Consider the following 72,089-nt stretch of genomic DNA (forward strand, 5'->3'; position numbering starts at 1 on the left):
CTTCGCAGGGACTGCATTACCCTGCTTGCAGTTCCTCTAGTAAGTTAGAACTGTTTGCCATCATGCCTTCAGACTGTCTGAATATCTGCCTGAAATTCAGCCCCACAAGCCCCTGGACAGCACTTGTCCGGCACTCACGCACCAGCTCAAACACTGCATAAGCCAAGACGCCTAGGCCTCCAGCCTGTTGGATTAAATCGCATCCCTGACTGCTTTCCCGCAGGTGCTGTAGTTCCCCCGTATTAACACTCTCGCTTCTACTCCCCGTCTCTCCTAGATGTCTCTCCTGAGCTTTCCTGCTAGTGCGGGTGTGGCTCTGTTCACCCTGTCACCAGCGCGCTCTCAGGCTCCACCGCATGCCTAGCATTTTAAAGCAGAAACTTTTAAAAAAAACTCTGGGATTCACACTTTAGACAGAGTATCAGAATCTGAATTTTTATTTTTTAAAAAAGCCAATATAGACCTTGTGGGGAGGGGTATTTTGTAGTCCTGGCTCTGAGCCAGACAGCCTCGTTCAAAATCTAGGTCTGCCCCTTGCTAGCTAGGTGACCTTGGACAAGTTGAACAACACTTGTGCCTTGGCTTGCTCGTCTGTAAAATGGAGATACCTACCTCACACTTTTGATGTGAAGGTTAAATGACAAAATACTTTACAGTGGTAATAATAGTATCAGGCTCATGAAAGAACTACCATAAATCTTTAGCTCTCATTATTACAAATGTTTTAAGCAGGAAAATGTGGGGTCAGAACGTTTGTGTTCAGAGCCCTGGCCCTGTCACCCCACATTCCTGTCATCCTGACATCCAGGTCAACTGGCTCAGCTCCGCAGAGTGGCGGCTCCCTCTCCTCCATATCACAAAGGGGGACAGAAAGCGCTCAGCGAAAACACACTAACCAATGTCAATTGCTCGGCTGTGTCAGAGTTGAACTTGGAGACACGAAACTTCTTGCCTACGTTGAAACCCCATTCATTTAAAGCTGTAGCGTGAGTAAACTTCACATATGAACTTCAGTACCTCTAAACTCAGTTGAAAATCTTTTATCAGTCACTGCAATAACAAATAGATGAACCTACCATACACATTAAGTGCCAATGTCCAGAAGTTCCAAATTCAGGAAATTAAAATTAATAGTAACTTGGATGAAAAGCATCTTCCTGTAAACTGGCCCATCCTGGGGGTAAAGGCGCTGTTGTGTTTGTGTCCATGGAGCACAGGTAAAACGTTTCCTGTCTTGCTCTTTTCAGGTGGCATCTCAGGGTTATTAAAAGTTATGACTTGATATAATTTTATAGGTTCTTATGTATATTCTTTTAATCATAGATTAATTTTATATTAACTCTATTAATAGAAAGATTGAATTTTTAACCATTTGTACTATTTTTTCCCTTGCTCGTGAAATTTTAATACCACATTTCTCTGGCTCCCTCATTCCATCGTGGGGCATTTCCTGGGACTGAACATGTCATCTAGTTCTCATCCGCCTGACAGCTCACCCTGCTGAACCAAATGACGCTTTTAACTTGTATTATTATCAGCAACCTTAGCGTGCCATTCTGTTTAAGTCATTTTCCTCTAATCTGCACTGAATGGAATCATTATTCTTAGTGTGAAATCCAAATATAAATATTTATTAGCCACGTTCATCCCAACATGTACAGATAGTTTAGAGACTAGCCATATCAACAATGCTGCCTTTGCTTAGGGTTTCAAATGTCCTAGTGGCCGATGCAGGGGAAGCAGCGGATTCTAATACACGATGAGACAAGCAGCCCAAATGTCCTGAGCTGGGTCAGAGGCCAGCACCACAAACTGAGCAGACCCTTTGCTCACCAAGTTCATCCACACAGCTCGCTCTTTTGCTCCAAGGAGAAAATGAATCCCTCTATGCAGTGATTGACAACGGACAGTTTTCTCTTCCCCTGGCTATTTAACAACTTTTGGACCTCCTTGCTATTTGGGAGAATTTCCACCTTCGTGATCTGAGTTTCTCCAAGGTACAACCCACAGAACACGATTCCCTTATCTTGGAGGCTCAACTGATGCCATCAGAGATCACTAATGAGAAGCCTCGAGTTGGAACCGAACCACAGGAAGGAGGAGAGTCCGACAGGTCTGTTTTGCTGTCTCGTGGCAGCAGAGGCAGCTGGGCTTCAGGGTGGCAGGGGTTGCGAGACTGCATTCCTGGCTGTGAATGGGAGTCCAGCAGGGGTAGCGGTCAACCGGAGCTCCTGGCAGGAGGGTGTGCAGGGAGCCGGTGGCAGCAGCTTCATCTGCGGTGCGGTTGTGGGCACTGTTCCTGAAAGCTGAGTCCTGAGCCTGGTTCCTCAGGCACCTGAGCATCCAGTGGGTCACCCAGTTTTAAAAATAAAAACAAATGCCTCTTCTGCTTCATTCATAACAGTCCACTTCTGTTGCCTTTAACGAGAATTTTTGTGAATGTCACAAAATACAATTCCTTGAACCCTCTAAATGTATCCAGCCTAGCTGGGATTGCATTCAGAGGGGGAGAAAAGGAATGGAGCAATTAAGGTTTTAAATGATCGTTTTCAAGTGCTAATAGTTACCAGGTATTGTGTTAAAGTTTGTCACATATCATCTCCTTTAATCTTCCCAAAAGCTTAATGAGGCCGGTATTATCCCCACGGTTTGCCAAACAGGAAACAGAGAGATTCGTGAACTTGCCCAGTTTCTTAGGGCTATTGATCACGGAGCTCCTGTAACACTGCAGACCTAAGTTAACAATGGCCTTGCTTATGGCCACTCAATTGTTTCTTATTTCTAATAAGTCAGAAGTGAGGAGTCAGCGCAAAGGCTTGGTAAGTCTGAAAATGCTGGCTGACTCCGCTCTTTCCTCACACGTTTACCCCGTTTACCTTCAGGTCTGGGTTCTCTCCAGCGTGAGCCCCGCGTCTGCACTGCAGCGCATTAAACGCCAGCTTGCAACCTTGTGGAGATGAACAGGCTCCTCTTCCTTCAGATGCCAACGTCGAGCCTGAGAAATCTGGGTCTCTCCTTGTCAGTTCCTAGGAGCACCGACAGAATACTAACACTTCTATCAGCCACACACAGAAGGAATCAGCCTACTTGAAACAAAAGCTTCTCAAAGTCTAAGCTGAAAAAATACTGAAAAATTCTTTTTTTTAATACTGAACAATTCTATAGAAACTGACAAGACAGATCCCAAACCGAGGGATGATACCAGTCACTGATTTTTATCCCTAACAACACATGACTACAGAAGCAAAACTCCTCCAATAGATTTTAAAAAGATTTTAAAATACATTTGAAAATGTCCAATTATTTTCTTGAACTAGTGATATTCCGTAAGTGTCTACAAAACACCTGAACCACGGTCGCCCCACCCCCTTATCCGTGGGGGATACGTTCCGAGATGCCCAGCGGATGCTTGAAATGGTGACTAGCACACTGTGTCTTTCCTATACGGACGTGCCTATGAAGACGTGTGTAAATTAGTCACAGTAAGAGATGAACAACAATGACTGATGATCAAGGAGAACAGCTGGGATTAACAATATACTATGACCAACACAACAATACACTGTGATCCAAGTCAGGTGACTGTGGCCTCTACCTCATTCTCCAGTAACTGACCTGATAACCAGGACCATGGAGGAGTGAGAGAGGGGCGGGCGGAAGCACGCACAGCGTGGAGATGCGGTCCCAAATGAGTCCCATCCCAGGCAAGGGCAGTGGGGCAGCAGGAGACTGTATCAGGCTACTCAGAACAGTGCTCGGTTTAAAACTTATGCATTATTTCTGGAATTTTCTATTTAATATCTGCAGACTGCCATTCACTGTGGGTAACCGAAGTGGTGAAAAGTGAAACCACGGATAAGGCGGTTAGTGTGTATATGTCTGCCCCTCCCCCAACCGAAGAAAACATCCACCATGTCTTCAAAAGACATCACTGAAAAGGGCATGTAAAAAAAATGTCCAAAAATTCGTTAAATAAACAAGAGGAAACATTTGTGCAGGAAATATCTGACTGAATAGTCATATAACACAGACCCATCTCCAGGCGGGATTTCTCTGATAGTCTGTTCAGGTGACCTCAGTCCTTTACAGAGTCTCCACCAAGATGTCTTGGGACCTTTCCCCTAAATAATACACGTTGAATGTGCAAGCAGAAAAAGTTTCCTCCGGTGCCAGTCTGCCTGGCTCAGGGCTCCTCTCTCCAGTGTGCCGTCCATCTCTGCCTCTGTTGCCTCAGAGCTGGTCCTTCTGGACTTGTCCCTGCTCGTTGGCCGCTCTCATTGCTGCTTAGAAGACTTGTGACCAAGTCAATCCTTTTTAAAAAATTCTACATTTCCCTGTCTAAATGCTAATGGTTTCAATTCCCCCATTTTTCTCTCTCTGTATATTTCGATCACGAAGAGGACAAGTATGAGTCGGCTCTTGACAGTATTAACCCCAAGCGCCCAAGAAGTAGGGACTTTGGTCATTGTTGTTCATCGCTTTATTCCCAGTGACCAACCAGAAGAACACCTGGTACACTCCTGATGCCCAGGAGAAGCGGTGCTTCCCGCCAAGCAGAGGGTGGTGTAGCTGTGACCTCATAAATTTGGGAACCAAACAGTTCAGCTGACTTGATGAGTTCTCATTTCCTAATGTGTATAATTAGAACAAAAGTCATCCTGCTACCTCACAGGATAGTTTAAAAGAGCCATATCTAAATGTATATGTGGCGATGTTTTGCAAACTGTGAAGTTTCTTCTTCTTACTCCTTTATTCACATGGATCTTCAGTAAAAAACCACTTTTCACCTTAATTCATTTCTGTGCACAGTTTTTTCTGTGCTTCTATATTACTATAATCTTTCAGCTGCTGAAATGGTATTTGTGGAAATTCAAGTTAAAAGGTAATGCTTTTAAGAAAAACAAGGTTTTCATTTGCTAATAAAAATTTGCCCTTTGGACTACCTATTGCTGAGTCATCAAAACCCACTGCTGTCGTTCATTACCAAGGACTATCTTCAGAGATTTTTACAGTACCAATCTTGGTTAATCCAAGCCTGGAAAACATGCAGTTTAGAAAAATAGCATTCAAATTTGTACTGGGTGATATTTCATTAATATGTAGGAGAAGTATTCCCTTCTCATTCAATTTCTAATTAAATAGAACTTCACATTTGAATAAAGATAAATCATGTTTGGTTCTCGCTGCTTAAGTTCCCACAAAAATAATCCCTGCACCAGCTTTTCACAGATACAAGTCTGTACCTGATGTTATTCTTTTACTTAATTATATCAAGAGAAGACACAATTGTACCACATAATCATTTTAATATTAATTTTGGAATTGGAAGATGATTCCTTTATAGTGTAAAGGGAAAATAAGACCTAAGGTGGAATTGTTCTCATTTTCAAATGAAAAATGTGCTTGAAATCATAAGTGTTCTAGAAGCACACTGGTTTTCAGCACCACTTTCAGATGATAAGGTAGGCGGCTTTCCTGAGTGGGACAGCATCCTCCCTAAGACTCATAGGCTGAAGTCTTATGCCTCAGAATGTGGCCGTATTTGGATACAGAGCCTTTAAAGAGGCTGATTAAAATGAAGCCTTCAGGATGGGCCCTAATTTAGTCCAAGTCGCGTCCTGGACAGAGCAGGTCGCATGGACACAGGCACACACAGAGGGAGCGTGCTGTGAAGACACAGGGCAAAGACAGCCGTGGACAAGCCAAGAGGAGGAACCTGGGGCAGATCCTTCCTCTCGCGTCTCTGAAGGAGCCACCCCTGCCTCCACCTTGACCTCAGACGTCTAACCTTTAGAGCTGGGAGATGATAGAGGGGAAGTGGTACTATAAATAGTGCAGAATTGGGTGGCTATCGCCAAGTGCCCTGTCATATTGGAAAGACAAAATGAAAGGTTCGGATTTAACAATAAAAACATTTCAAGCAAAGTAGGAATCAGAGAGCCTTCTCGGCAGCATCTGAAGAGCCAGCCATTCAACTGCAGCTGACCGACGGGACAGCCGAAATCCAGGCTCAGGTCTTAGTTGGGGGAGAGACGGAAGTTCAGAGACATTGCATTCTTGGCCTAGCCAGGTGCTCCTCACCAAAATCACAGCCCTGACAGGCAAGAAGTAGGAACCCTGAGACTTTTCAATGAACAGATCTGGGATAGATACCCTTGAGTACTTGAACTTCCAGAATCCCTTGAACCCTGTGTGGCACTAGAAGCAGCCTAGATCCCTCTGTTTGAACATTCAGAGGCCCCTTGACTTAAGCACCATGCCGAGTCCCCAAATACGGCAGGTATCTATAGATGCCCTGTAAGACCATGCTTGCTCTCCTTAGCATTGGCCCCCACCCCCGTTCTTGGCCTCCTGATCCGTAATGATGGTTAAGCTTCAGCAAAATCTGACGGGTAGTATTCTAGGCATGCTAAGAGAGGGCAGGGATTATACACCAAAGGCGCTGCAGAATCTGGCTAACAAGTGCTAGCAGGAAACAAGAATCTGCCCGGGAGTGCGTCCTGAGGCTACTGAATCGGGAAAGGTAGAGCATCAAACTAGGAAACAGAGGGTTTGTCAATAGAGGGCCCTTCCCTGTGATACATGATTTAGCAGCCTTCAGGAGACAGGCCAAGTACTCTGCTGCGTACAGCTTTCGGAAGTGTAAGAAAAGGGATGGCCCCGAGTTAAACAAAGGAGAGCTGCCAGGACTGCCAGTCCTGTGGAGGGAGAGATGAGGAGCTCAGAGCATGAGCATTCTAGAGCAGTTCTACCCTTGACGAATTAACAAAACAATAATTGACAGTTTCTTGGAAGCGCCTGAAGCACACTCCATTTACCATGGCGATGAGGAAAGCAGATTGCAAAGGGGCATTAGCATTGTGGAGAAGCTCACTAGCGGCTGCTCTCTGCAGGCGGGGACTGGTGGTGAGAGACGCTGTAACTGAACAGGGAGTCCAAGTGGCAGCGGGATGACAGTATCCCCAAACAGCAGTGAGCTCATTACAGCAATGAGCAGCGAGGTCAGAATAGCAACTAGAGAAGATGGATCTGCGGGAGTCTATTGTCATGCCTAGTAGAACACGGTTTTCCTAGCGGCTTGTTAGCTGGGCGGCCAACAAGGGTATTTCTTAAGGTATATATATTCAAAGGCAATCAGGACTCCAGGAGAAGACTGCGGTCAGCTACACAATTGGATAATCATGGTTCTTTCCACAGTTTCCAATCCTAAGCCAGTGGTCCCCAAAATCAGAACCCACCAGCTGAAGAAGAGAGTATGTCTCCATCAAGGGGGACTCTGAAATGCCATGTTAATCATCCACAGCGGCAATTTTCCCAGTCCTTTCCCCTGAAGGGCCTACGGCCATTTCCTTAGGCAAGTGTGCACTGAGAACTAGACATCCTCAGCCATGGAGAAACTCCCTCCTGCTGTCACTCTCAGGACTCGCTCTGACGTCTGCCACAAGGTGCCCAAAACACTCTGATCTTGAAGGGCTCATGTGATTTGATTCATCCTACACAGATAACCCCTTTCTGCTCTATGACATATCCCAATCATGGGGGTGACACCTAGGGCCAACAGTCATGCAGGTTGAACCAGTGTCCTATTGCTGTGCAAGCAAACACAATTTAGTGGCTTAAACAATACAAAGGTATTTTTTTATGGGTCTTGGGGTCGGATGTCTGAAGTGGGGCTCACAGGGCTAACGTCAGGTTGTCAGCAGGATTGCGTCACTGCTGGGACTCTCAGGGAGAGTGTGTTTTCTAGTTGTCTTCATGCTTTCAGTAGTCTTTTTAGCATTTATTTTTAAATGACTTCTTAAATGTATTATTTAATATATAATACAACCATTTTTTAAAGATTTTATTTATTTTTTAGAGAGGGAAGGGAGGGAGGGGGAAAGAAAGAGAGAGAGAAAAACATCAATGTGCGGTTGCTGGGGGTCATGGACTGCAACCCAGGTATGTGCCCTGACTGGGAATCGAACCTGCGACACTTTGGTTCGCAGCCCGAGCTCAATCCACTGGGCTACACCAGCCAGGATTACAACCAGTTTTAAACCATTACATGGTTTAAAAGTTAAAAGTCTCTAACTTGTCTAAAACATTCCTCCAGAAACACCCTAATGTTATAAAATTGTATACTGATATATACTTATAGTGATTATATATTTATATATAAGTACATATACTTATACACTTATGTATGAGTATATACTTATATAATTATATAGGAAATGTTTGTACTTATATATACTATGTCTCCAGACGGTTCATTTGTCATTTCAATTAGGTTAAATTCTTGATATTTTATAGCTTGTTACTATAAAAGCATTCGACTTCGCTACATATACATTTCCCTTTCATATAAATTAAGGAGTATTCTACATAGAGAATATATGTAGTATGTATTTTTAAAAGACTTTTTAAATTAATACTTTAGAGAGAGGAAGGGAGGGGAGGGAGAGAGAAAGAAAGAGAGAGAGAGAAAGAGACATCAATTTGTTGTTCCACTTATTGATTCATTCATCGGTTGCTTCTTATATGTGCCCCAACCAGGGATCAAACCCACAACCTTGGAGTATCAGGACGATGCTCTACCAACTGAGCTAATGGGCCAAGGCTGTAATGTGTACTTTCTAAGAGTAAATTGAACAACTGTGCATAACCGCCCAGCTTAAGAAACGGCACATTAATAACTCCCTTGGGTCCTACTGTCACCCTCCATCGCGTATCCCATTTATGTGCTCTGTGGCACCTTAGGGATCTGCTCTCTAATATTTCACATAAGAAAATCCTCATGATCCTTTTTCTCACCCAGATCCACAATAACAACTTTATCACTTTTGAAAAATTCACAGATTTATTTCTTCAATTGCAGTTAACTTTCAATCACAGATTTTTTTTTCCTACACCAACACATAGCTTTTCTTTAGTCATCTCCTTGACCTTCCTCTAGTCCTGGAGTGTGCATTTCAGGGCAGGCTCAGTTACGGCCTGCAGGGACTAGTGTGGACATTGTTTAGAACGATGCCCAACAACACTGGGCCCGATCTGGCAATCACTGTGAATTGACATTAAAATAGTATCAGCTCATCATCTAAGCGCAAGAACGGTCTCCCCATAATGCCAGAGCATCTACTGTCTTTCCATGTCTCCAGACGGTTCATTTGTAATTTCAATTAGGTTAAGTTCTTGATATTTTATAGCTTGTTATTAGAAAAGCATTCGACTTTGCTATTTTTCTCCTTGGTTATTGATTTTGCAAATTGTTTTTCTTTGCAGAACTAATGGATAGTACTAATTAGCACTAATTGTTTGTTGACTCCATAGGATTTTTTTTCCTGGGTAGGTGATCATACATATAGTGAGTGGTATTCCTTCTCTTTCCATTCTTACACCCTCTTTTATGCTTCTTTTCTTAGATGATCAGACAGAATTTTCAATATTCTTTTAAATACTAATGAAGACAGTGGGCGTCATCTTAAAGGAACTGAATACAATATTTCATTAAGGTGTGGGATTTGAAATCTTTTCACATTAAGGAAATTCCTTCTTTCTCCTCATATGATGCTAAGAGCTTTATTTTTAACAAAAAATTAAATATTTACTGTTATCAAATGCTTTTTCAACATTAAAATGATTATATGATTTTCTCATTTAGCCAGTACCTTAAATACATTAATCAACTTTATGATATCAAAAAGACTTAACAATTGTATGGTAAAACCTACATTTCCATAATCTATTATTTTAAATGTATTATTAGATTCATTTCAAACAATAATTCAGTTATGGATTTTACATTTATCTCCATTAATAGAAAATAGAAAACGGCTGGGTTTTGAAAGGCCGGCAGGGCTCTCACGGTCAAACCTCCCCCAGCTGTCAGCTTGTCGGAGAGGAAAACTTCAATGACCATTTCAGTTGCTTTATTGCTTATTGATCTGTTCAGATTCTTTTTCTCATTCTCCAAGAGAAAAGTAATTTTCCCAGTTTTCTGTTGCCATTTACTGACGGAGACGAGAATGCGGCCCAGGCCTCACTGACTCCGTTGCTTCTGCTCGTAGCCACTGTGCTAACCACCACCCAGCCTCACCTTGCTTACAAGCTGTTCTCCCTAAACACAGAGTGTGGAGGAGGAACTAAACAGATAAACAGTGAAAATCACGTATACAGAAGGTGGCTCGCACTGGTCTGAAATACAGGCCGCAGGCAGGCGCGGCGAAAGGAAAGCGTGAAATGAGAAAGGTCATTACAAGAACTCAGGAGTACGTTGGAGCACATAATGTATTCTTGCAGATCGAAAATGAAAGAAAATGGTAGATGGCCAAAAGGGATGTGCAATGTATGAATAAAAAAAAAAAAAAACTAAAAATGTGAAGCGGACACACACAATGTCTTTGGCAGAAAGCAAAACAAAGCGCCTTACACGGTAAGAGGGAAAGGCTGAAAGGAAGAACGGCAGTGAACCAACGTTTGAATATCTGGTGGTCAGTGGGAAGATCATTTCTTTCCCTCCTCAAGAGGAGGGGGTGCTGTTAGCATAGCTTTCCTCTATCCTGCCCCCCCACCCCCACCACCACCACTCACTCCTCCAAAGACTGGAGGGCGGACTCAGGCTCTGGGCAGAACATTCCAGCCCTCCCTTCCTGTTTGCGTTGGGATGAGCTGTCTCTAGAGAGTATTCTTCCCTTTCCCACCTCCACACCAGTAGTTCTAGGGACTCAAACTCCTCATGAGGCCCTACTGCGCAGCTGTCGGTGAGGAGGTGGCTCACTCTGCCTGATTCTGGGTCTCAGTATCGAGATCAGGTACGCGCCACCTTTTCCGACACAGCTTTACCACTGGTGAAGTTTACTCTGGACTTCTAAACTGCCTGTTCTTTTGTCCTACTTGTCAATTAGTTCAGAACTCAGGAGAGGAAAATGAATTTCATTTTTGGCTACCTCAAACATCAAGCATGCATTATGACTGATACAGGGTAAAATACATTATTAGTGTTCAAAAATTTAAAATAAACTGCTGGGTTGTTTGACATGGAAATAAGAATCTGTGAAACATGCACATAGAAGTGAGAATTAGAATCCTGAAAAAAAATTAAGGAAAACTGAATTTGAAGACCCAGCTTTGAGAATTCCTGGCATAGCAGGAAATAGGGTGTATATCACAGGATTTACTTGGAAAAATGAGAGATAAGTCAGAAACCAAGGGAAAGCAGTTTCTAAGGAGGAGACTCTTGACAATATCAGATATGCCAGAGAGTTTAATCAGATGCATGTGCAAATGACGCACTCCCAAAGCCACGTCTCTGCACAGGTGGAGGGGGAGGAGGAGAAGAGGGGTAGCAGGGTAGAGTGGTGGGAAGGGACACAGGGAGACAGGAAGAGGGAGGGAGAGAGAGGAAAAGAAACAGAAACTGACTGACTGAGATTACAGGACTCTTGGGATTAGAGTTTCCAGCACCTAAAGCACCTAAGTGTTTCTTCATTTCTGGAGGACTTTCCCGTTCTGAAACGGTCCTCAAATGTACTTAACACAGACCCTCTTCCTTAACGCTCATTGCAGCCTAAGAACAACACACAGAACATTGATGAATGGCTCTTACGGCATGTGCATGTATTACAAATCGATGAAAAATTGTCAGAACTTGTGACAAAAATTGTTTTCCATGCTTGGTTAGGAACTTCCAATTTTCAGTTCATGACTCCTTCAAGGTAAAAGCAAAGCTCTAAACAACAATGATAATAATTTAAAAGCCTGACTTTTTAAATTCTTTTTTCTTTCAGATTTATTTAACAATTCCTGATTTTCCCATCCCAATTTCTTTTTATTCTTTTTTTTACACTTTGTTCAACACTTAAATAGAATTTCAATCTAGAAAAACATCTTGCTAAGATTTGATTTGATTTGAGAGAGACAGATTGGATTGGATTCGCATTTAACCTCTTGGTTTAGCCTCATCGCAAAGTTCCAAGTTGTTATAAATTAATTTTAACTTTAAAGAAAAGCATTAATCCAGGCTCGGTAGGGTAAAATCCATTTATATTTTTACCATGGCCTCTGGTCAAAGTTTGAAGTTCCCAGTATTATTAATCTATATTCAATTCTGGGACTATTGGTCCAGAAAGGACATATAAAGGTCCCATCATTGTGTTTAGTTTTTTTCTGTGGGGAAATATATACTGACTCCTCTAAATTTTCCAGACCTCACCTTATTACACATACTTATTGTCAACAAATTTAAGGGTATGAGCAAACACGTAAGAATAACTCCTGGAGCCAGCAACGCGACCATGACTCCTTCCCCAGACCCATCCTGACACTGTTTGGGGACTATGGTCCTTCCGCGGATGGACTTCCCACTCTCCCCAGTCTCTGTTCAACCAAATGTGTATTCAACCATATATGTGTGTGTGTGTGTGTGTATATATATATACACACACACACGCATATATATACAATTTCCTGAATTTGTTTGTTTAATCTGCACATCAATCATATGTACCTACTCGGTTTATAGACTGATTTTCTTAAACCAGCCTCCATCAGCCTTGCTCAGAAATGAGACTGAGAGGGAGGGTGTTACACACACAAATCGCTGCTCACCCAGCACGGCGGAGTAGACCGGAGGGGTGCAGAGCCAGCAGGAACCAGGAATAGTACATTCGGTATCATGATCACCAACACTGTTAATATTGCCTGTGCACATAATGTCATCCATGTATGATTAAAAACACCTACTCCCACCCTGGCTGGCGTAGCTCAGTGGATTGAGCACGGGCTGGGAACCAAAGTGTCCCAGGTTCGATTCCCAGCCAGGGTACATTCCTGGGTTGCAGGCCATAACCCCCAGCAACCGCACATTCATGTTTCTCTCTCTCTCACTCTCTATCTCTATCTCCCTCCCTTCCCTCCCTAAAAATAAAAAAATAATAATAATAAAAATAAAAAATTAAAAAAAAAAAAAAACACCTACTCTCTTCTCAAGGAGACATTCAGTCAGTTCATCCTACGCTAACACCATGGTTCCACGGTATGTGCTTTCTCCAGCATCAAAACCCAATTCTGATGTTAATGCCATTCTGCAGCCTCTGAAACCAATGTATCTTGTACAGAATGACTGGGAAAGATGGATATAATACACAATAACCATGATTCCTACTTAATTTTTTAAAAAGACATTACTATGAATTTCATTAGCACATCCCGATCCCTGCAGCTATTGAATACATAAGAGGCTGTTACTTGACCCTTTTCTGTGTCCTACATGATTGAGTCAGTGCTCTTCCCAGAGTGTTCGTCAAGTGTCTCTATCTCAGATGACTCTAAGTCCCTGTTGGTCTGGCCCTGTACAGGTCAGTTAACCTTTACAAATGGCAAGATAATATAACACATAGGAAATCACTGCATCCCCCTAAGTCTAGCTGCCCCCAATTATGAAGTAGAGATATTATTTCTATCAAGAATTAGTCATTTATTCATCGATGTACTATGTCTCTTGTAATACAACAAAAACAGAAAACTGTTCTCATGTATAACAAGGAGCCCATAGTTCCCAAGTTTTGTTTCAAATTAACTGGAACCATTATTGTTTTCTCCTGCTAAAAGTATCATTTTGTTTGGTGATGAATCTCCAGACCCACAGAAGCCAGCACAGAATTTAAGAAAAATTTGAGAAAATTTATTATGTGTGATGCCCTAAAGCAATTTTAGCCATGTTTTAAAATATTACTTCTGCCCCAGTCTTCTCCCCTCCCACTGACAGGAGTTGATTGTAGAATATCAGACCTACTTGCTCAATCTTCTGTGAAACTTATTTTCTCATCTGAATTCTTCAGCCATTTATCCTTCATACTACATTTTGAAAATTTTCCTCATCTATCTTGAAGTTTACTTATTCTTTCTTCTACTATGTCTGCTCAGCTTAGTTCATGACCTATTTTTTTTAACTTTAGTTATGGGGTGGGGGGTTAGTTGTAGAACACATATTTGGTTGTTTTTATTGCTTCCAGATCTCAACCAAAATTTTCATAACTATCCAATTTTACACAGTAAGAAAATCACAGCTTTTGGTTGAGCAGCAAGTCTTACAGATGAGATCACCGTTGAGCAAACATAAGCCTATTGTTGTAAGCATACGGTAACGATGATCATCTAAATTCGAGCCCCTGTAGCTTTGGTCCAATTTCCTATTGATTTTTTCTCATTTTATCATCTCCTCATTCACCATGTATCAAGTGTGTGGAGGCTGTCTCTTGATAAGAGTCCCCGGAACTTTAGGACTCATTGAACTTTTGTGATTTTTGACTTACGGAGAACCCATGACAGAGCCAGGCTACTGGGTAGAACTCCACACAGCCCTGGCTTCCTCTCAGAGCAACGACCGAGCTCTACTGGGGCCTAGAACAGCGTCACACTGCACAGAAGGCGAAGCGGGGGTGGGAGGCTGTCCTCCAAAAGTTTAAGTACAGTGGTTGGTGCCAAAGACACCAACAACTTGTAAGTGTGTGTGACCTAACGCCAAAAAATTGTGGTCACAGTCTCCTGGGATTGTATGGATTTTCAAGAAAAGATGTGGATCTGGAGAAGACCGCTTTATTACCTCAAGACTGCCTCCCAAGTTCCTTCTTTTAGGGCACTCACTCAAATTTGTTGGGTGAGTTGGTGTAGAGGAGTTAGTAAAATGCCCAATTCTGAGTGTGCTGTTTTCAAAACGTAAAAGCCCAATCAAGAATCACTACAGGCATAGAATTTTTTTCTAAATTGCAAGGGTGTTGAAGGTGCGCCTGGGCCCTGAGGCAACCACAGTGATGCAGAGCCTCAGGTAGTGACCCGATCACGGCCCGCATGGAGTCAGCTGGCTTGGATGTCTTGCAACGTGAGGAAGGCATTCTCATCATTATTTCTAAGATCATCAACATATCATCAATGTATTAGAATCCTTAAATTTTAAATTTCAATCAGCAGAATACAGTATTCCAGGACTGGTCCAACTAGCAGATGACACAGTTTGAGACTTCAAGCAGGAAAGGTCTATTGAAGGCCTTTCCGGATGAAGCAAGCTGACCCTGACCCTTTCTGGGAAGGTATTTTAAAAAGTGAGCATTAGCAACATCCCAAACAACTCGCCAGGTGCCAGCAGTGCCGATAATTTGCAATCCTGTCAGGTACCGTGGGAACCATGGTGACTAATTCATCTGTGGTTCACAGCCCCCTAGCTCTCACCAGCCAGACAGGGCTGCTAAAGCAAAAGCCAGTATTGCATATCATCCCTACCTATGTTGAATCGTGTATGAGAAGATCAAATTCTTGTTCTCCTCTCGGCATGGGAACAACGTCCCCATTTGTTATCCTGGAGAGCTCTAAGCACTCAAGCCTTTCTTGGCCATACATGTAGCTGACAGTTACTGAATCCAACACCAGGTTGTAAGTGAATTGTCTCATCAACAAGAGCACACAATTGCACACCGTGGGAAGCCTGGTCCGTTATGTAGGCTAACATAAAGAAAATAGCAAGCACAGTCCTAAAAGACAAGAGCAAAAACAATTGCCACATTAGCTCTGGTACCAAGTAAGCTCAGGAATTTGGAGGGCTTCCTGTAGGTGGCCCAGACCCTGTGTACTAAGCCCTAGATGTGTTCTAGCTTATTCTGTCAATGTAATTCTCATAACTCTGGATTTTGTTCAGCCAGTGGACTTCTTGAGTTTGCTACTCCCTAGAAATTGCTAAAGAAAGGATACTGGCATGTAGTGGCTTCTTTTTTCCCCATAAGCTGCTAAGATCCAGTTCAACCAGGTCTATTTGTCCCTTTCACACCATGAGAGCAGGAGAAAGGTCTGCATCAACAGTTAAAGTGGCACGTCCATGTGATCACGTCACCTCCCGGTGGTAGGCACCACACGTCACCACTCACCCGGGTGGCCCAGACTCCACAACAACCCGCCTCCTCTTCACCAGCTGACTGGCATCCTGATGACTCCTGATTTCTTTCTGTGACACAGCTACTTCTCTTGCTTGTGTGGAGCCTATGGTGGCTTAGTTCCATCCGTTCTGGTCCTTGGATGCGGGAACGGAGGGGCCACCGTGGGCTCCTGGGCTTCCAGACTCCAGGGCGACCCTGCCCACTCCGGAGCTTCTGCACATCTCGGCCGCCCAGCTTGTTCCTGCGCTGTGAGGAAGGGCTGTGGCCCTCGGCCGAGGCAGGGGAAGTGGCTCTCTCAGCACTTTTGCCACTTTCTAAAAGTCTCCCTACAGAGTCACTGCCCCCAGCAGAGTTGTTCTGTGGGACTCAGTGACCGAAGGGCTTTCTTACACCTAATAATCCCCCCCAAAAAGACAAGGTGCTCTTTCTATCTAGTCGGAGGAAGAATTCAAAGTACAAAATCTAAAGTGCCTATGGAAACAAAAATTCTTTATTATATTCACAATTCATGGCTTGTGCTTGCTTCATTAACTGATCATAACTTTTAAAAATAAGTTTCCTTGAACATCTTTAAGTTACACCATGTTTTGACCTTAGGTATTGAGCCAGCACTTGGACTAACATTTGCTAAGACGCCCCTGGCAAAGCATTTGGTTCATTAACGCTTTGATTCCACTGGCTTGTGGAAACGGCTCCAGGGCTCGCTCATCTAGTATTTTATTACACACTGGTTTTAATCCTAGATCAGAAATAAATTCCAATCTTAAGGGTGAGATTAAATTTTTTTTAAATGTTTACATTTCTGAAATAAATTGCTATGCAATGTAACTGCCAGGGTTTAAATCATCCACGTGCAACTGACTACGTACACTCGAGAAGTATTCCAGTAGAAAATATAGAGAAGGAAAGCGGGGGGGAAAGAAAAATTAATGAGCCATGGTTTAGCAAGACATCTGTACTTTTTTTCTCGGTTTGGGCTTTTCCATTGTCAGTTTGATTAATGGGATGTCTTTAAATGTATCTCCTTTTGGATATCGTATATCTCAACAAGTCCATTTCATGTTCTTGCCACCAACGTTTGCAGTAGATTTCTTCGACATGTCAGAATGACGGATAAGTTCCTTAGGTCAGCCTTACAGAGAGCTCATTGTTTCGAACCAGTGCCATTGCCCCGCAGGTCCCTTAAGCAAAGGGCCGTCGGAGTGCCATGTGATTTCCAAACCCGTGCTGAATAAAGATGTCATTTGGGGGCTTAAAATAAGGTTACAAGTCACTGGTCAAGGTCATGTAATAATTCGTGTAAACATTCATCATCATCTCCTGGGTTGACTGGAAATCAAAGTTTTAAATATCTTAAATATATCACATGGGTTTTTAAATTTTTTCTGCAAGCTCTCTGAAACCTGCACTTTTATCAGTTTTCTACAATGTAATGACTCTCTCTACCAAGCCGAAAACCAATCAATCAGAACTGCACGCACCATTGCACAGATCTGATAGTGCCCAGACTAAAGTTGACACTGCCCAGGACTCTACTGCCAATCAAATCCTTATTTTATTTATTTATTTTTAGAGAGAGGGGAAGGGAGGGAGAGAGAGAGAGGGAGAAAAACACGAATGTGCGGCTGCCTCTCACAACCCCCCTACTGGGGACCTGGCCTGCAACCTGGGCATGTGCCCTGACTGGGAATCGAACCCATGACCCTTTGGTTCACAGGCTCACGCTCAATCCACTGAGCCACAGCAGCCAGGGGCCAATCACTTCTTTTGTCCCCTCAAAATATTTGACAATTTTTCCTGAGAAGAATTAGAACTCTACAACTTCAAGTTGTGATATGTAATAAAGTAATTTACATTTTTGATTATAAAAATATTTATATTCAATTTTGAATGATGAAAGAGACATTGAGATTCATTCTATTTAAGTGAATTCATTAGATTTATAAGTATTATTTATATGTGCAGCGAGATGTTTAAAATTGAACTGAACTGTTTAAATTGAGTATTAAATTTACAAATGCAGTTTAAAATATTAGAAAGTGTTTACATAAAATTTTAAATAAGACCAGACATAATTCAATGTTCAAATGAAAAGTTACCAAAATCTTCTGGGTTTATGAAATATATTTGTATTCTGAGCTTAGAATTATAAAACACTCAGTTATGAACCATAGATTTATTTATGTCTATTAAATAATAAATGGTAAACCCATAAGTAGTCTTTTCTGCACACAAATTCCACCAAAATTTTCATATGTATGTAAAAACACATTTCACTTTCCTTTTTAATGCAAGCTTTTTATTTGTTATTGCATTCCTTTCATTTTACTAAATCACTGTACGCTGAGAAAGCCAGTCATCAGTAATACATACATTTATTAGCATCCCATACTAACGTATTCTCTTCATCATTAGAAGGCAAAATATTTCTCTGGCAGATTAACTTTCCAAATATGTTATTTTAATTTTTTCTATACATCTCAAATACAGTATAAACATTTTGAAATTCTTCCCTATAGACTTCCCTTATCTAGTTCCTGACATTCCGAATTGCTTAATGACGAGACACTGAAAGCGAAGACAGGAGACACAGAGGCCTTCGGGAGAAGCCCGCGAGGAATTTCCGCCCCAACCTCTGAGCCAAGGCACGTGGCCAAGGCGTGCTGTGGCCAGGTGCATTAAATTGAAAGAGTTCAGCAAGAATTTATGTATTTGTAGCTTTAATTCTGAGTTACCGGAATAATTGATCATTTCTCCCATTAACCTGGGCCATTTAGACATAATTCAGTATAATTTAAGGCCAAAAACCACTAACAAATTCCAGGAAGTCATGTTGTGGATATCAACAAATGGATTCTGAAGTTCATGTGGAGGGGCACGAGGCCTAGAAAATTCAACCCGATGTTGAAAGCCAAGACAAAAGCTGGAGGACCAGTGCTACCTGACATCACAACTTATTATAAAGCTACAGTTAATCACAGATCAATGGAATAAAACAGAGAGCCCCAACATGAACTCCCATAAGTAAAGTCAACTGGTCTTTAAAAAAAAAAAAAAAAAAAAAAAAAAAGCCAAGGCAATAAAATGGAGCAAAGATAATTTCTTCAACGAATACTGCTGAAACGACTAAACATCCACACACACAAAATGGATCAACATACCTTACACTCCTCACCAAAATTACCAGTAACTCGAAAATGGATCACAAACTATCCAATTAAACAGTGGGTCAAAGACCTTAACTGACACCCCACCACAGAAGATACATGGAGGGCAAATAAAAAGCTGAAAATATGTTTTACATATTTCATCAGGAAAATGAAAACTAAGAAAGTAAAGAGATACCACCACACACCTATTACAATGGCCAAAATCCAGAACACTGACACCACCAAAGGGCCGTGAGAGCATGGAGCTACAGGAACTTTGTTCTTTCACTGTGGGAGTGCATAATAGTGCGGCTACTTTGGAAGACAGTTTGGGATTTTCTTACAAAACAAATCATATTTTTACCTTGTAAGCCAGCAATTATGCTCCTTAGTATTTACCCAAAGAGGAAAACATATGTCCGCCCAAAAACCTGCATGTTTCTAGCAGCTGCATTCATAACTGTCAAAACTCAGAAACAACCAAGATGTCCTTCCGCGGGTGAATGGGTGGTGTATTGCGTATCCACCCAGGCAGTGGAATGCATTCAGCTCTAACGAGAGGTGAGCTATAAAGACGTAAAGGAAACTGAAATGCATATTCCTGCGTGAAAAAAGTCAATGTGAAAAGGCTGTATACCATATGGCTCAAATCTATGGCATTCTGGAAAAAAACTGTGGAGACCATAAAAAGATCAGTGGTCTCCAGGGGGTGAAGGTAAGGCAAGGAGTGAATAGAAATATCACACGGAATTTTGAGGTTGGAAGTGTTTGTACCACACAAGGTTTATAAAGTCATGTGTTTTTTTTCTACTGGGTTGTACTGAATATCGGACCTGATTACGTATGATATGGATGTGTATTACTTGAAGTCAAGTTTCTAGAACAATCCTAACTTCTCACTATAGCACATGAAATCAAGGAGAAAAATTATTTTGTAGAATCTCCTTTAGGGAGAATTATTAGTAGTCCTGGAAATGACAATGATTAATATTTAATTTTTGAACAAAGTCTGGCAATCTATGAAACATAACTGAAAGAAAATATTCTGTTCAGATCATTAATAACTAATTTAATATCAGATGTACTGCTTTGTGATTCTTCTAATCCTAAAACATAAGATTTCGAGGCTCTTTAGTTGACAGTTATGAAATATGAGAAGGCAGGTTCAGAATTTTGGGATACCTTGCTATTCTTTTCCATGCAAAAAAGATACTCCATTATTGATGGTATTTTCCATTATATCTCATCCATATTTCACACCGAAGTGATTGCCTTGATGAAATAATAATGCAGAGAAACCAAAGAAGAGTGGACTAACATACTTATTTTTGTTTTAAAGTCCAACATGTTACTCCAGTAAAAATAAACACAAAATTGAATACGATTGTGACAATGAAATGTGTTCAATGCCATACTGTTTTGAAAATTTAGATTCGTTTTCAATAAAAGGGCATACTACAGATAGTGCATTTGAAGGGGAGCAATCTTTTTGTACTCTGTGATTTTTGGATGACTATGTAGAATATTTTGAATATAGGACACACTTATGCATTCACTTTAAATGGTTCTTGCTAAATGTTTAATTCATTCTAGTTTTATCTCATATTCATTGAGCTCACAAGCAGTGATTATTAGTGTCCTTAACATACTGAAGGGTAGCAAAGAAATTCAGTATAATCCAAAGACACAGTGTAAGAAATCAGAAGCCATTGATGTATTTGGTTGGGGGAATAACAAATTAATCACTGAGATGATCGATAGTGAACCATAGTGACTATTTTGATCATAGAGGAAAGTTATCTGTCACCATTCTGTCCATCACTTTAAATAACTAAGTAGCAAAGCTTATTAAAATATTGCATTCTAAGTTTTATTAAATTTGTCAAAGTAGAGATAGAACACATTGTGTTCATCATTAATAAGAACAAAAGATTATCAGCACAATTTCTTCAACCCCTCTCAAGTAATAAACCTGATATTAAGGAGCCGCCAAAATGTATTGAGGATAATATTGTATTATGAACAATATAAATAAAAATGAATAATTTTAATGTTTAATTCCTAAAACATAGGAGGTATTTGGGATGTTCCTATCAGAAAATCTCATGCAAATTGGACATAGGTAAAAATGCAAAAAAGATCCCCTCCTCAAGGTTGACTCAGGCCAAGGCCAGAGCACACCTCTCGGCAAGCTGGACTGAGGTTAATGAACCTCTTTTACAAATACTTGTTGAACCATTCCTTTCTGTGAAAAATCTAGGCCCAATATTGTTGGGTGATGGCACTATTTTCTTGTGTGTTAGTAAACGTTCAACTTTGTCTTTCTCCTTTCACAAAGTAATAAGCTCTCCAAAATCAGGGACTAAAGAGTAGAAACCAGTGAATTGTTAAATGATAAATGTGCTGTACTATTTTCTACTGAGCACCCTTTTTTAAACTTAAACACATGATTGCTTCTATTTTTAGCATCTGCATTCACTTAAGATACTGTGTTCCCTGTTACATACAATCCTACAACTAACGTATGATGCAGGCAAATCGAGCATGACGATTGCATCCTCAAGCTGGAAAGCACAAGAGCCAGGGCCATGCCAAGAATTTTGACTCTCAACCTACTGTGCTTCCCTTTACAGCACCTTGCCATGAAGGAGCTGCTACCGCTGAAACCCTGTGACGTATTAAAGCACATTATCCAACATTGGTTTTGCATTGAGAACATTATTGTGAATTCAGAGACCAGGTGGTCCTGGATTCAGTCTTCATGATTCCCCCCGTTCCAGGAGAATCACACAAACAGCTGTAAAATATGTCTAATGGCTCCAATACAAAGGAACTTACCCCCCAATTTTTAATTGACAAGCACTAATCTCCAAGGGGTACACATATGAGGCAGCATTTCGGAAGTGACATTTGCCTGAGAATTTCCCTCAGTTTAATGGGGAAAAATGTTGACCTAACACACAGCAGGTGAGTTCCTGGTCACACCCCTGCCTGGAGCCCGCATGTCTGCCCCCGGGACAGAACAAGAGCACGTGCTTTTTCTCCTGTGAAGGCTGCCTTTTGGAGGCCAGGGTCTCCGTTTACCCCTGCACTTCGCCCACTGCGACAGTGAGCCGCATGTGGAGGAGCCGCAAAATCTTCCCGATTTATTTGAATTTTAAAACACGAGCATTGTTTATGTATAGCCAGTTTCAACCAAATTTTAAGATTTAACTCTTAATCCCTGATGAAAATGGCCTTAGAACAGCATTTATTTTTCACATTGTTTTTGAAATTGAGAAACATAAAACAATTAACTCAATAACTAAGAGAAAAAATAATAAAAAACCTCTTTACATAAAAGTGTGACAGTTTACACCTTTTCTGTTGTTTGTTCTTAACCTGATATAGCACTTAAATTTACACTTCATTTAATATGTATGTAGCCTTTGTGAACACAACCCCAATCACCAAAATACATTTTTGAGCTGGCCGTGGGTCAAGGGTTCAGGACTTGGTTGACTCAACGTTATCTCTGACGCACCGGTACCTGCCTCTTCTCACTGCCCCCGCTCAGGGAAAGAGGACTGGGCAGCACCTGGGGCTTCCTTTATAAAAAAAAAAGAATCCAGCAGATCTTGTCCTATTTGATTCAGTAAGAAAGGGTTCATATATAAACATGTATGGGCATCGTTCACATACATGCTTATACGGGAATCTGATTATTTATGTAAACCTGTATAAACCATAATCCACACTATTCACCTCCAGATTTTTGACAAATCTGGGGATTGTATGTAAATTAATGAAGTTGATGTATATAAGGAAATTAGAGTGAGATTCAAAAGAAATAGTGAAAAGTAATTTCATTCTGGAAATACAGGCACTGCCCCTCACAAAAACCCCATTCTTGAACCCATTTGCACTGGCTGTTGCTTGTGTGACCTGGAATGCACTCCCTTCTAATTCCCGCTTACTCAAATTCTACTCACTCATCAAGTTCCAACCCGTAGATCCTCCCTCCTACGGGATCTTTCCTGAAAACCAGTGCCCACAGTCCACCTTTATTCTCCTCTAGATATTACCATGAGGAATGTTTAACTTCCTAAATGTTTGTTTACATCTTGGTTAGTGCATCAGGTCCAGTTCTTGCCTGCAAACAAGTGAACCAACTCTAAAGAAGTCAGCATAAAGAGAGTTTGCAGAGTCAACAAAGCCTGTGGAGTCAGGCTTGGGACAGGAGCAGGATGAAGGGACGCTGGGTGACGGGAAGATAAACCCCACCCAGGCTGGTTCCGGTGACAGTCTGAAGAATAGGAGCTCTGTCTGCGTGCTCCAGTCCCTCAGCCTCTGCCGTCAACAACGGCCTAACCTCCCCACCCAGTTGCTTTAAATCCTCTCAGACTCAGTCTCTACTAGTTATGTCTTCTCCTCCCAGGAACGGGGAGAAGGAATATCTAGCCTTCTCAGCTTCAACATGGTCCCAGCGGAGCCCTAACTCCTAATATAACTCGCTCCACCAGGGCTCCCCTGAAAGGGGGACAATGTGTGAAGCTGGGTACACCGAAATGCCTAAAGGCACCTACCACATTCTTCAGTTTACAGTATCAGCTCATTGAGGTGACAGATTCATTTGCATCTCATTTTTGCATGCCTCACTCTGCTGAAAACGATGTTAGCTATTCCATAGCATGCAAGTTAGCATATGCTAACAGACAGAGTGTGTAAGCAAAAAATAGCTTCTTTCAAAACTCTGTTTCTAAACCTTGATTCCAATGACCTTTCTATCTCTAGGATTTCCTTAATGGACCATTCAGCACCACTAGAGAATAGCTTTAATGCTGTAATCTATCAGCAAACATTTGTAGTATGTCTGTAACTCGGTTACATGTGCTTTAGGGAATCCTAAAAAAGTACATGATAGACTCCATGAACTGAAGACACTCATAATCCTGATACAGGGATGGAATTCTTCTCATGGGGAACAACTTGAAAAACCACCCCCGGCAGCAATAAGCAAGTATATATGATGTATAGAGGCTCTCGCGTGGTTGTTAAGAAAATACCAAGTAACCAAAAGATTCATGTGGGCTGTGTTTACTTCAAGATCATCAGTATGCTTTGATTTATACAGCCTGAACTCAAGGATGGATAATATCCTAAAAATAAAAATCTGACGAATAATAATATTGTGAAGCAGTCTGATGTATATGGCACTAATAAAAAGTTACTCCACTGCACTGTTAAAATAGGTTTTATAATATTAATTGTTGGTGTTTCGATAGAATGTATTGCCTTTTGTTTTTTTTAATTTTCAGTCAGTAGACCTGATTTCATTTCTGGGAGAAATCCAACCGGTTTAGCATTTTAAAATTGACAGGCTTAGTTCATTAATTTAGATGTCTGAGGGCATTTCCCACTGAAAGATTTCACTTCCTGTGATGCATGATCATTGCTCTCTTTCAGATAAATACACTTGTAGGAAAGAGACAGGGAAAAAAAACCTTTCACTGAATGAGGAGCTCTTTTGTCTTTCCATCATTTCATTACAGATCTAAAGGCATTTTCATTACTTTCCTAAGGGTTCCCTTACAATGAGCACGGTCTGTGGAAAGGTGATGTTCCGACGCCACAGCACACAGCATGAGAGTGACACAGAGGCCCTCTCATTTCAGTTATGATCCTGATGACGCCGGCACGGCCGCCGTAGGAAATTCAGTTTAACCACATTGAAAATAATAGCCAAGCCCTGACTGGCATAGCTCAGTGGATTGAGCGCAGGCTGCGAACCAAAGTTTCGCAGGTTCGATTCCCAGTCAGAGCACATACCTGGGTTGCAGGCCATGGCCCCCAGCAACTACACACTGATGTTTCTCTCTCTCTCTTTCTCCCTCCCTTCCCTCTCTAAAAAAATAAATAAAATCTTTAAAAAGTTATCTAAAAAAAATGTATAAAAAAAAAAGAAAAAAGAAAATAATAGCCAAGCCCCGTCCCGTGTGGCTCAGTTGGTTGGAGCATCATCCAAAAGGCTGTGGGTTAACTGATTCCCAGTCAGGGCTCGTGCCTAAGTGGTGGGTTCAGTCTCCAGTTGGGGCACGTACGAGACGCAGTCAATCAGTGGGCGTGTCTCTCACACCGATGTCTTGTGCTCTCTCTCTCCCTCCACCTCCTCTTCTCTCCAAGCATGTCCTCAGGTACGGTTTAAACAACAGTAACAACAACAGTGAACTGGAATGCATTCTAACCAAACGCTTATGAAATGTCTACCTTAGATATTAAGACCAATTAAAATATTGTGAAATAGGGTATGAGATTTATGGGGATGATCACTTAGGAAGATATACAATGTCTGATCACTGGGGTGGACCCCGAAACTGGTATAATATTGTATGTCAGCTGTAATTGGAAAAATGATTTAAAATACTGTGAGATAATTGTGCAGTGTTGCTTTTAGCAACTGTTAAGTCTCTTTGTATTTTCCTCTCCGGCAAACGTGTTACTGTCTTCAACAGCGTTTCGTTATATTTAATTTAAAACCAGTCATTAGGTTGTGTAGTCTTTTATCCCTCCCCAACCAGAAGTTAAGGTAAACACGGATATTCAGAGAAGACCAGCCAACACTCTCTAACAACCCTATGTGAATAATAAATGTTGCCTACACTGAATCCAGTGAATTAAACATTTTAGGACTGAAGGATTTTCATAATACCATGGACATCTTTCTTCTTGTGGGGTCCCAATAGGAAACAGATTATTCAAATTACAATTACTCTAGAAGACTTTAACCGAGTATTTATAAACAAGTATACAGAGTGTACTGTAAAGAACCCGAGAGCAATAGTGTGGGTTCATAGGGTTGTCCCTACATCCCCAAGGCCGGGCCTGAGGACCAGAGGATGCTACAGTGACAGGAAGAGCTGCCTCACCAGGACCTGTGACCTTCTTTCAAAGGACACAGCCTCCATGTCCCACTGCAGCCACCTTCCAATCTGCTGCTCAGGGTCTCATTGGCCAAACTCCATTAGAAGCCAGGGCTGTTCACCCAACCCAGCCTCCTGGGAGTGGAGAGCAGAGCACAGGGGAGTGGATATGGAGAAGCAGACGGGCTTAATCTAGCATGCAGAAACTCACACTGAGCTCCCAGATACTTAGCCTGTTATCTGGCAACACAATCAGGCTTCTGGGTTTGTTTGTTTGTTTTTTTTAATTTTTTGCTAAGCAAAGAAACCACATTACAAAGATCTGTGCCACCTCTGATAGCAGATTCTACTGAACAGGAACAAAACAAACATTAAAAGGCTCATAGTGAATCAAACTATGACTTTTAATGCACTAATAAATTGCCTATTATTTAATCAATGCATAAAAGTTTATTGACCTATGCATTTCTTAGTAGTAAAGAGATTTGTCAAAAACCTCTTTCACAGAAAAAAAATTAGAATGCACACAAATTGTGTTTTCTCATTCTGAGTGAATCACATTATATATTTATTCACTTATGTATCGCTCCAGAAACATTTAATACAAGTCTGCTGTGTATTTCATACCACGAGCTCCTTGCCCGTGGTGGTTCCTCGCAGTCAATAGGTTCTAACAGAAGGCAAATCTCCATGAACAAATTAAAGTCATTTAAAGTATATTGATTTCAAAACTTTCTAGTGTAAAGTTCTATTAAGTCATTTACCCTTCATAGAAAAATATGCCTTTTTCTTTCCCTCTGTGATTGCTGTTTTGATCCGGGCTGAAAAATCAGCATTTCAAGGATCAGCTGCGTGTGTGGCTTTGCTTCTTAAAAAAATATATTGAGTTATTTGGTCTTCGTAACATCAAAAGGTTGGAATATACACCATATTGCAAATTTTCAAAGGTCAGAAATCATGTTTATTCCATTGGCAATTTTATGCTTCTTTATCAGTGACTACAAACAGAGCGGTGACTAAGTTCACAGAGTTGCAGATCTCAAATTCAGTTTATCTCTGGGCTGGAGTTACTGAATTGAGTTACGCCTTCTTTCTTCTGCACACATTAAAATATGAAGCACACCACTGGCAAATGTTTCATCACGGTTATACCTACCCCCTTAAAATGATATTCCATTCTTCCACCTTCAATAATGTTCTATTAAAGGGCCAGCGCTGTTAAATTAAATCAGTGAAGCCCACATTTTTTACACATTTTAATTTTGACATATACTCCCAATTTTCCGCTTTTAAAACAACATGGCCGAATGGTCTGCAGCCCTGAGAGCTAAGAGGCCACTGTATGAGCATAGAGTTCGAACTGAATATTCCACTCTCACAAATCAAGCCCAAGGGGGGGGGGGGGGGCTGCAGCGAAATTTGGGGGATGCATCACAAAACAAGTGACCCAAACCGAGACCATACATTTCCCAGCTTGACGTCTATCTGGTTTACCTCTCTCAGATTCCTAAAATATTTTATAGAAACCTTGAAAACAAGACTCAAAGACAACTCATTACAGAAATCTGGGAGATGTGCAGTTACTAGGAGAGAAATAGCACTGGTTTCAGCAAATACTAGCTTTGCTGAAGTAGCATAAAGCTTCAATCTCATGACATGCAGACTTATAAAGTACAAGTAGCCTCCTGCCCCAGACCCGGAATTTGTGCCAACAAGAAAATGTGGGCAGTTGTTTTCTTAATCAATTATTTTTGAAGCAGAGAGTCCTTCTCCATCCCCTTGTCACTTTCTGTATCAATTTTGAAGCAGCTCGAGTTCAAGTCAGCAGGTGTGGAACAAACCAGGTGGGGTGGTGGGTGGGAGGTGCGGGGTGGGAGACGGGGGGGGGGGGGGGGGGGGGGGGGATCTAGGGAAGGGGATGTTGCCAGCACTACACTCCTTCCTGGGAAAAGTGATTCCAAAAATAAAGTGTGATTTGAGAAACTAGAACCCTAAGGATGCTGATTTTGGAGAATGGAAGGTTCAGTTTATTTTTGTTGTAGTGTCTGTAGAGTAATCAGGGTAGGAAAAAGTCATGTTTCAGAAGAGAAGCATGTTTTTCAGAAGCCAAGTGTCAGACTGGTAGCTGGGAAAAAAAATCAGCCTCAGCTCCAGCTGTGGGTCCGGAGGAGCCTGTGCCCATCACCGGGACAACGGGCAAACAGGTCAACTCTAGTCCAGCCCTTCGTCTCTCACTTAACACTGAGCCTTGAGGGCGTTCATCTCGCTGGAGAGTAAAGCACCAAAAATCCCTCATGGGGATTTTGATGAACAATACAAAAAAAAAAAAAAAAAGAGGAGGAGGGGCCATGAAATCCTCCTGAGGGTTTATAGAAAGTAAACACTTCTAAAACTATTCTGTCATATTATACCCAGAAAACATCTTCAGGAAAACATTTGCCACTCTCAAGTAATAACGCAAGAAGACAGGACATGTGTGAAATTAGAATGAAAGTCTATGAGATAACATTAGGTTGAAGCGAAGGCAAAATTTAATGTGGAGGGGATGGCAAACAATCTCAGACTCACAAGTGCCCGTAAAGATTCTCCAAAGCAGAATCGCTAACGAGCATGTCCTGGACCCACGCGGCTCCACAGATAGAGATGAGCACCCCAAGGAACTTCACAATTAAAAGCAAGTTTAATTGTGTCCAACATAGTTGTACATAAAATACTGTGTCCATCTCAGCCTATTTCCTTAGGAAATGTGCCCCTGTCACCGATTTCCTGAGTTTAGCACTTCACAATGCTCTGTCTCCCCACTCGTGGGTGATTTAAGGACTTCAGACCTGACCGAGTGAGGCGGGAAGTCACTGGAGGGGTAAAATGCAGTGATGCAAAGGAAGAGCAATGTAAGGAACACAAGAAGTAAAAACCAGACTTACTGAGTGACAGAGTGCGGTGTTTAGTGAAGAATGAAACAGGGAGTCCAGCTGGCTCCTGGCTTTCACACCTGGGCGACCAGCCGCAATCATTCTGCGAAAACTCAAACACAGCGGTACGAGAAAGTTGTAGGTGAAGTGATTCGGTATGGATAAAGATATGATATGGATATAATATAGATACATCAGCAAGGGATACAATTCCCGATGAAGCTAAGCCTTAAAGATCCATGGTACAAGGTGTAGGATCAATGACATCACAGGAACTATATACAGGGACAGGTGTGCAACTAGGCTTATTGGGGCGATCACTTTGTAAGGCATATAAACGTTGAATCACAATCTTCTACACCCAACACTAGCAGGCCAATCATAACTTTAAAAGTTTAATAACAAAGAAAGGAAAGGAGGGAGGAAAGAGCCAAGGTACAAATTCCAGCGAAACACAGAACACTAGTACGTCTGACATTTAATTCCGATTCTAGCTGGCGGTGCCAAAGCCACCCACACGCTGCGCTGCCCTGCCCGTGCCACGGCAGGATGCAAACACACACAGCCGAGGGCTGCAGGGCAGCGAGGTCGTCGGCACTCCCAGCGCTGCTCACTTGAACTCAGCTGTGCTAGGCTGGTCCTGTGAAAAGAATCGGGGAGGAGCAGAGCTGAGGCACCCCAAGAACTGATGAGGGCAGGCACATTTGGAGACGCATCAGTGACTTGTGGGAGCACGACCTGGAACACGCACACCGTGCCTCGGGAAAGACAGTAGCTGCAGCGGGGAGAATGTAGACACCTTGGGAGGCAATCTACCACAGCCTTCGTTCATTGTAGCAAAATCTTTGTGTTTTGCAAAGAGACAAAAAAAAAAAAGGCATTACACTGAAAAATAGGCCACGACTGAAACTGAAAGCCCGGGACTGCAATCACAGAAAATGATCTCTCGGCGCAGCGTTTTGGAAGCGACTCTGGGTTAACGACAGTGGCAGTACCATTAGTCCATCTGCATGCATAAGCAAAAGCGTTTCACAGGATAAATTTAAACGATGACAGGCCTTACATTTTCGTGGTATGCCCTTACACTGGCTTCCCATACTACCAACAAACGTGCCGTCCCAAGAGGCAAGCCAGGAACAATGTCAGGGTGCGGAACTCAGAGTTGAATCAGTTATAAAGGTGTGGATACAGGCTTTCCTGCTTTAATACAATGCAAAGTGAGGCGATTTTTTTTCATCTTAAAGTAATCAGTATGATTTTAACCAAACACATCTGTGATGCTCAGGTTCCCTACTGCTATCTTCTGAATGACGCTACCCTAGCCTCATCTCCTCAGTTAAAACGTTTACTGCTGTGTAGGGGCAGTCTCCCAATCAAGTAATGTGATTCTTAAAATCTAGCCACAGATGTTATTCTTTGGATACTATGTATGTCATACATGCATTTAAAAAATATTTCTTTCTAGCCACGTAGGACAAATAAAGTTCAGAAATTATTTATAGAGAATGGTTTACAGTTCAGTTTTATTGTTGATCGGTGCACTGGTGAAACTACGGTGCTCAGAAAAAGGGCGTGAACCAGTTCTACAAACCAGGCAGTGTGGCTTTAATAATTCAGAGGCTGTATAACTACAAAAATAATACTATAGCCCTGGCTGGTGTAGCTCAGTGGATTGAGTGCTGGCCTGTAAACCAAAGGGTTGCTGGTTTGATTCCCAGTCAGGGCACATGCCTGGGTTGAGGGCCAGGTCCCCAGTGGGGACATGTGAAAAGCAACCACACATTGATGTTTCTCTCCTTCTCTTTCTCCTTCCTTTCCCCCTCTCTAAAAAAAAATTTTAAATAATAGTAATAATAATACTATAAATTTGTATGATGATTACAGCTTTAAAAACAAATCCCTGAAAATAGGAGTTATGCTTTGTCCAAGAATGTCAGCAGAATGTACTACAGGTATAACCTGTCTATACTTGACCGAAAAGGAATTGAAAAGGAGTTCTCTTCCCTGGACCACTGTTAAATTGGGTCAAGGCTGAGAATAAGAACAGTGTATGGAAGAACCGCTCCCTTTTCACGCCCGTGGAAACTCATCAGCCCAGGGATGGTGGTGAGACGGACTGAAGTCAAAGGTCAAGGGAAGCTAGGCCGAGACATATCAAAATGGAAATTTTAGGAAACCATTTCTGGTCATCTCCAGACATGTTCTTCATTTGCTTGCGAGATAGGCAGGTGGTGTCTCAGGTAAACTTTTCTAATAAACCTTTTGTTGTATTGAAACACGGACAAGTGTGGTGATGGGGGGTGGGATGTAGGGGGGTGGCCAGAGGGGGCAGAAGGGATAGTAAGGGGGATAAACAATACTGGAAAAATGGATAAATAAGAAAAGTATGTAAGTTATTTGCTCTCAAATTGTCATCTGAGACAGTTTGAAAATATGTAGCTATGTGTTTTAGAAGTCTAATATTCCTGGCTCCCCAAAGTTATTTTTTATATTTATTTACTCAGAGAGAGAGAAAGCGAAGGAGAGACACACATCAATTTGCCGCTCCGGTTCCGGACCAGGGAGCAGACCCGCAGCCCTGGTCTCCTGGGATGACACTCTGGCCCACTGAGCTACCCGGCCAGGGCCCCCAAAATTGTTTTTCTTGAAAATACAAATGTGATCATTCATTCTTCTCTCTCAAGAAGCATGTAAGAGCATAACTACTAGGCTGCAAAAAATTCTAAAGCTGTGTTACTCCAAGTGTGGAACACAGACCAATATGCACATGCGTGTGCACGCACACACACACACACACACACACTTGAGCCCATCAACCAGCTAGATCCAGAAACTGAGAGGACACACGTTAGCAATTTGACATTGTTGTGACACCCAAACATGTCACCAGTGTCAGTAAATGTGGTTTGGAACCTAAGTTTTACACAGCATTAGCTTCCCATGGTTCAGCTACAAACACGAGAAAATGTTTATGTATAGATACTCAGATGAAGGAGATTGTGCCAGAATGTAAATAGACTCATGGCTTCCTTCACTGAGAAAGTCTAATGAATGTCAGCTCAACTGGACAGTGCATTTTATCACATAGCAAAAAAACTGTACATTTTGTAAAGGTTAATGCATTATGTTAAAGATTATGTTCTCTGTTGTGTGATGTTATGGAAGCTGATCATAAATTAGCCATTGCACGGTGCTGTCTGCTGGAGAAAGGTTCTGTTGATAATGTCTGAATCATTGGACTTGGCATTTCTGAACATAAATTTCAGTTTTGTCCAAATGGTTAAAGATGCAACGTGCTCTGCCATACTTGACTGTTTGCCTAATATCCAGCGCTGTTTAAAATTTATCCTCATACATATAACCAAAGAGTGCATCAGATATTTTTAATGATAGAGTGACTGGAATGACTCAAACAAAACATAAATAATTTGAAAATGATTTAGTTATCACTCCATTCCAACTACAAGATTATCATTCTACTAACCCAGAAATTAAAAGTAGATACTATTGGTTACTCAACCTACAAATCTAAAGGAAAAGTATTTCCATATATTTCACAAAAGTATATTTTCATGATCAGAAGTTTAAAAATTCATCAATTTTTCATGTTACTTTATTTTTTTTTCCATCCCTTCATCCCTCCCCTCTGGCAACCATCAGTTTATTCTGTGTCTATAAGTCTGTCTCTGTTGGGTTTTTTTGTTTTTATTTTATTTTATTGCATTTTAATCGTTGTTCAAGTACAGTTTTCTGTCTGCCCTATCATCTTATCAGTTATGGTTCCTTTGGTCACTCATGTTACTTTATTCTTTGTTCCAGAGAATCTATCTCAGAAAACTGGCCAGGGTGACGCCTTTCAGAGGTCAAAAGGAAAGGAGGAGGAAGGAACTACACCCTTCAAAAATGTTCAAAAAAGGCCTCAAGCATTTTTACAAATTTGACTAGAAGAAAATACATAGAAGTCACTCCATTAGGTAAAATGTTTTGTCTAGTAATTAATGAGAAAATAATATTTTTATTGTCAATACCTTTATGTATGGGAAACTCTTACCTATTTCTATCCTGGATGGCCCTAGCACAAGGGAGTCTGTCTAAACTACTTAGCCCAAACCCATGCTTGTCAGTGAATTTAGAGTATCTCTAACTCAGATACAAAATGGACCCTTTTCTGCAATTACAAGGACAACATCTTAAAATGAAGAAACGTTAGCAGGAGGAGGTAGTTTGTATTTGCCGTTACTACTCCAGTGTCTTGGCTACAAGACCTCGGCAAGCCGTTGGAACTTGTCAAGACTCAGTCATCCCATTGAACACACAGGATTAATTCACTGCCACTCTGAGGCCAGGAAGCTAGATGAAGAATTGATTGAAATCTCTTAAAAATTTTAGGTCAATAATCTGTCACAGTAATCTCCCTCTCCCTCTCCCTCTGTTTCAGTCCTCCCCTATCTCCCGCCCACCCCACTGACTGCACCATGGTGCCTCAACCCACACGCTCTGTCTCCCAGGATGCACTGTGTTCTAGAACTGATTGGTGTGCACTTACAAACACTGGCCTTTCCTGGAACACAATGGCTGAGCTAAAATCCTATGAAGAGATGAAGCTCAAGTTGGGTTAGTCATTTAAGTTGTTGTTGGCTATCTCTAATTAAGAAAAAATGCACCATAAATTACTACAGACTTCAAATGTCAAGGAGAATTATGGCCCAACTTCTTAGGATCCTTTTGGTCTCCGGAGTTAAACAAACAACAAAAAAAATGCAACTAGGAGGCTGAGTCAAGGGGGAGAGAAAAAGCAGCCATATCATTCTGCATTCTAAGAATATATTTTATAGTCAACTCTTCTGCAATATGGAGTCATAATCTTGGAGTTCTTACAGCCACACTTTCCAACTAGAAAGCCCTGGTTATTATTAGCTGCTTGAGTAGTTGAGTTTATATTTTATTGACTTCACAATCCATTACACAGAGTAATTTTGCTTAGCCAAAAATGATTTTATAGTGTGTGTTTTTTTAAATTCTAATTATAAAGGAATATGCAATGGCTGCTTATAGCTACAGCCTCAGCCTGTGATTTATTTTACAAGTCTCTCCCCACAGCTCTTTGCTAAAGACATTCTTTGTGTTTTATTACAAGTTTCTTCCATTGCGTCATGCACTCAGTGGGATGGTGCGCCTATATTTTATTTTCCTCCTGCCGTTAATTACCTGTAGGCCCGTATCATGTCTCCCTCAGACCCATTTATTATAACGGTGCCTGCTGGGGTCCCTGCAGCTAGCAGTCTGTCAGCGTTTCCATTGGAAACCCCATTTCACAGGGCCTTGAAACTCAGCTGTAAAACTGTGCTCCAGGCTGTACATGTTTAGAGGACATGATGTGAGCTATGAAGCTCTTTTATTTTTAGCTCCAAGAAGACAAAGTGGGGGAGGGGAGAGTTGTTTCAAAGTGGATATGCATGTGCCCTGATTTTCACAATAAAAAGAAAAGTTGGTTTTTTTCTCTCTTAGAAACAGTGTGATTATAAAAATATTTACAGGGTTGGTTTTATCCTTTACAAAATAAAAACATAATTCTGTATGGTCCATAGGAACTTCAACATAATCTAGGTGACAGGTGTCATGTTTGCTTCGTCATTTTAGTTCCCTAAAATACATACAATTGCTAACTTTTTAAGGAATTTTGATTTAGTCATAGAACAACTCAAGAGATGCTCTAATGACATTATTAAAACTGATCTTTTTAAAATGTTTTAAAAGTGAGCTATGGAGTTATTCATTCATTGGACAAATGAATACGAATACGAATGTTATTTACCATGAGGAAGACTTTGGAATTTAGAAAACATAAGTTTATGGAAAATTATCATCTCAAGAGAAACAAAAATTACCCTACCTTGGGTATAATACCAGTAGAATTGCTAGATAAAATAATGGACACTCAGCTAAACATGAATTTAAAAAAAATTAGTATAAGTAATCCCACAATATAAATAATTTTTAGTATGTTACACTATGAGAAGACGATGTTTGTTGATTAGCTGAGATTTTAACTTAATATGGTCTCATAGCTTCATTAGCAAAATCTATACCATAAATACTAGTGATGAGTTATTTTTCATACTCTTTTAACCTAAAAGTAGAATTCAACGTGATAGAACATCTGAAGAATAAAAGAATGGGCAAGCAGTCTTGGAATTCTTAAAACACCGCACGGGCTGTAGAGATACTTGTTTCAAGAATGAATTTGTTGTTAGCACATAGCAGGTTCTTGTGGCTAGAAACCAAAAAGGAATAGTGTGATAAAGGGGGAAAAAAGAGAGGCTGGCGGTGGGAAGAGATTCCCCAGGAAGACACTGAAATACTCGGACACAGACACAAGGGGAAAGAAGCCAGTGACCAGAATCTAAGACGACACTTCTAGATCCACGGTGCCCTCGGTGAACCCTACTGTGAACATCGGACTTCATTTTGAAGTCTGCAGCCCTAAGTACATTTGTAGTCCATTCGTTTGATTTTGAAATATAGCTTACTCAGAAAAAAACTATTTAGAAATAAATTTTAAAGTATTTGACTCAGTCACACAATCAAACATTTTCTTTAAGCAGCTTCAAGAGGCTGAAGGAATAGATCTAGGAGTTGGAGAATTGCTGGGAAATTAAAGGCAGTAGAAGTCTGGTTGAGATGTACTGTCACAGCAGTTACTAGGGATAAAGAGAATCTGTCGTAAAACAGTGTCTTCACGAAGCATCCGTCAATGATATGCCTACCACAGATATTCACGTGAGATGTAACACAAGAATAGAATGAAAAACTTATGCAAGACTTATAGCTAGTAAAATGGGCCATAATTGCATAAAACAAACACTATCCTAAAACATTCAAAATATGGGTAAATCCATGTGGAAGGGTGTTTTCTCAATGTGAATTTATGTAAAGGGCAAAAAGAAAATAATTATATATATATATGACAAACAGTAACATGAAACATTGAGTGAATATGAACACGTGAATCAGAAGTCAGGAATAAGACACATTGCATGCTAATAAGAACTTAAAACATAGTAATGTTCATAGTTAAGAAAAAAATTTTAAATATGGCAACTAAAAAGAATAACAGTCACTGATAAATGTCTTTGGTAGCTCCATGCCCACTAAATTTCTTTTGCTGTCTGCTGTGATTCCGTACAATGATATGCACTTGTTCATTTATTTGCTTTAAACTAGAACTGTAGCTATGGACTGTGGACTGAATGTGTGTGTCCACCCAAAACTTGCATGCGGACATCCTGAGCCCCCGTGGGATGGCGTTAGGAGACCAGGCCACAGAGCTGCTCGCGCCGCCACCCCACACGCAGGGTCTCCCCCCTGTGGGACAGACTTATGATGTGACCTTTGGCTCTTCTACGAAAATGTCCATCATAAGCTCCAAAGAGCAGAAATTTTACTTGTCACAATGCAAAGACATCAAGAAATAAGTCATAAAAATTAAACCCAGAGCCATTTCTAATAAAATGAAACTTTTCTGAATAATACCCGAGTAAATAAAAGATAGAATCCTATAGAAATGAGATTTCTTGGAACGTAATAAATGTAACACTACATTAAACACAAAGGATTTAGTCAAATCAGCACCCAGGGATTGTTTCTGCCAGGATTATTTTTATCTGTAGCTGACAGAACCCCTATAATAACAGTAGTTTATACGAGGTGGAATGTTATCCCTTTCGCATTAAAATAAAAACCCTGACAATGAGAAGTCCAGAGGCGGTACATCAGCTGCAGGATCAGGAGGACCCTTCCAGCTTGTTGCTCGTTTGACTGTTCCAGCATCGGCTGTCACATTTGCTCTGCAGACAGCAGAGTAAGTTTAGGGAAAAAAAAAAAAAAAAAAAAAACGGAATAAAGACAACGGTTTCCTTTAAGGGCACTCACTACCCAGAAACTGCACATGCTGTTTCCACCTGAACACACCAAGATACAATAATAGCTGAGAAACGTCGTCTTTATTCTAAGCAATAGGTACACGACTACTGTTCGAGGGTCTAGCACTCATCCACTGGGGGGAAAACTCACGGACTCTTATATATGAGTATAACCATCTTTAGTTGATTCCCAGAAAAGTAATTGAGTGAGTAATTAAAATTTAAAACTTGAATAAATCAATAAAGATTAAAATTAAAATTCATTAACAATTTATAAGGAAAAGTATACCTAAAACAAAGACCAAACTATCAGGTTCAATTCCCAGCCCGGGTACATGCCTGGGTTGCAGGCCATGACCCCCAGCAACCGCACATTGATGTTTCTCTCTCTCTTTCTCCCTCCCTTCCCTCCCTGAAAATAAATAAATCTTAAAAAAAAAAAAAGCACAAACAGAAAATACAAAAATAAAATGTTACATTGGATAAAAAGGACATCAAAGGCTAATGTTTGTTATATCCTGGTAACATGCAAATTCTTACTGAATTACAGAACCTCTCCAAATCACAAAGTTCCCTAAACTCATTTGAAGAGAGAGGATACACTTTTAAAATAACAGAGTAAAAGCCCCAGAAAATCTGCTGCTTCAACAAAGCAGTAACAATGGAGGAATTTTTCAAAACCAAGTTTTTGCGACAAAAATCAAGCGACGGTCCGAGGAGCATTTACTCAGTGAAAGGGCTGCATCCCACACAAAAGCAGAGACCTCCGTAGCATTTGAACCTTCTCCAACCCCGATCTCCCCTCCTCAGTTCTGGGGTCACTTTGAAATCCACACTGTCACCGTCTCAGCGGTCATGGCGAACCAGGGTCGAGTCACCATGAAAGGGGACAAAACAGGTGGCACCTCCCTGGAAGGCCTTACACCTCACAGAATTCTTACTGCGTCACCCACCCAGCCGTTGCCGACACAAGTCTCATTTGTACGACTTGTCTTTAATTGAATTGACTCAACTCATTCAGGCAGAAAAAACCTGTTCCCTGGGGTGTTTGTCAAAAATAATCAGCAGCAATTATTTAAAATTGAAGCTGCTTGAAGCAGTGAAACAAGGTGGAGGATACAAGCCAAACATGTATTAGAAAAGTCTGGCAAAAGAGATGCCCCTGAGAGGTTTTGGAGACCCCCAACGCATTCCTGGGAGCAGGGACGGTCAGTGGCACGTCCGATGCTGTGCACATGACCGTGAAAGACTTGAAAAGCCCCTAATCTCTCACTGCGGGCTGAACGTCAGGCTCTGCAGAAGAGGGGGAGCAGACTCAGGTGGAACTGTAGCCAGCCAGAGCTCTGAAAGTGTACACAGGGCAGGACAGTGCACACGCCTCGCTGTACACACGGGATGAAACGGGGGGAGGCTCTTCTTCAAAGCATTTCAGAAGCTTTATGCTCAAGCATTAGCTGGCAACTCAGCTAACTGAGCAAAGAATTTGGTGGGAGCACGTGACACACAAAAAGTGTAATCTTTCCAGAATCAGGGAGAATCATTTTCCAGCTCGTCCTGTGAAGCCGCTACTACCAACCTGTACCATCATCCCAAATGACAATATCAAAATAAAACTACAATGTAATGTCACTTAAGAACATAAATGCAAAAAAAAAATCTTACAAAAATATTAGCAAACAGAATCCAACACATATGAAGATTAAAGGGTATGACAAAGTGAGGTGTATGCCAAGAATGCAAGGTTGATTTAACATTTTGATATTACTTGATATATTACACCCTACTGAAAGAATGACAGAATAAAGGACAAAAACCACATGATTATCCCAACTGATGATGAAGTAGCATTTGATCAAATATCCTACCCTTCACGATAAAACAACACACTAGGAATAGAAGGGAACTTCCTCTACCTGATCGTAGATATCTTTGAAATACCACAGACGACGACATCACGTTCAATAAGGAAAGACTCAATGCCTTTCCCTTAAGGAAAGACACAAAACAAGGACGCTGGGTACCATAACTTATATTCACCATTGAACTGGAGGTTCCAGGGAAGGCAGTTAGTCAAGGAACACGAAGAAACATGCTGGAAAGGAAGGAGTAAACCTGTCTCTATCCATTCAGAATATCTTGTATCTAGGAATCCAGAGGGACCAAAATTTTACCACCCCAAGGCTGCCCTTTTGGGATATTGATTTTAAGCCATGCATTAAAAAACAAAAGACCCAGAAAGAACCTTTGACCTCTCCCTTTCTTAACCAAGACATTCAGACAAGTGTGTACCAACACAATTAAATAGGGGAAAAGAATAGTTTTTTCAACAAACAGTAATGGGACAGCTGCCTCTTGGAAGAATAAAGTTGTTTCCTTTCTTCATACCATATACAAAAAATTCATCAAAAATGGATCATAAACTAAAGGTAAGTGACACCACTATAAAACTTGTACAGGAAAGCATCGGCATGAACCTCGTGAGCTTGGGTTATCCAAAGTCTTTTCATACATGACAGTGAAAGCACAAATGACAAAAGAAAAAGTAAACCAAGTGGACTTCATTAAAGTTGTACAATTTTATGCCTAAAAGGGTGGTACTGAGATAGTGAAAAGACGGTTGTTAGGCAACTCCCCTTACAGAATGACTTCCGCCTGGAGTTCGGCTTAGGTATCAAGACTGATGACATCACACACGCACCAAGAAGGTATGAAACACGCCCTTTGGTACAACAGGGCTCTTTGAGTGAGCGAGCGGGATGACTCCCGAGCAGGTGCGAAAATGGCTTGTGAGAGCCAGGGAAAGACTGGTGTGGAGTTTTCTCCAGTATTCCGGGGTAAGTCTGGGCTGAGGGTCCCAGTGCACAGTTTGAACTTCCCTCCAGTCCCCAAGGAGGGAGAACTTGGACTTGCTCAGCAGCTTGCTCAGCTTGGGGCAGAAGGGGAATTTTAGAAGCGTGGGCCTTCAAAGCCTCCAGGAGTCAGACATCGAAAATGGCATGAGACTCTCTATCACAACAGCCAACGAAATAGAAAAAATATTTACACATCATTTATCTACATGTGTACATATATTTATACACATAAATAATATGGGCCATGTATTTGGCATATAGAAAAAAACTAATAATTTAGTAGTAAAATAAACCCAACTTAAAAATGCAGAAAAGGCCTTACTAGACATGTTTCCAAAGCAGATACACATGTGTCTGAGTAGCATGTGAAAAGACGCTCAACCTCACTAACCACAAGAGAAACACAGATTGAAACTCTAAGATGCCCCTCACACCACTAGGATGGCCAAAATAAAGGCCGGACAAAAACAAGGGTTCACGAGGGCACGAAGGAAGCATACCCCTGACGCATGGCCGTGGGGTTGGACAGTGGCACAGCCGCACTGGAAGGCAGTTTGCTGGTCCTTCAGAATGTCCAATGCACATACCCATCACCAGCTATTTCACTCCCGGGCATCGAGGAGAAGTAAACCGTACGTCCATACAGGAACTTGCCTGTCAATGTTCACAGCAGCATTCTTTGTAACAGTCAAGCAATGAAAATAATACAAATGCCCATCAGCCAATGAGTGGATACACAGAGTGTAAAATACACATTCAAGTGAATGTTACTTGACCATTGAAACCATGAACGGACCTTGAAACCATTGTGCTACATGAAAGAATTCAGTCTCAAAACACCACACATCCCATTTATATATGTGATGTCCAGAACAGGCAAGTAGGCATTGGGACCATTAAGTGGTATGGGGCTAGTGATTGGAGTATTGAAAATATTCTAAAATTCGACAGGAATGATGGGTAGCTCATTTGATTAGAGCATCGTCCCAATATGCCAAGGTTGCTAGTTCGATCCTCCATCGAGGCACATGCAATAATCAATAATAATGAATGCATAAATAAGTGGAACAATAAATCTCTCTTCCTCCCTTCCTCTTTATAAAATCAAATAAAAATTAAAAGTAATAATTGTTCACTTTAAGTGTGTGAATTGAATGGCACATGAATTATATCACAGTAAACACACACAACCCACAGACCCAGAATCTTTTCAATACAGCAATTATGTGCAGACACGGGAGGCCATTTCATCAGTATGCTGTGCTAATGCGGTGCACACAGCTATTACGGGGAGTGATAGAGAAAATTATTTGAGAAGTGTAACTTTTTATGACCCAATGAGATGAATGCTGAATCCTATAAATTTTCATCCCTGACACTTTGACTCGGCCCTCATTATTTTGCCCTTGGGGATGCCCTGTTTTCAACTGCTCTGCTTTCATCCCATGCACAATTATCTGCGGGAAAAGGGGGCCCCCCAATGTGTGGAGCTGCAAGGGTGATGCTCCCTGCCGATGTCCCTCAGAAGTGGGGTGACCCTGCAGGCTCGCCCAGGACCCTCGCGTTCAATGCCTCCGGCGGCAGCTTGGGTTACCAGCTGTATGGTCCCTCTACCTGAAGGTCCATTGTAGGGTCCCCAGATCAGGAGTCTATTTGACAGGTTAAATTATTTCCTAAAGAGTTCTTTTCAAACACAACCACTTGGTAATGTTTAAGAATGCATAGTTATATGGTAAAAGAATAAAGAAAGTAAGTGATTACCATAAAGGTCAGTGTGGAGTAATTTTGCGCCTACCAGGGCCATTTAGCAATGTCTGTAGATATATCGCAGTGGGGGTCGAGGGTGAGAGGGTGGGGGTGGTGGACAGAGGGCAGGCGCAGGGAGAGGTGGGAGTATTTTACTGACACCTAGTGGTAGAGACCAGCGATGCTGTTCAGCGCTCCACAAGGCCCAGGAGAGCTCCCTGCCAACCAAGAACTTCCTGGCACAAAACATCTGTAGTCCTGTGGAGAAGAAACTCCGAGGCAGTGTTTACATTTTCAGGGGAGGTATACAAAGTATATACAGATGCCTACCTAAGTATGCACATATACACTCTAAGATAATTACTTGAGCTGTTCATGTTGGTGCAGTTTTTTTACATGCATGGTATACTTTTTAAAAAGCAGAAAAATGAGGAAGGGAGAGAGGGAGGGATCTTGAACAAATCAATTGCAGGAAATAAATACAAACACACATAATATAATCATTTCCAAATATTTTAGGTATGAGGTCTTTCAGACTTTCAAAATTTGAATCTTGTTGCCCTATATATAGCATTCCAAAGTAAAAATATATTAAGGATACCAATTAATTTTATTGAGCAAAATAATCCTTAAAAGAAAATTTCACTTAAAAGAAGACTGTGTATTAATTTTACTGGTCACTACTAATATAAAATTTTAATCAACTTATAGCAAAGTAAATTTGGAGGTGGGAAGTCAAACAAGTTTTACTATTTTAAAAGTTAAACCTTATTTTATTCATGCAAAATGTTAAGAAATTTTCAGATTAGGGAAAATATTCTATGAAATATTTGAGAATGAAGATGACAATTTCTTTACATGATAAAAATGTCTCAAGGAAAATACTACATCATAAATAACCAGTTTAACATGGTATGGGCTATATGAATTCACATTTAAATCACAAAGAACAACAAAAATCTATTATCATTTATTTTCACATTTTCCTGGAAATTCAAGTTAGTCCAATTAGATTTTAAAACAGAAATAAAAACTAAGGACTTCGTAGATCCTGCCCTAGTTTACTGCACATTGCTTTCTGTGAGCTTCTAGGCTGTGTCCTCATCCATCTTATCCAGACCAGAGTCTCAAAGTAATGAGACGGTTTATAAGACCTTAATTATCATTTTCATTACAAAGTAATACGTATAAAAGACATAACCCCTATTCAATCCTTAATTTTAACTCGGTCCCCATCCTCAGTGTTACTATTATCAATGTTTTCTTAATTACATCCCCAACACTTTTAAGCCGGGTGGAGATGAGATTTAGGGGGATGGACTAAGAATGTAGGTCTCACAGGCTACTTTGCAACACTATGGGTGGACCTGGAGAACATCATGTCAAGTGAAATAAGCCAGCCAGAGAAAGGCAAATGCCATATGATCTCACTCCTAGGTGGAATCTAATGAGCAAACCGAACCAACAAGCAAAACAGAGACAGACTGGCAGAGAGAGAGCAGGCTGGCAGCCCCGGGTGGGGGCAGGCGACAGAGGGTTTGAGCGAAAAGGAAAGGACCCGTGGGCGTGGACACCGGTGCGGTGATTGTGTGGGGAGAGAGGTATAAGGGGGGTGCGTGGCAGTGGGAAAATACAGTTTAAAAGAGTGGGTTTCTCGTAAACAAAATTTTTTAAAAACAGGAAAAGAAACCAACCCTGGTTCTGCAGAAAGCTCTCCCCCTGAACCCCAGAATGAGAAGATAACTAGGTACCATCATCTATCGTTCACGAAGCTTAGGCCTGTTCCACCTTCCGATGCTTCTCGGAGAAGCAGCTCAAACAGTTTGAGGAATTTAGAAAATTTTAAACATACCACCTGTTCCGGCATTCTTTATGCCTGATGGCCCGTCAGCCACGGGCCGGCTGCAGAGTCTATACAGCCTTTCATCCAGGGTCATAAATTACGGAGTGATTTTTCTTAGCGAGAAAAAAGGGACATTATCTGAAATGCTCGAGTAGCATCGGAATGGTGGGGAAGGCCATGCAATTATCTCGGAGGCCTGTTTATTCCTTCCCCCTTCCTTCCTACCTGAGGACAAAATTATTATGCAGCACCACTTGCTCCAGCCTCGCATCAGGAGCAAGATTAGCAGGCACTGATTTATAGGAGGTGTAGCTGAAAAAAAGAAATTCGGATAAGCAAAATGACTTTAAGGCTTTCTTTTTATTTTCTCTACTTCCTAAACTCTACTCTGTTCCTAGCTATGCTTAGTTTATATAATAATTAATGTTAAGACTTTTACTTTGTATATCTGTCTGCACTCCCGCCCCAACCTTGTAACTTTGTATGCAGTGGCTGTTCCATCTCTGAAGCAAGGGAATTCTCCCATGGAGGCATATAAATCATGACGGCGCATGATAAATGTGCCATAGAACATTAGGTCCTATGCCCTGGAAGGGAAATGAACAGACTTTGAAGGGTACGATGTTCTTAAGGTCTGTGGCAAACAGGGAGAGAAGGAAGTCCTTATCGAGCATTTCTTATCCTTCTAATACAGGTAAAGTCTACGGGGCTTCCCCTGAGACACAGGACTTCAAATTTCAGGACTTACACTTTTAAACACCCATCAAACAGAAAAGACTACGGGCTAGAATCCATGCAAGCAGAAGAACATGCAAATCGTGAAGCTGAGAGGTGGCCCCTTTACCCTAAGTGTCTTGGATGTTTCTGCTCATCAGAACTACGCGGTTTAAGGTGCGGAATGACTGATTAGTTAGCAGAGCACGCCATATCACCAGTATGACTATTTGGGACTGAAAAATCTCTGAAGTAATTTTGTATCATCCTTAATACAATCTGTCAAAAGAGGCAGACGGTAGAGCAGGGGTAGGTGTTCATACAATAGATTCATGCAGACTTCCTCTGCATTACTAATTGCAACACAAGATGTCCACAAGAAAAGAAGGGATGGGCAGGGGTGGACCTAGCTGGGCATTTCAGAAATCACGGTGTGTAATCCCAGAAAGCTGGAAGCCACCTGTGATCAGTCGGTTGAACCATACTCAAGAAGAATAATACCTGTGTGAGCCATTTGATTCTCCGGACAAATCATATTTCCTCTAGTACAACTTTTAATCCTTTTTGATAAGGTGGCCCACAGATTCTTTGAAGTTCATTCCCCTTTTATAAAGAAGGTCTGGATCAGTCACGTGGATCATCTCCTCCAGCCAGCCCACCCTCCTCCCACCGAGGGAGAGACAAAGGCACAGCACCCTTGTTTAAGGTGCATTGTAACCATTATAACTGGTCTACTTGAATTATTCTGAAGTGTCCAGCATTGACTATGGAATGGTGACATTTTAAAAGGCAATAATGTATGTTACCACTTAAGGTACCTCTGTGAAGTCTATAGTTATAAAATGTTTTCCATTGCATTGCAGACCTTGACCATGAAACTTAACCTGTCAGAGAGCTACATCAAAACTCTCTTACATTTAAGCTGTTTTTATAAAAATGAACATTGATAACCCCAAGATTTAAGAAAATGATTTCCTTGCAATAAAAACATTGTAAGATGCCCCTACAGAACCTATTTTGTATATTATTATAGTTTTCAAGTTATACACAAACAAAAACTCCGTTGTGTATTTCTGAATCTTGTTAACAAACACCCAGCAAGGTGTCAAGGTTTTTCTCTAGTAGACAACGAAGGATGAGACCCGAACTATGAAAACCACTGAACTCAAGATAAGGGAGTATTAGAATCATTGGGTCCAACCCCCTTAATATTCACAGAAAGTTTGAAATGGCAAAAGCATATAACACTTACATATCACTCATTTTCAGCCAGGTCAGCACTGGAAACCAAGGCCACCTCTCTCATTGTCTTGAAACAATGAATACACTACACATGTTGCAAATCGTGTTGATGTGATAGCAGGCATGTCATTCATGTGATCGCCCAAAGCAAGTGTGCTGGTTCATATTTCCTGCTGGCTGGTCCCAATGACACTGAATCACCTAGCACAAGCACCTCGAACCACCTCATGTGAATAGAAATAAAGCTGGATTTAAGAAGAGATCTGGCCCTGGCTGGCATAGCTCAGTGGATTGAGCACGGGCTGCGAACCAGGCATCGCAGGTTCGATTCCCAGTCAGGGCACATGCCTAGGTTGCAGGCCATGACCCCCAGGCAACCACACATTGATGTTTATCTCTCTCTCTCTCTCTCTCTCTCTCTCTCTAAAAATGAATAAATAAAATCTTTTAAAAAAAAAAGAAGAGATCTGCAACATAAACTAGTGTTGGCAGGACTCCATCCAGTACGGAGGAGGCTGGGAATGAAGAGCAAACTGCCTCGTGAGCCCTGAACCATCAAGAGAAGTCATTGCGAGTGTGTTACATGAAGGCCCGTGAGTCTCGAGATGGGGGCGAGGGTGGCGGAAACTCGGGCATCTGAAGACCCCTTTTTGAGAACTGAGGACAGACCCAAGTTACAACGTTTAGGATTCTGTGCAAAAAGGGATTGAAGTGTCTTTTGTTCTGCAGGAAGGTTTTCCCACCGTGGTCCAATGGAAGTAGGAAGTCACCAGAAGGATCTGGAAGAAGGGGAAGTCAGCAATACTTATCTAAGAGCTACTCCATGTCAAATATTATGCCAGATGGTTTACATTAAAACATCTCCTTGACTCCCCACAACAATGCCATGATGTAGGTATTTTTATCTGAATGCGGGAGTGCAAGTTCCTTTGAGCAGGTCAGACACGGAGTAGGGGTCCCAGAGACAGTTGTTGGTGGCAGGAAAGATTTCACTCTGAGTCGCTCTATCTAAGGCGGTCACCCCATCGAAGAGGGGCGAAGGCTCACTTCCAAATACGGTCTCTCTGGCTCGGTGCTGGCCCACCCCACCTGCCGCGGGGCCACAGGGGAGCTTTAGCTCCCGGCTCTGCAAGGCGGGGCTGGCAGAGCAGTCAGAGTTAACTGAGGTCAGCCTGCGCGAGGTCACGGCCCTCCACTCTGGCCAGCAGTAGCGCGAGTCTGTCCAGCAGAGGGAGCAATATACCAGGGCCCAAACCTCTCAGGAGGCCTGAAACAAATGTTATGTTGTAGGGAAAGATTATTGATTCTTAGAGGGGGAAATAAAAGAAAACCGACTATGGTTCTCAGCAACATCTGGCTGTTGGGGGGCCAACATCAGGAGACCCCCCACAATGCGAATGAGATCAGGAGACAAACTGGAAAGTGACTTGCAGAGACAAGACACTACTTTGGAGGGGTCAGGATTCTTCTTCAAACTCATCAAAGGGATTTAGAAGATAGTTTCCAGCCCAGCTCGTCCCTCGCTGCCACCACACTGGCGGAGCACCTTGCGAAACAGCCAGAAACGGTAAAAGAGCATTTAATAATCCGCTTCGCACACACCTCTCTTCCAACCAAATTGTGCCCATAAAGTTAAAAACAGAACCTCTCCGGAGCCTCAACAAACACAAACTGAATGTTTTATGATTTGTGCGGTAGTTACAGTGTGTTGCCTTTTCTTAATTAGCATATATATGGCTGCCTTTCTTTCCTGGCATGTTGTTATTGTTGCAGTAATTCAATAAAACTATCCTAAACATTTACATTGTGGAGCGTTTTCATGATTTACAGCAACAGAGCAGCGTACATGGTGCTGTACATCTGCTTTCCGAGTCGTAACTTTATTTCACGGTCCCATATCCCTTTTAAGAATGAGAAATATTGTAGCTTTGAAGCTTGCCTTAATTTCTTATCTTTCCTGCCCCTCTACAAATTTTAGACTTGCGCACATTCTTCCCCACAATGATCAAATCCAGTCATTCAACGGGAGCCATTAGTTTTTCCCGAAGTCCCTCACGACAGAGTCAAGAATTATTCTCTTAATCCGCTCCATTGGATTTTTGCTATTTAAAAATAAATAAATAAACATTTTCCTCTGTTTGGTCACCAACTAGACGCACACTCGGCCTTTTCAAAATGGGTCAGGAACAGTCAAAAGCACAAGGCTCCCACAGAGAAGCTAACTAAACGTTCAAAGGAAACCCGCCATAGGGTCTTCTATTGTGTGATCTCCAGGGTCAAAGGCAGGGGTGTCATAGGGTCTTCTATTGTGTGATCTCCAGGGTCAAAGGCAGGGGTGTCCATGGGACAAAGTGATTGCGTAAAATATCTCAGTAGGTGTCCAAGTGGTTTCCCTTTGCACTGTCACACCTATTTTGTGACACTGTAGAGCTGTAGCCGTCTGCCTCCGCCCGTACTCAAGGCTCCGAGGCCCCTGCATCTGCAGCAGCTCTGTTACAGGCACGGGTTCGCCTGGGCTTCTGGTCTACCCTTGTTTCTACCCCGGCTCCTTCACATCCAGAAGCAGCAAGCAGCAACTTCACAGGAATTAGAAAGAGATCTTTTAAAATTATACTTGGCGCTTGCAGCATCAGGATGATGAGCTTTAAATAAGAGGTCTGGGAGAAACAGTCTATGAGCTGCGGAGATGTGGTCCGAGAGACCGGCAAACGCACCTGAAGGGGAAGATGGAGAAGACGGGCTGGGGTCTGGCTGCGCCGCGGGGCTGCTAGTGGGGAGAGAGGGGCTGGCGAACGCAGCATCCCAGTGTCGTTTTCCAACCGACTCCCGGGGAGTCTGGCGGAGATGGCTACAGAAGAAAAGGACAGAATAATAAGTGGTATTTAATATCAAGGTATGGTAAGACACCGAGACAGCTGGGCGCAGATGCAGGGTAGTGGGGATAGGGCCATCCTTTCCCCCAGCTAGGAGTTTCAGAAAGGGAGAAGCGGCAGGGGCCGCACAAGGAGTGGAAGGGGGTCAGCGGAGCTGGGACCGGCGAGCAGCCACGCGGGTCGGTCCGCGTGACTGCCAGAGCCACGTGGACAGTAGACGAGAACAGGAGGGATCGGAGGTGCAAACGCAAACACCGTTCGCAGAAAGGTAATTTTAGAGGCTACAGAAGAGTGTGGATGCGACAGTCAGGACCCCACAGATGGAATAATAACAGTAATAATAGTAATAATTGCTGCTAGTGGACAGTGCCTCAAATGTGTCAAGAACTAGTCTAAATAGTTTACATAATTTATCTCACTCAATGCGCAACCCATCTCTACATGACAGGGACAGTTATCATCCTCTTTCTAAGATGAGAAACTGGAGGGAGGGTAGGCTTCCCTTATTTACCTACGGTTTCCATAACAACAAAACGCGGCAGGCCGCGCTCTGCGATGGGGGGTATTCTAAGGTGCAGTCTGTGTGCGCCTCAGTGTCTGTGAATCCTGGCGGGGGACAGGTGTCCAAACACTGAGTTTGGAATTTTTGCTGCGGTTCCTTAGACAGACCTCCTTCATTGCATTTTTCCAGTCAGCTAAGAGAAAACATAGCTGAGTAAAAAAGATACAACGTAATCACAGTGGTCAACAGTTGTACTGGCCATTCTTTCATCATTCATTCACTTATTCATTCATTCACTCATGCATCAAACAAGACACCCACCCTTTCCCCAATGTCCCCTGGTCCTAGCCTGGATGGAGACCACATACCCACAAGCAGGTCAGGCCCAAATGCCCGGCTCCTTCCGCAGAAGAAACCATGTTCTCACCAGCCCGTGACAGTACAGACTTTGCTTCCCACCCCCACACTCAGTACGGCAGAAGGAAGCTGAGCCCAGCATTTCTCTGCCACTACAAGCTATTGCTCTGTTTTCAGTAGCTCTTTGTGTTCGCGGTGAAAATGTTTCAATATAAAAATAAATGGCACCATTCTTTCTCGGAAGGGATCTGTTACTCACAAGTACTTAAGAAAAAAATCTTGTAACATTGCTGGAGTACCAAGTTGATTCACATAAACATGCATATTCCCCAAAATTGAATTTTCATCATATATTTCAAATAAAGTTCCAGGGAATAAGAGTTCGTGTGTAAAGAGGAAAACTTGTAATTCTCTAAGTGAACTGACAATTCTGCAAATGTGAAATGCCGTTCCGACTTGGCTCTATATAAAATGCATTGGCTAAGAGATAAGAAATACCCTTTCTGTTAGCACACACATATTCCCACATAGCTCCACCTCCTGAAATTTACTGATCGGTAACCAGAATGAATGTAGTTATAAGGATGTGAAATTCGTATGCTGTTTTACCAGCAGGTAACTTGGTTGACCTGAAATGGAAACAAATCGACAATCTACCTCCTCATTTTCTTCACACCGCCTAATTGTGAAGATGCAGAGTAAATGCAAGGTTGTTCAGTGACTCATATCTCAAATCTGCATGGTTCGCCCTGAACACCTATCGCCTGACAGATTCCACCAATTTTGCTCTGGGCTCCCCGGTCATTAAAATGTACTGGAGTCTTGAAACCACTGAAGTGTTTTAAATGCAGGCAGTAGAACCCCTACTGGCAGTGTTCCTTGCTTCCCTCTGATGCGCTGGCTCTCCGGAGAGCTGACACAAAGTAGCTGTTCCATGTTGCAGACAGGGACTGCCCGCCATCGCCAGGTTTGAAATTGCTGCTGGGATTGCAACAAATTCCCAAACCACCTCACGGCAGAAACAAACAGCTCATCTCGTATATTAAGATAGCAAAATGAGATTGAAGAGATCGAAACTTTTGCACTGCAGAATCCTTCACAGCCACTGCTGGGTCACATTGATGAGACATGATATTAAGGGGATTGAGCTGTAATAGTGACAGGGGAGAAAGGTAATGACTTGTAAGGAGGACAGAGAGAAAGAAACGGCTGGTAATGTTGCCAAGTTTCGTAAACAGATTTAGCCAGAAAGTCATTCTTTATTACTGCATGCGTTACCGGCTGCCATATGGGTTAGTTATTTCTGCAGTGTCTGTGCTCAAAGTGGGCCGTGTGTGCACAGGGGTGGCCACTCCCAACTGTGCGGTCCATCTTTGTGCCCCCATAGATCTTAATGAAGCATGGGATACTTAAACGGGTAACAATTTAAGTAATCATCTTGAACGCAGTTTAGTGCCAAATCGTAAAGTGTCCACATGGCTGTGTTAAGAATTACAAACATATATTTCTGACATTCCATGGGGACTAATCAGTCCTGGGATAGCAGTGGATGAGCCCTTGAAAGGAGTCTGCCCCATGCTCTGACATTTACATTGGCATTCAGCACCCTCCCAAACAAAGGACAATTCATCCTTTGCCTACAGAGCTCCAGGGAAGTATAAGGCACGGCCCTCCTCAGAAAATCACGCCATTAATAATAGTACCCTATACTAAACTTGCATGAATGAATTTATTGACTAATTGACAATATGTCAATGGCAGAATTGAATCTTAAGTGTATTCAAAGGGCAGCAGACTTGGAAGATACTATCAAAAGCCAGACGTGTTCTAGGAATGCTAAAAATTCAACCAAAACTTTAAAACGTTAATAGGAAAAGTCCAAGCCCCCCTTGGTGTATTATTTCAGGGTTGCCATTTCAATGCTTGAAAATCAGGAATAGTGTAGAAAAATTGAACTCGTGTTCAGATCCATTCATTATAATGCAATGCCTCAGCCAAACAACAGCTGGGCCTGAAATCAATACTCAATTAAAGACTTCCTGCACTTGTGGCCATTAACTGTTCTGCAGCTTCGAAGGTAACATTCTAACTGCTGGCAGAAAGGTAATCAAAACTGGGGTGTGGAACTTAAGTTGGGCTCCTTTGTGATTATCTTTCCTCAACAAGAAAAATTAACTTCTTCAGTCGATACCTTTTAAATACTCCACTCAAAACTGTTGAACACTGAGTATACTAGCAAACGATATATTTTTGCTTGTGAGATATACCAGGTCTGTCCAGAAGGTATCCAGCCATGTAATAGGAAAAACAGAGACATTTATTTAAAAAGATACAAGATACAAAAAAACACTGTACATAAGACAATGTTGCCTCAGTCCCCTTCGAAGTTATGAACCTCTTGAGGAAATTGGGTTTTTTTGCTAGTGGCTTGAATCAAATCATTAGCAACTACAGATGTCCCTTCTGCTCTGGTAACAGAAGCCACAGAACAAATTTTGCCAGGACATGTTTCATGCAAAGATCCTGCGTTAAAAATCTCGGACACAGTGGTCTTTGGAATCCCCAGATGAGCTTCTAGTTCTCACACGGTCAGTCGCCGATCTTTGTTGACTGCAGCCTGTACACGTTCAACAGTCTCAGGTGCTCTGCTTGCTGCAGGCCTTCCAGAATGTGAGTCACTTTCACCAGAGTCTCCACCATCTTTGAAGTGTTTGTGCCATGGCTTTGGGGTTTTGGTTTTTTGTTTGTTTGTTTGTTTTTCCTGCACTCCACTTATTGCATCATCCCCAAAACCCCTCTGAATCACTGAATAGTTTCCGTGGAAGGATGTTCAAGCTTAATGCAAAATCTAATGCAGATTCGTTGCTCTACTCGCTCAGTCATTTTGAATGTGACAGCCACACAGTACACGTGCTCACTCAATAGCATCTACCGCCCCCACTGACTAGTACAGTGAGGTCATCATTATTCACACATGCACATTCCTGTCCACTCTCCTTGGCTGCCAGGTTACATGGACATCCTGCAAACTGTTCTCCTTACATTAACAATGGTTGGACTTTTTCTGGACAGACTTTGTATATGTAGTTTGTCTTAAAGAACAAACACCACAAAATAGCTTTCTCCATCTTCCTAATGAAAATTATCACAATTTCTATGCTAGACCCTCAGTTGCATACAAACTGGGAACTCGTGCTGTCCATACAGGATGGCAAGTGTTGAAGGGGTAACCTCTTCCAGCTGCTGCTGGCAAGGAAACGTTTCACGTTGAAACGGGAAACACCATCTCGCTGTGCAATGAGGAATCACCTTTCAGCCCAACTCTTAAGCACGGCAACTCAGCCAGGCAAAGGTGATTTACAGTGACCCCGCCACAGGGGCATCATCCAGAATGCCGATCGTGTAGCAGGACACACACAGAAATGGGGAGGTGGTGAGGTTTAGGGTGTTTGCTTCAGAACCCAGGCACTCAGAGAAACGGCCACCATCGCGGAACAATAAGGATGAGAAAACATAACAGATGGAACCACCACCAATACAGACACCTTCCAGGCAGTCTTGTCGAAGGCTGGCAGATGTAACAACTACGAAGGTAGCAGGGAAGCCTTGAAACGAAGGGCTAGCTCAGCCCTGCACAGTGGGATGAGCTGGGCAGTGGGGACAAAGCAGAGGGAGAGGTGCCCTTTCCTTCCCACTCCTCCACCGCCCCAGCCTCCCGCCTCAGTGCAGATGGTTTGCAATACGTGTTCCCAGGGTTTGCAATGTTTTTTTTTATTTATAACAATTTTGATATTTATCCTTTAAGACTCAGGTGTACAGAAACATAATTTTCTGCATTTCTCCTCAGTGCATTCAACTTGTTCTCTGAGTCTCCTTTTAAAAATGTATCGTGGTATAGGAAATGGAAAGCAACAAATAAACAAGACAAACAAAAACTCGCAGACACAGACAACAGTGTGGTGGTTACGGGGGGGAGGGGGTGGGGGAAGCAAAGAGTAAAGAGGGTCAAATATATGACGACAGAAGGAGATTTCACTTTGGGGGGTAAACGCAATGCAATATACGGATCATGTATCGTGGAATCGTGCACTTGAAACCTACACAATCTTATTAACCAGCGCCACCTCAAGAAGTTTAATAGAAACTTAAAAACGAAAGAAATTATCACATGTCAAGTTGCCGTGTGTTACCAAAGAAGAATATCCACAATTATCAGGAAGACTGTTACAGTTTTAAAGGCTTAAATCCCTCTTCACCATCTGCCACACAAACCCAGACTTTCTCCTTACACATCCACCAAACCAGCACACCACAGCAGGATAAATGCAGAAACCAAGATGAGAATCCAGCCGGCAAGGCAGACGGTAGACAGATTGGAAAAATGTCAAAACGATGTCACTCTTCTCAAATTCTTTTTGTTTTGGGAAACAGTTATTTTTCATAAAACATATTGTTTATGCTGACATATCATAGGATAGTTACATTAAATGAATAAATATCCTTTTAAAAATGTAACACAGGCTTCTAGTCTCGCGTGTAAGAAGTTTGGAGCCGCGACTCTGCCCCAACAAGAAGTAGAAAGCTGGATGCGTTGAAAAAATCGACAGCTCTTCTTATGTCTCTAAGGGAAGGGGCATCACAGGGCCAAGTGCAGCCACCAAATTCGCTGACTCGGGGGGTGGGGGGAGAAACAAAGGATCCCGACCCACGGAGGGGGGGTGGCGGCGGTGGGGGGCCAGGACCACGAACTGGCTCCCACAGACTCCTCTGAGACAGCAAATCTCCAGGGGAACCCCGTCATGAGCGGAGCCTCACCCCTGTGTGGGTTTCACCTCCTGGAGCTCTACCTAGGGGGGGTCTCACCATGGATATCCGAGAAAAGTCTTCCCCTGCTTCTTGAGAGGGGAGGCTACTTTGAACACACCAGGGCACTCGGTTCTTCTTAATAAGGCCACCCTCAGGAGAAACTGTTCAGCCAGGTCCCAGCCTGCTGGGGCTTCTCAGATAAACTGACCCTGGGGGCAGGGAGATGCCCCAGGCCAGCCCACTCTAACCCTCACGTCCCACCTGAGCGGCGTGGCACCCAGAAGCACAGGTGAAGCTCACAATCCCGAGGCAGCGGCTCAGGAGGAGAATGAAACCTAATCAAAGGACTCGAATGCTTCCCATCCCTTCATGCTACCCACCCCATCCCCATGGTACTAAAGGCCTGTTACAGTAGCTCCTTTTACCTGGTACATTACGTTTGGCTACCCACAAAGAAAAATTAAAAATGCAAGACACACAGCAAGGCAGACGCACACTTTGAAGAGACAGAGCAGGCGTTGGAGGCAGACCCAGCAGCGGCAGCGGAATGACCCTGTCATTCACTCTTCTGCGCCGGCCTGTGCTGCGTACCCACAGCTGCTGGAACGTGCCCACGCGCCTTTCGCACACCATGAAGCAACCTCGCTCATAACCCAGCCTCCAGAACGGCCCTCGCTCCTCCCCCAACCCCGCCCCCCGTCCCCCCCCCCCTCTGATATACCAGCCTTTCTGTGCAATCCCACATTCCCTATGGGGACCTGAAGCGATTTTGATTTTTCTCCACACCAGCTCTTTCAGGCCTCGGGCACACAGCAGGATGCTATCCCCAAGCGAGCGCTCTTTCTGCCGGAAAAGGCAAACCCTTCACATAAGTGCTCTGGCCATCCCACTGGGAGAGCGCTGGGAAGCCTGCCTTGAAGACAGGAGCGCGGAAACACTCTCTCTTCCCCAAGTTCCCGGGGATGATGGGAGCGCAGGCTCCCCTTCGGGGCCTCCGTGCCCTCTCGTCTCTCCTGCTCCAGAGCGTTTACCTGGTTCAAGTCCTCCTGCCTATTTCATGCTCTGCAGTAAAAATTTTATGACCCAGCCTCCACACTCTTGCTCCCGATGTTCAAAGAGAAGATTTTAGAATTCAGAAACCGTTTTCAATTGTGTGGGTTTTTTTGGTGATTAAAAACCCCGTTTTATAAGCTATGAAATGGACTTCCAAAGCCCGTGTTAAAGGGCAAAGGGTTGACCTCGACTGTTTCGCCCTCTGCCATTCCAGCTACGACGGCCCCAACGTGGCAACGCACCGAGGCTGCAGCAGGTGCCTTGCTAAGTACGCATGCGCATTGTCCATTCTACACTCAAACTGAACAGATGACGCTCCTGAACCTCCCCCAAGACCCCAGGGAGTGGCGAAACCAAGGACTGACGGCGGACAGGCACTGAGGGGACGCATGCAGCCCCGCCCTCCATGGTCGCCGTCTGAGCACAGCCCGCACTGTGCTAATAGCGGTCAGCCACTTACCAGGAGGTGTGGAAAAAGTAACCCCAAAGCAAACTATTGCCTACAGGTGTGTAAATACATCCCCCAATGCCTAACTGCATGGGCACTGACGTTTTCGGTTCCAGTCCTACTGAGGTTGCAATCACCCTCAGCAAATGCTTGAGTCATCCTCGGAAGGTTCTGGATTAAAGGCCTTTCCTGTATGAGGGGTTATCTGTTGTTTCTGGGTATGGAGACCTTTCCTGCGTGTAGAATTGTACCAGAAAGCACAGAACTAGGCGAGTACAGAGTATTACGTCATGGTGGCCTCACCTGGCGTGCTGCTCACTGGGTGGGTCAGGTGTTTCCGCAGAGCTCATGTTCATGAAAGTTAAGTTCTCCCTTGTGGCTAAAGTTATCTTTTCACTGGCATAGGTATTGTTTCTCTGTACGTATCTGACCAACCCATAAGTACACATAATGAGTCTCATCGTGATCCTTGAAACTCAATGGAGAAATAAGCCATCGTAATCCACACATAACCCGGAAATACTCCATCTGTTAATAGCTTCATTGTGACAAGTAACAAAAAAAAATCAAAATTTGAAACTTGGATTCTAGTGCATATTAGGAGAGATTTCTAGTCTAAAAATATAACCATATTTTCTTCTTTAGAGTGCAAAAAATAGAACTTTCAGGAGAAAGAAACATGTATCTGCTTATTACATGATTACTGTCATGTTATTTATACTCATGTAAATGAAGCATACTATCATATATTAAATACTATCATGTATTAAATTCCAGAAAGATTTAATGTACTTTAAATTATTAAATTACAAAGTTTAATGTTTTTCTTGATGTAGTCTCATTTTTTTGAGATATATATTATATATATAAGTATGCAATTATTTATTCATTTGCATACCATGCATTAAATCAATGAGAGGATTTGTTATACCCATATAATATTTTAAAACACGTAACACTAAAATTAAATATGCATAAACGTGGGAAAAAAGACAAAAGAAACCCTGGTGTGGGTCCTGCAGGGTTCTACTTCCAGGACATACCCAGTATGACTGTCGTCTCAGAAAAACCGAAAATCCAACCCGTATGTCCACTGGGGAAGTTGAACACACGACCCAAGCTACGACAGAGAAGGCTGAAGTAGCCAGCGGGGTAAAGGAAACGTTCCACAACAGTTAGTGTCTGCAGTGGGCAGCGGCCATCCGGGCCACCAGGGCAGAAGGGGGAAGGGCGTTACCTGCAGGACCCTCAGGGCCCCGCCGAGCTGGGGTCCTCCGCTGGGGCCGATACTGTGACGCTCTCACTGCTGGGGCCGCAGTGCGGGAGTTCAGGGCCCAGTCTGCTGCCAGTGCGGGAGCCCTGGGGCCCACAGTTCTCATGGGGCGGGAGGGGGGTCACTAGGGCCGACGGAGGCAGAGCTCTGTGCCACCAGGGCTGCTAAAGCTTCTGCAGCAGCACCCATCCCTGCCTCTTCACTTGTAACCCACAGAACATGCGCTGCCGCTGGACCCCGACAGCCTGGGCAGGACCCTCTCCCCTGCGACTGCTCCTGAAGGCTCCGCCCAAAGCGCTGCCCTCCCTCCACCAAAAGAAGGTGCAGCTGCGGGCCTTCTCCTTCCTCCTGCCTTCCAATCACCTGCCGTTACCTCCCACTGTCAGAGCCTTATAGGGGCCAGCTGCCAAAGAACGCTCAGGGAAGCCCTGCAGTTTCCAGGGCTCCGGCCTCCTGGGATGCAGGGCCCCAGGCAGGAGACGAGGTGAGGCCGACAGCAACCGTGTACTGACCCTGTCTGAGCCCCCAAAGCCCTTGCCACCCTGCAGGCCCCCTCTGCAGACGCCAGCCTTTGGTCGGTCGTCTTCAAAGATGCCTTACATTTGTTTTCTGCTGTTTCTCTTCTGCTCATGTTGAAAGTAGAGAATGCATTTCTATTCTTCCAGTCATTTCTGTAAAATTTAAAAATGCTTTGCCACATAAAATAAAATGTATAAATGTAAACTTCTACTCAGTAATCTTGCTCGATTCATTTGCTCTAATTACTTAACAGATTCTTTTGGATTTCTCTGCATACGATAAAAGGATCCATGGGCACATGGCAATTTGTTTTCTACTTTCCACCATTAAACCTTTCGTGTAAGCACGTGTGTGTTTGTGTATGTCCTTTTGCTTTATTGCTCTGGCCTGTGTCTCCAGCACAATCATGCCATTACATCATGTTGGCCTCACCTGGGGTGCTTCTCGCTTGGTGCGTCAGGTGTTTCAACAGAGCTCATGTTCGTAAAAGTTAAGCTTTCTCTTACAGCTAACGTTTTCGCTTTTATATGTATTCTTTCCCTCTGTAAGTATCTGAACAACCCATAAATGCACATAATGAGTCACATCATGATCCGTGAAACTCAGTGGAGAAATAAGCCATCGTAATCCACACATAACCCGGAAATACTCCATCTGTTAACGGCCTCTCTGTGACAAGTAATAAAGAAATTCCAAATTTGAAACCTGGTTTCCAGTGAACAATATTAGAAGAGACTTCTAGTCTAAAAATACAATCCTATTTTCTTCTCCATATGTGCTTCTGTCAGTCTGAGCTAGAATGAGGCGGGAGAGAGAGCATGTGGCCCAAATGTCACAGATCATCAGTATCTTTCTGTGTCTTAGTGGAGTCTATTGAATAAATGTTTCTTTCTTTGCTCCTTTGCTGTACATCCTTAGGCCTATTTCCAGAAACTTGAAATGCTTGGATTATTTTTTATAGTGTTCGCTAGCTTTGCTCATTTCGCTGGAGATCAAATTCATAGAATTCTTCATGCTGGCACCTTACAACAGGAGCTCTTCAGAGCCTCGATCTGAAAGGGAAGATTGTGGAAGGGTGGTCTGAAACTAGTTCAAGTCTTCCTATCGGTGACTTTTATTTTTTGTCTCCTACTAATTTATCATCATATCCCTGGTGTTGGGGGCAATATGACCAAGGGTACGGGTATTTCTCTGCTAACTATTTGATTAAAGAAAAAAAGACTTTTACAAAACTTTTTAGCTTTAATCCTCTACCTTACATCTCCAACACAATGACAGAATAGATCGGTATCAGAAATGAACGAGAAACCTCCAGTTGCCAGAAATGGCCAAATAAAAGGCACATTCATGCTAATAAGTAGCTGTATGAGCTTGGGGTTATGAGGGGGATTACATGATTTTTAAATAGCCTCAATCCAGTTCTCTGTAGCCAAGGAATTATTTCCGTTAATTAAAATAACCCAGAGGAATGTGGGGACAGGGCAGAATTACACAATTCTGGAGTCAGGAGCGATCTGACTGGGTGTTTGGCCCAACCATTTCATTCACGGCCGCAAATTGGGGAGGTCCTTGTTAGTGTCAGCTGTGAGCCCAAATTCACACCTTTTGATCAAAGATCATCACAATTTCTTCCACTGTGTTGCTTTTTCTAACTATCTACTATTTTCAATTTAATGGCTGCTTGAGCCAAAAATTGACGACAGTTGCCAGGAGGCAAAATTTCAAATGCTTCGACCAATTTTTCTAAATTCTCATCTATGTGTTGGGAACTGTTCTAGTTTTGGGGATATAGCAATGAACAATAGACCAAATTGGTATTCTATAATTTACGAGACACAAGAGTGGCGTTGGGACTCAATGGTTCTCAAAATGGGGTCAATGATTTGAGAAAGAGAGAGATATAGGATATAGGAGACATAAAGAATTTTTAAAAATTTAAAGCTAAAAAACAAGAGTGATCCTGAGGAAAGAGAGAAATGCAATTAAGAGGGTTTGTTCACATGGAAAACCCCAGAAGCCTCTACGTCATGTCTATGGGGGCTCCCTTTAAAGATCCAGGCCCCAGCTGTGAACTCCAGCAGCTACCAGTCACAGGTGGTCACCAAGCACTTGAAATGTGGCTAATATGGCGCAGGTCTAGGCAGTGAGGGCCAGGAATACTAATATACGAGTTAGATCAATAACTCATCCCCATTGTGCTTAGGTGACATTTAGCACTGGAAGTCAAAAGATGAAATGCAGGAATGAAAGAAAACAGGGTCTGGAACACTTGTGGCAAACCCCCTTTTGTCCACCAACGATTACACTGTCAAAAACATTAAAACTTAAAAAGCCCAAAACTGTGCTAGCCTAATTGGAAATATGCTATAATTGTGCAGGCATGCATACTGGGACCTCGGGTGCAATGCATCTCACAACATAAACGTGCTGGTGTTGGTGGATGAGTAGCTGCCGACACAGTGCCTGAAGCAGACACGTACCCCAGAGCCTCCCCCACCCGACACCCACAGGCAGCCTCAGATCCGCTGTCATCCCGAGATAAGGAAGGAGCAACACAGCGAACCCTCGTTACAAAAACCAAGTTTAGCGAATAGCATGACTGACAAATACTCGCCCCCTAACTCCCATCACCTGGTCACTTTACTTTAGAAGACACCCCCAGGTACCATCGTTGGGAACAAAAGAAAAGGAATCTGTCCGTGTTTTAATGCTAAACAAAAGCATCTTAATGGCGAGTTAGTCGAGTTCCTAACCAGAGCAGGAAACTGTCATCATCCTGAACAGGTGGCCACATGACAACTCACCGTCAGGCCGCAGAGCCCTGGGTCTCCCCAGTCAGGCAAATCTGCTTCTGAAAATGACACATTGCGAGCAGTTGCCTCATGCTGAGCTCCGGTATCGCAACCTGAGACCTCCCCACTTCGCTCCATTTTTTTCCTCTTAGCCACTTTGAGACTACATTGAATAAACCTAACTTATCTCCGACGAGAGAGCGCTTCTGAGATGTCACGTTATACACGCTCTCCTTGCCCCTTTCCAATCTACAAGAATCATCTTCCCCAAGTTCAATATCCTTTACTCTGCCAACGCTTTCTCATCTGATTCTAACGTAGAAGTGTTCACCAAACAGGCCGGGGTCTATTAGTAGCATCTGACCTGCTCCGAATCCAAAAGCACAGATTTGAATTCCTATTGCTTTTACCACACTTAGGATTAAAAAAACCTCTCCAAAATATTTTAGTAGTTCATTTTTAATACCGTTTTTTTATTATCCAATAGTTTAGCTATAGCTATAGATTCTCTTCACGTGTACTCCCTGTATCTCTCAGCCAGCCATTTTCAACCAGTGTTCTGCAACAATTTTTAACACATGCAGTGCCTCCCTTAGATTGTTGGATTTTTAAAAATGGCAACAGCCAACGCAACAAGAGCTGTCCAGCGTGAATGAATCAAAATTATATCTATTTTTTATCAGATTGGCAAAAAAAATACATTTTTTGGTGTTCCACAGAATTTTAATAATTAGTTTTTGTGAGCCAGGACGTGAAAAAGGTTGAAAATTACTGTTCTAAGCTGTTATAACATGCTGAATAAGTTACGTTAATGACCAAAAACCTAAATATATCACGTCACTAGCAATGTTTAAAGATTCTGACGAGCAAGGATATGTTATTCTCTCCATGAACATTTGGAAGACAAAACACTTAACAAACATTTGCTGAACGTTTACTACTTATTGGTACTCATCTAAGAGAATAATGCTAAGATGAGTAAGGCAGAACGAAACAGGAAATTCATACACCTTCCCTTTATGAAGAGTTCGTGCATAGTGCCTTAGGGTGGGTGTACAGTTAAATAACCACGGGCCCTGTTTTCAGTGCGGTCATGTACAATCGCTGTGTAGAAAAGTCCATTTCCTTTAGGATCTGATTGGGCTGCAGGTAACAAACCCCAGCTCTCATCGCTTAAGCAATGGAAAGTTACCTTTTGTTTTGTTTTGTTTTTAAGCCATACATTCAGCCTTCAACCTCCTGGCAGGTAATATAAAATGAAAATGCATGTGTTTACCTAACTCGTATTGCATGCATATGCCGTCAACATTTCTTGTTTACACAAGCAACACTAGTCCGACGCACATCTCTGTTGACGGTGTGCGGGCACCTGCCTCTTGAGCTCGGAGCCCCGGGGACGTCTGAGCTGGAGCACACGCTCCCCATTCTCCCAGCAGAACCCCCTCCGTCTCTGAGTCTCAGGTCTGAAGAACAGCGCACTCGTGCACGGCTCAGAAAGGGTGAGGAGAGGGACAGGGAGGAAGAAGCAGAGCCATGGGAAGTGTCTAGTCCCAGGAAGAAGAGCCTGCAGGCAGACAGACCCACCCAGCCGCGGGGAACTGGGAAGTGGAAGAGAGATAAGAGGCTGCACTTGGACTTGCACTTGGTTTCAAGGGGTGGTAAGCAACTCCACCCACAGGTCACCCGGGCCTGACCACCTGCTCCGCACACTGATCCAACCCGTAGCCCTCTCTCTACTTTGGGGGCCCCGAGAATGGCATGGGCAGGCGTGAGTGTGGCCTGAGGGGAGCCCGGCATCCCCGCCTCTCTCTCACGCCCTCGTGGTTTTATTTATTTTGCTCTATACTCAGCAGTGGTTAAGCCAAGCTTCAACCAGGGAAATGGTGTCTCTCTTAGAAGAGCTTTTTGTAGCCTCCAAGGCCTAGTAGATTGGGAAATTAGGGGTTTTTCCCCCACTAAGTCTGTGAAGGAGGCCAGAACACACATCAGACGGGAACTCTGAAACACGTTTAACACTAGGTTCAATGCTCTTCCTCTCCTGTGGGCCCGGCCCCACGGCCCAGTGCGGCTCCCAGGAGAGTCAGACGAGGAGCACCACGTGGGAGTCAGCGCTCTCCCCCTGCACGGAACAGAGCGCCGCCCCGACGACCCCCGAGCGAAGAAGAACAGAATTCGCTGCTTCACAGAACCGAAGAATCCAGACGTGGCCCAGCTCCCGACATGTCCACCTCTCACCTCTCCTGCCCAGGTGCTGGCTTAGTTCCCAGGCAGCTATCTCCCAGCCACTGAAAAGAGAATCCGCGCTGTCCCGGTGTGTGTACCCTCCCACTGTACGCATCCTGAGACCCGGGGGACCTCAAGGCTGTGTCACGTGCCGACCCCTGGGACTCCCTGAAGCTGCCTCCGCCCTGGGGTCAGAGAGATCGGCTCCTCCCAAGCACACAGCCTGAGGACGAGAGGATGACGGTGCGATGATGTAAAGCAGGGGTGTCTGATCAGCAGAGGGGGGATGGGTACCCCACAGGACCAAAGCAACAGATGTCTCAGCGACACAAGCAGCTGTGATATTCCAAATGTAAGTGTGGAGTGTTTCCCCAAATTTGAACATAATGAACAATATTCCATTGTGATTTCACCGCACAGAAAACAATGTGCCAGATAAAAACCCCATCTCCTTGTACGCTGAAGTCGTGAAATATTCAGGTCCAGTATTCTCCCCTTCACCATTTTCTTCTGCAGCTCAGTCCAGGGCCACGGATTTCTTTGAGAAGTCAGGAGTCACCGGGGACTTGAATCTGGCATGGTGAAGCTTGGATTTACCCTGAGTAACTCTTTAAACACATCCCACAGTTTAACTAATGCATGCGATCTCCCGTTTATCAAGAGAGAAGTCCGTGTAAACAGTTCCTACTCTTCAAAAATCTTTAGAAAGCAGACACACTTCCTAGCTAGCTAGGTATCTTGCTGCACTGAATCGAGTTGGAGTTCTGAGACTAGGTAAAAAGGAGAGTGGATACCATGGGAAAGTAGCAGTCTCTGCCACAGGCCAGCAGGAGAAAAGAAAAACAGACCCCGTGGTCCAGAATATGCTTCTGACTAACAAGAAAATGTATACGGTTTTCATATGGGTAGGTTAAACAACGGCGAGACAGGAGGCCGCAGCCCCTGGGTTAATTAGCACAAGGTCAGTGAGAAAATTCAATCACCAGTGACAGATACAGTCCATAGATGAAGGGGGAAAATACAATTTCCCAGCATATATATTTTATAAGCCTTGCCTGCAATCCTAGTTTGCAGGTCAAAGGTTACCTCTTAAGGGAGAGCGACAGGACCTTTGCAGCTAACAGCGGAACCCGGGGGGCGGGGGGGGGGGGGGGGGGGGGGCGGTTCTGCTCTTCTCGGTAACGGATTCAGGAAGGCAGACCCGTAATGACAAAGGGCAGGATCCACGAGGACTGGATCCGCACCGGGCCTGCCTGCTTCTCGGGCAATTCCCCAACGAACCTGTGGTCGCCGTTTGGAGGATAGGTACAAACCCACTGTTGTTCCCTCCAAGATTTTATCATCAAGTGTTGTAGCATCTATTTAATGTTAACCAGGCAGGAATTAAAGTTTCTTTACATTATTATTTTTATTTCCTTCAGAGGTTAGCTGCGCTGTCATTTTCTCTTCTGCAAACCTTGAAGAAGCCCCACCCCGCCCCGCCCCCATAAGCCCCGCCCCGCCCCCTCACCTCCCAGAAATGAGGTGTTCCAGGCCCAAGGGGAAGCAACTTTGCAGGCCAGACGCCCTGCCCCGGTCCTGGTTTTGCTCAGCACTCGATTCCGCAGCCCCGGGATCACCTTCACTCCCCCGGTGTCGGCACCCAAGTTCCTTCCCACCTTTGATTCCAGGGCTCCGGCAGGACCTGACTGCGCCCCTTTCCCAGCCAAGGCTAAGAAAACGGGTACATGGAAAAGGTGAACAGAATGCTTGTCAACGAGAGGAAGACGGGAGGGATGGCGAACCACCAATGCGGTGCTTCCTGCCAAGGTCCAGTGCTGATGATCCCCAAACCCCCGTCTCCACTCAGCAGAAGCCGGTCAGCATGTATGCTGGCCTTGGTGGTCTGCGGTTATGGTGGGAGACGAGCTTGTTCCGTGAGAAAGTCTTCCTGGCTCTAGCGAGGGCTTCTCTGTGTCCCTGTGGGCCTCCGCGCTCTAGGAGCCCAGGTCGGTGAGAGAGCTGGCCCTGACCCCCAGAGAGGCTCTCCGAGATCGGCCCCGTTGTCCTGTTTGAAGTGCCCAGCTGGCCTTCCACCACCGACCCACCGACTACTCCCTCCTGCGGCACCACGGTCATGCACAGTAAAAGCCACCCACATTGGCCAAGTCTGTTACACCCACCAGCGCACCAACATCCCCCCACAGAAACACGGTCGCAAATGACTGCCTCTCTTCTGAGACCTCCAGGACACCCCCCCCCCACGCAATGCTGTTACCTTAGGAAGGACGTACATGCCTTGGATTAAACCAAACTGCTGCCTAGGCTAGTAGCATAGAGCAAGGAAATGGAAGAGAGAAATATGTTTGCATCTCTTTGGCCGAACAAATCCAACAATTAAGTACACCTCCAAAACAATGCACCTTCCTTTTAGAGCACTTGGGAGAATCAGGTTTTTAAACTTACGTATCACTTGACTATATGCCTATTTCTCCCACTAGATCCTTTACTCTTTGAGGGCTAGAAAAATGCCTGCTTCACTCACCACTGACCTAGCAGGACTCAGCACCATGCCTAGCATATGATAGGCATGTAATACTTATTTGCTTCATGAATACACGAATAGTGCCCCAGCAATATCTGAGTCAGGGCTAGCTAGATTAACAACTCACTCTTGTTCAAAGGTGAGCTGCATTGGATCTTAAAACAATAACTTGCAAAACAGGGTCTTTTCTGCAAATATGAAAAGAATATGACCCTTCACATGAATTTTCAAACAGGGAATACGGAACAGAAAATGGTCCAAAAAATCCCCAAAGAGAATGTGATATTAAGTTTGCTATCAGTATTTTAAAGCATCTCTAAATATAAGGCAGGGCAGGATTTGTAATCATCTCGGTTACATGATTCTTCCAGAGGTCGAGACCCCGTGGCTCATGTGCTCAGGGAGACGATGACCCCCCTCAGCCCACGTGGAAACCAAAGGAGCAAATGAAATGTCAGCCACAGCCTAGAACCTCTGAAGGAGACCTGGGGGGTGTAAAAGCTTACATGAAGTTGCCGTCCGTACACACTCCTGAGAGGGGCTGGATCCCGGGACGAGGCTCTGGAGAACAGGCACATGCTCTGTGGTCCACGGAACGGCAGAGTACATGAGTACACAGCAGAGTGGGCATCTTTTTAAAAAGACTCTACAGCCAGACGGACCCCTCACTTTTATAAAGCAGGGACAAACTTTTCCTTTCGGGAGAAATGAGTCTTTCTGAATGCACACGACACATCCGCTACAGTGTAAGAATAACCGACGGATTGACTCCCCGGGGTTCCACACGACAGACGATGGCCTCCGTCAGGGCCGCCCCAGAGGAGGCCCAGGGGCCTGCAGACTGCCACCCATCCGCAGGAGGACAAAGGTGGGAGCAGGCACTGAGAAACGGGTGCAATGATTCGATAGGGTCACGCCGTCCAAGCGCAGGACTGGGGCCTTCTGCAGGAGTGCCGGGGCGTGATTGGTGCAAGGCAAGCAAACAAACGATAGTAACAACAAAACCATTGTTTACCACAGATGGTTTGACAAGTTTTGGCCCCGGCAGTTTAGCTTGGAAAGGTATCCTACAGCATCTAACAATTGCTTCACATAACCATAGAAAATTCTCCTTAATGAAACTATATAGTTGTTTTCAATAAGAAGCTTATTGGAGTACCTTCGAGGGTTCATTATCTGCATGACATGTCTAAAAGTAGCCCACAAATAAGTCTAAATAATTCCCCTATTTTAGGGATTACCAAATACAATGATGTTAATTCTGTAATAGCTTGATTTACACTAAGGAATTATTTCCTTTTTTTTAAGATTTTATTTATTTATTGGAGAGGGAAGGGAGGGAGAAAGAGAGAGAGAGAGAGAGGAAACATCAATGTGCGGTTGCTGGGGGTCATGGCCTGCAACCCAGGCATGTGCCCTGATTGGGAATCGAACCTGTGACACTTTGGTTCGCAGCCGGAGCTCAATCCACTGAGCTATGCCAGCCAGGTAAGGAATTATTTCTGAGAGTAGCAGGAGGACAGGAGAAACTGTCCACCAAGCCGAGTAAAACAATAAATGAGCATACTATAAACAATAAAATGTATTTGTAGTCGGAAAAATAACATCTTATTTTCACTACTACGGCTCTTCTCATACACAAACGACCTTCTAAGAGAGGGGAGGGATGTTTTGAGAAACTGGAGAGAACTGGGGAAAGACGTCTCAGCGTGACTTTTGGAAGGAGATCTGGGAGCTGTACGGTATCGCTAGGCTGGTAAAAATCCACACCTTTCCCTGGCGACGGGTGGAGTGAGCGGTAAAAGCATGGTAGCTGCTGGGAGTGCAGGGGAGTACTGAACTTGGTTCAAGGTCAACCGAGGCCAGAAACAGACGACAGCAGGAAGAGACTCTGAAGATGGAGGACGTTCTATCAAACTCACATGGAGGAGGATGTGGGTGAGTCCAGTCTCTTTCCCAAAATATGGGTGAGGCGAGCGAGGTCCGAAGTTCAGAAAGCCTTCAAATATAATTTCACACGAAACAGGGTCAAATATCTCAAAAAATGTTATTTCTTTTGGCCCAAGAGCATTTCTGCTGACCTGACTCTTCTAGGCGTCCTGTCTGGGGGGTGGCAGAAACAGCAGGGACCGGGAGCTCCGGCTGAGCCCCTGGGGGTAGGCGGCAGAAAGCCCCACGAGCACGGAGTTCGGTGTGCGAGAGGGAGAGGGCCGCGCTGTGGACCAGCCTGCCGTGCGTTCTCTGCGGATGGATGCGGTAATGGGGTCAGTGCTGGAGCAGGTTTAGCCGCCTCAGATTCCCTGTTCTTCGTGCAATCTGATGAAGGAGGGTGCTCCCACTGCTCAGGCATCTGAGGAGCTCACACACTTTACCCTGAATAGAGTTAGGCTTCAGAGGAGTTTGAATGACCATGGTGTACAATATGCCGTTTCCCAGGGGAGAGAGGGGCTTCCAAGGGGTTTAAATGACATTGTTCTCAAGGTTGTGTGTTTAAAGTCTTCAGTAAACAGAACACTGAAGATCCAAATCCTTGAGTTCCTTCACTAGTTATAATTTTTTTATCCAACTTCATCATTTAAGCAGTTGAAGTGTTCCAAACAAAGATGGACATCCAAGCACAAACTTTTGACAGTTTCTCTGTCATGATTGAGATGGAAAACTAACTACCAAGTTCAAGGTAGCTCAGTGATGGGTTGAAAGAAAAAAAAACAGTTCCTGTCCCCTGAGCTTGTGGTGGCTGCAGTGTTTGGAAGCAGCGTGCTGAAGGTTGAACAGGGTGAGGCCTGGAGTGTGACTCTGTCTCCCGGGCTTTCCCTTTTGGGGTTGTGTGCTTTCCCCCTCCTTTTTACACAGTACTTCTCGTACCAGGGACTTTTTTTTTAAAGATTTTATTTTATTTATTTTTAGAGAGGGAAGGGAGGGAGAAAGAGAAACATCAATGTGCGGTAGCTGGGGGTCATGGCCTGCAACCCAGGCATGTGCCCTGACTGGGAATTGAACCTGCGACACTTTGGTTCGCAGCCCGCGCTCAGTCCACTGAGCTACGCCAGCCAGAGCTGAACCAGGGACTTTAAGGCCCACACTTTCCAAGCATAAAATAGACCAAGGTTTATCATTTTTTTCCTGTTGATAAGAGAAAAGGATCTCCCCTTCCAAGGCAGTCAAGGCAGTTTGACATTCCAGAAAAATAGCACAGAATAGGAATGTCCCTCCCTCCTTCTCACGCCTTCCAAAACTGCCATCTGACGAGTCTACATGATGCTGCAGGGCGGCTCAGGAAGGACCGCGTGCATGTGAGACGACGTGAGGTGTTTGGTCCGAGGCTGGAGCGGAGCAAATGGGAGCTCACCCCAACACCGGCAGTAACATCGTCCCAAGGGTCAGCGTACCTATATTTGAGTATTCCCTAAATGTAAGGGGTTTATTTTCTAAATCTGTCCCATAGGCTGTGATGAATGATATAAAACTTTGTGTGTAAATACATACACTTAGAAATGGTTTCCACTAAATCGACACAGCTCTTTCTCAAGAAATGTACCGTCTGAGAACCGTCTCCCCAGAGCCACGCCCCCCCCTCCACGGGCACCCACGAAAGTCTTCGCAAATAATTATCTCTGGTACAGACTAAGATAACATATAGTAGTGTATAATGTGTAATCAAGTTAAGGGGGTTTCGGAATTTACCTACACACTGAACAGGCATTCTCTGCCGTGGGGAGGTGGGATAGCTGCAAACAGTGAACCCTACACACAACCAGCTCAGAGGGGAAGCTTCTGGGGGGATGGGCCAGAGTCTAATAGTTTTACTTTTTTGATTGTTGCTCAAGTACAGTTGTCTCCATTTCCTCCCCACCACTCCCCCATCCCAGTCATGCCCCCTGAATCCCACCCCCGTCAATCCTACCCCCTCGGGCTTTGTCCGTGTAACAGTTTTATCTTTACCATTCCCCACCCCACCCTTTACAGCGAAAGAGAATGAAAGCTAAAAACTTGGCGCTCGAGGGAAGCTATTTTATAAAACTCCAAGTTGCCTCAAGACTTATGGTATAAAAATCCACCAGAAAAAAAAACATGAAAAACACAACCTACACCTGAAGATCGTACATTACTTTCCCTGCCAAGCCGCCGTTCCCAGCCAGAATCTTGGAATGTGGAAGGCAGTCTCCACAGAGCCTGCCAAATATGAGAAAAAAACAAACAAACCCCAAAGCCTTATCCATATGCAGCTCAGAGTTAAAGCCGTGGGCATCAGCTGGGCGATGAAACTCACTCAGACCAAGGACTTAAGGAATCTAGCTGGGTGTCTGAGGGAAGGGAGATTTCTTTTCTGGAAGAGTCTCGTGCAGAGAGGCCCTGGCCTGGCTGGAGAGAAAGCCAGCAAGCGAGATCACCAGCTGTCTCCGAGAACTGTAGCGCAGGAGGCGGGCTGGGGACAGCCCGAGGCCTCAATTACCTCCGTGTTCTATCGTTCTAATTAATTGATGTTGATCAGTTCGGTTCCCCCCCCAAAAATCCTGTAAACCTCCAAGAGGGTTTTAATTTATGCTTTTAAAAATCTTTTTTCTAATTCGAATTCTCTGCTTGGCACGGTGCTATTTATAGAGCACGCCCTGTTGAGTTGTGGTGGAAGGGAATGGTGGGCCCTGATCGCTCTGAAAGGCCAGGTTTTGCAAATACCAACATCAATCATGCCGAAGGCTATTAAGCCGAGATCCCTTTACACAATAGAGGAGTTTTAAATCAAACTCCTATTTGAGGAACTGTCGTTAATATTTTTCTACAGTCTCACTCCTACCAAGGTATTCTTCAGTTCATACTGGAGCCCAGACAGTTTACGGAGCTTGTGTTGGAACCTGGTCAAATTCTTCCCCACTCTTCCTGCGGGTCTTTGTACAACGACCCCCATCCCCCGAACTCAATCTCTGTTGTTCATTTCCTGAGGATTGCAGAGAATGCTGCCTAAATGAGAAACATCAGTTCTAAGGATGTAGGCAATGCCTTAATTGATCAGATAAACATGGTCCATTTAGTTTTGCTTTAACTCAGACTTCAAAGTACCAGGCTGTATGTTTGCTTCGTTTTGGCAAAAGCAAAAAGCCTGAAACTCCTCAGGAGGTAAGGAAGCAGGGGGAACTAGGCATCTGCCCAAAATCTGGGATGAAGAAAAAACACTTACAGCCCCGTTTTAATTTCTACTTGGAACGGAAAAGAAAAGGGCTCATGAGAACATCTGAAGACAGGAAAAGGACAATTTTCAAGGTCTTGAACTTGAACCCATTCATTGGACAGCCGAGGAGAAGTTCTCAAGGCCACAGAGCATTGGTCTTTCTTTAAGCCCCATCCCATCAAGACGAAGCCATGCTGTGAAATCCCCTCCCCTCCTCCACCTGTGGCGTGTCAGCCCTGCGGTGTGTTGTGCGAGGAGGATTTATAAAACACCCTCCTGAACTTCTAATAGAGTCTCTCTTTTGAGTAACCATTTAAAAGAAGATTAAATTTAATTAGACTGTATCTGTTTCCTGCGACACGCTGCCTTCAAAGTCTACTTTATTACCTCCTTCTACCCCAGCAGCGTACTAATGTGGGCTGGCACGGGCACCTTCAGACGCAGGAGGAAGGGCAGGAAGGGCAGGAAGTATATTTATAGACTCGCTGGACCGCCTGGGAGCATTGTGGAAAGGGCTGACATCTGACATCCAGGCCTGCCAGGAGCAAGCAGAGCTGGTGACCCCTGGGAGGAGTAACCCGAGCCCTCCACCCACCTGCCCTGCCAGGACCTCAGTCACCTTGGGCTGTATCGCCTACTTGCACCCTACTCGGATTTATTTCCTTTTTTAAATATATTCTTTCATTCTCTGAATTTATCAATAATCACTACACCTTGATAGTGGTACCAACCTACTTATGGAGGAACATTTATTTTATCTTGAAAACCAGGTATGATTTAAAGATCACTTTGGCCAAATTTGCTCTTAAAACTATGTTCACACACTTACTATAAATACTAATTATTCAAACGGAATCAGTACCCATGGCATCAGTCTCTCAACCCTGTTCAACAATTGGATCATGGAGGAAAGGAGCAGAGGGAAGGGGAGGTACTTTTTATTTCAATTGGTAGACTTGTGAGAAGGAAAAGAAATGTGACAGAGAGAAGCAGACAGTCAAAAACAAACAAGCAGAAGAAGAAAATCAGCATTTTCGACCTGGTACTAAAAACTCGTTATTCTTGAAGGGGGGCGCTGTTGGAGACAGGCAGCTGCCTGTCACAAGGCCTCTGCCTCCTTGGACAGCCCTGAGCCAAAGACAAACGTGGTTTCTTCTCCCCATCAGCGCGCTGCTCCTGTAGCCAGGATGCTATGGCACGCACCAACCTCTCCTTCCACAGTCCCATTTTTTACAAAGATGGAGAAGAAAGAAGGCAAACCATCTTTAAAGTGATTCCTTCTTCATGTCGGTGTGTTGTTCAGCCCCGCGGGAGTGTCCCGGGGTCCTGGCTGCCGACTGGCTGGCTGTGCACTTCCCGAGGCCCAGCAAGCTCCCCCACCGCTTGGATGGGGAGTTGGGGTGGGGGTGGGGGCAGAAGGGCTGTTGGTGAGTTTTTAGGTTTTGCTTTCTCACTGGCACGACAGTACACAGCATTGTGGTCTATTTTTTTTTTTCTTTTCTTCTTCTTCTTCTTTTTTCCCCCCTGCTGGTGCGGAGGTGCACAGTCACTTGGCCAGAGAAACCCGCAGGACCCACAGCGAGCGGGGAGGAGAGGCGGGAAGAGGGCAGCCCGGGCTCTCCTCTGCCCGGAGCTGCCTGAAGTTAATTGCTCGCGTAAGAAGAGTAACTGGTGGCGCCGTAATTGAATTTTTATGGAAATAAACAGGTGGCAGATTTACTATAGCTGTGGGGATAGTAGGGGGCGAAATGCCGCAGCCACATTAACCTGTTTAATGCAATGGCTTCGGTACTCGCGGACAGAAAAAACGGCAGCGCTGCCCGTGTGAGTCAGCCGGATGCCGAATGTAAACAACTGCAATTGCCCTCGCGTGCCCATGCGGTTGAGCAGAGGAAGGGCGCTGCGCCAGCTTCGGCTAGGTCTCATGCTCATTCATTAAGCTCCTGCCAGTTTCAAAATAAAAGTTTTAGCTCACAAAGGGCCCTTGAAAAAAGGAAGAGGAAAGAATTTGACAAAGAGAAAATGGACAGACAGACAGACACATTGGCAGAGACAGGCAAAGGCTTGTGCTTACGATCAAAGCAGAGCACAAGCCTTTGACAGAGAGGCTTTTGGGAGATTCTATTCATACTGGGCCTTAGAGAGGTGAAATAAACGCTAGTTTTGCACTCTGCTTCCCCCCAGTGGCCAAGCTCGGGAAATGCATTTTTAGATGAAGGAAAGAAAAATCGGGGGCCATTTGGTGAAACATACTTAGAAACGTTAGCTTTAGCAATATACCCGATGTTTACTTGTAAGCCAAATAGTGAAAACGAAAGTTCGCGTTTACATTTTTGCTGGTTTGCCTTCAGGCAACGACAATATGAAA

Source organism: Phyllostomus discolor, chromosome 8 (assembly GCF_004126475.2).
Source record: "Phyllostomus discolor isolate MPI-MPIP mPhyDis1 chromosome 8, mPhyDis1.pri.v3, whole genome shotgun sequence".
Taxonomy (NCBI): domain Eukaryota; kingdom Metazoa; phylum Chordata; class Mammalia; order Chiroptera; family Phyllostomidae; genus Phyllostomus; species Phyllostomus discolor.